Source organism: Vombatus ursinus, unplaced genomic scaffold (genome assembly GCF_900497805.2).
Source record: "Vombatus ursinus unplaced genomic scaffold, bare-nosed wombat genome assembly UNPS02014662.1, whole genome shotgun sequence".
NCBI classification, from domain to species: Eukaryota; Metazoa; Chordata; class Mammalia; order Diprotodontia; family Vombatidae; genus Vombatus; species Vombatus ursinus.
The window spans coordinates 478,693-550,781 of record NW_020954440.1 but is presented as its reverse complement, the minus strand read 5'-3'; the positions used below and the strand labels follow the sequence as shown (position 1 = coordinate 550,781).

The 72,089-nt window shown below is 38.5% G+C and overlaps 3 protein-coding genes and 1 pseudogene across 3 annotated transcripts; 3 read left to right on the top strand and 1 right to left on the bottom strand.

The window, feature by feature from the left end:
• The first annotated feature begins 4,642 nt into the window (after positions 1-4,642).
• On the top strand, positions 4,643-5,599 carry LOC114042647 (olfactory receptor 5B2-like). Its single transcript, XM_027861338.1, has one exon. It carries the CDS (start codon positions 4,643-4,645, stop codon positions 5,597-5,599), a length of 957 nt encoding a protein of 318 aa, XP_027717139.1.
• Positions 5,600-15,099: 9,500 nt separating this feature from the next.
• Positions 15,100-16,055, top strand: LOC114042646 (annotated as a pseudogene).
• Positions 16,056-34,515: 18,460 nt separating this feature from the next.
• On the top strand, positions 34,516-36,464 carry LOC114042631 (olfactory receptor 5B2-like). The gene has a single exon (XM_027861320.1). The coding sequence runs from the start codon at positions 35,173-35,175 to the stop codon at positions 36,139-36,141; it is 969 nt and encodes a 322-aa protein (XP_027717121.1). The 5' UTR covers positions 34,516-35,172; the 3' UTR covers positions 36,142-36,464.
• A 9,059-nt stretch (positions 36,465-45,523) lies between these two features.
• Positions 45,524-56,580, bottom strand: LOC114042645 (transcobalamin-1-like). Its single transcript, XM_027861336.1, has 3 exons — positions 56,392-56,580; positions 53,270-53,449; positions 45,524-45,609 (listed from the first exon to the last, which is right to left on the bottom strand). Exons 1-3 carry the CDS (start codon positions 56,468-56,470, stop codon positions 45,524-45,526), a joined length of 345 nt encoding a protein of 114 aa, XP_027717137.1. The 5' UTR covers positions 56,471-56,580.
• Positions 56,581-72,089: the final 15,509 nt, after the last annotated feature.

Sequence of the window (72,089 nt, the reverse complement as noted above, 5' to 3'; positions counted from 1 at the left end):
CCAGTTATCATCCACTACTTGCAACATTTTAAGTTCATCATCCTTCCGCAACTGAAGGAGTCATTTGAGGGACATTTGATTGTGTAGTCCAAACACTTAAATAATGTTGATTAAGAGTATACCGTGTAGAAGGCACTTCATTAAAATTTAAGGGGGAGTTTGATAAGAAAACTTAGGTAGGATAGAGTCCTTGCCCTGAATGGTAAAAGCTCACATTACACAACTTTTGTAAAGAACTTTATATTGATTTTGTCATTAGAATCTCCCAACAACTCTTTGAAATAAATACCATTATTGTTATGTCCTTCCCCCTTTTACAGACAGGTAACCTGAGGATAATTGACAATCACTGTGTGACCTCCATACCCAAAGAAATTTTCTTATTTACCAAATCAGCAGAGGGACAGCAGCATTGATTAACTTCTATGAAATCACAGAAGAAATTAGTGAATATACAAGCAACATTAGGGCCCAAGTCTTCAGACTTCTAATCAATTATCTTTCCAAGAGAATGCTATTCACCAACACCTGGGAGTTTCTGAGTAGGATTAAAAAATGTCACACATACCATGTATGAGATAAACATTACTGTAAATCTAGACCCCAAGTGGGTTGTGTGTATTCTGTTTTATATTTTTCCTGTCACATTAAAGGAAAATCTTTAATTGTAGTTAGGTGTAAAAATAGATTTTTTTTCTACTCCTCTAAAAGTCTATGGAATAAAGTTGTATTTATTTACTCTCCTTACCTGTCAGTCTCACATTAACCACATTAGAATAAAAGTTCTTTCGCAGTGGTGTTATGAAGACTAATGGATATCTTTAAAATTAATTCAGGTTAAATATATCATAGGATCATTGATTCAGAGATTGAAAGCATCTCAGAGATCATCTAATCTAACACCTTTTCTTTATCAATGAGAAAACTGAGGTCCATGATAACTTTAGAGTGAAAGATCTTTAGGGATTTGAGAAAGATAACACAAATAGTACCAATAGTATTAATTAAAAACCTGTGGATAACACTTTTATAGGGCTTTAAGATTTTCAGAGCATTTTACAGAATCATCTCCTTCTGTGCTCGGAATACCCTATGACGTAGGTTTCATCACTTTTATCCTTTTTTGACTTATGAGTGAAGTTAACCTCTGAGGTAAGATGACTTGTCCATGGTCACAATGACAGTAACAAGAGATACTAATAAATGTTTTAATAAGATGAGAAATAAACCTTTTCTGTCTCTTTCTCCACTCCTCTAACGTGTGTGTGTGTGTGTGTGTGTGTGTGTGTGTGTGAACTGTAGAATAGAGAGGAACCTCTGTATGTCTGGATATTGTTCAAGATAGATTATTTCTCTTGTTTTCCATGTAAGTCACAAAGTTGTTGTGGGGACCAAATCATTCAATGTATTTAAATACTCTACAAATTTTAAAGAAGCAACTCTGGTAGAGTGGATAAAACATTGGGACTGGTGTCAGGAAGTCCTGAGTTCAAATGAAGTCACAGACACTTAAGGAATGGCCTTGGGCAAATTACTCAGCCCCTGTTTACATCAGTTTCCTCAACTTTAAAATGGAGATAATAACAGAACCTTCTTCACAGGTTTGTTGTGAGAATCAAATAATACAATATTTATAAATTGTAACACAGTATCTGGCATATAATAGATGATATATAAATGTGTCTTCCCTTATTTCCATCACTATAGGTTTTAGTTCTCATTTTTTCTTGTTATCAACTCTTAGTTTTTCTGTTTTTCTCAATTCAAAGATCATTCTCTTTGTCAGAGAAAATAGAAACAAAATACAAACTGAGCAGCTCTGTCTGCTTGGCATTCATTGTACTTGTCTCAGCAGTCTTGAAAATCAGTCTAGTTCCTGATTTGATTATCATTTGTTTAATGAAAAGCCCAGGTTTACAATAAAAATACTCCTATTTTTGTAGTCTTTACCTACAAAAGTAATTAGTCTGGACTTCCCTCGGTTCAAACTAAGTCCTGGCACTTCTCTGACTCTATAATTATAAAATAGGATCTGCTTTTGCATTCATCCTTAGTTACCTCCACATTTTTTTTCATTTCTGCAAATTTATTTTTCATATGTAAGTCTGCCTAACTGTTAATTTGTCTTCTTGTATCTTGAAAATTTCACTCTTGAGATCTTTCTATCCCTTCTAGTTTGAACTCCCTGTAGAATTGATCAATAGGATCCTGCTTTATTCTTCCTCTGAAATGCCTGGTATTGATTCTTCCAAGCATAATGTATATTTCTGACAGTTGCTAGTTTTCTTTTCTTTGTCTATCTTAAACTTTAGGATGATTTAATTACTTTTCCCCTACTTTTGTAACATTCCCAGGTTTTTTTTGGTCCAACTTAAAAATTTTTCATGCTTTATAAGAATCAAATGCAGGATGGAATTTTCTCATATTTTTCCCTCATCTGATGATTTTGATGTATTAAAACATCATTTTCATCAAGAAATTAATGACTATTTTTTGAGGGAATGGAGAAAGACAGAGAGAGAGAGAGAAAGAGAGAGAGACAGAAACAGAGACAGAGAGAAAGAGAGAGACAAAGACAGAGAGACAGAGAGAGAGAGATGACAATAGAAAGAGACACATGGAGAAGCAGGCAGACAAAGGAAGAAAGGAAACAGAGACAGGGAGAGACAAAGACAAATATACAGAGATGCAGAGATACTAAGAGACAGACAGACAGACAGACAGAAAAAGCCATTGAGAGACAGAGAGGCAGAGTAAGAGAGAACATTCTGACAGATACCCAGATAATTGAACTCTCCCATCAGGAATATACTGATTACAGTATAAAAGCTTTCCACCGAGTTTTCCCACTGTGGGTCATGGATTTGGTTATATCAGTATATTTTCTCAGTTTAAAAATTTTATAATGGCATGCTGTAACTTATCCTGTATCATTAAAATAAGAGGAAAACCTTTCTGGAACCAAATTCCAGTTATGAGTCCTATCCCTTGTCTGAATTAGCAGCCAGATTTGTTTTCATGCATTAGAGATTCTAGTTCATCATGGATGTGAGGCATAATTCCTTGGGGCCCCCAATGTGTTACTAGAAGTATGTATCTCTTACCTTTCATGCTTCCTGTTTATCTAGCTCTTCCCCTCTTCCACTTTTTCATGCTTTATGGCAGGTGTTTGTAGAGGTGATACCTGGTCAAATGTGAGTTTGTGTACATACATACATATATAATAATGTAAATATATACATATATGCATATATACAAATATAATATATGTATGCATATATACAGATTGCTGTAGATGATATGTGGCAGCCTATTTATAACTTCTATGAATACTTGTAGTAACTCATGGTGGGAGAGATGAAACAAAGTACTCTAAGACTGAGTGATGCACAATTGTGGCAGGTCCTCCCAAACTGTAAAGGCTTAAAGTGGCTCCTGGGCATAGCCTACATAGTTCTTTGATGCCTAAAGACCAACTTAGCTTAGTTCAGACATTGAAGATTAACATTGGCCAATAGGTGAGTCAATAGATGTTTATTAAGGGTCTACTATGTGTCCAGCACCGTGTTAAGCACTGAAAATGAAAAAAAAGCTAATATACAGTCACTGACATCAAGGATTGCATAAACACCATGCAAATAATGTGCAAATATCAGTTTACAAATAGGATATATAGCCAGGACAGACAGGATGTGTTACAGAAAATGAAAAGAGGAAAAGCACCAATATTGAGATCAATGGATCAAGAAAGGCTTCCTGTGAATGAGATTTTAGCTTAATCTTGAAACATACTAACCAAAAATTAGTCATTTCAAAAAACCATACAGTGAATGAAAGGCCAAATATCCCTGTTTGTGATCACCTTCCATTTCCACAGTGGCAGTGGTGGAGAATTGAAAAAGAGACAGGCTGTGGGATAAAATCAAATTTAGAATTCATACATTTATTGTGAAGTGATGACCAGTGATCTTTTGCACAGATGATTCCCACATCTAAGCAACTGGTGTCCATTGGCAGCTGTTCCTGCTCAGAAACTGGTGACTTTAGTTTATTGCTTCACTCTTAAAGCCACAATGATTTCAGGACTAAGCAGGATCCCAGAGAACTGTTGGCCAACTTTCTTTGATCCTCTCCTCTCTTGTCACAGTTTTTCAACTTTTCTCTTGTTTGATTTCTCCCTCTACTCCTTTCTTTCTCTTTTCTCTCTTCTTTTTAAGAGTGAAGCACATTCATCAACAACCCTGACCAACAGTAATCCCCCTCTTATGCTGATTTTCGCGAGAGGATAAGGCACTTCCCTTTCCTGAAGTGGGAAATGCCACTTTGGGTATTGCTAAATTTATAGTAGGTTAAACAAAGTGAGATGTTATACATGAGTTGACTCTCTCTCTCTCTCTCTCTCTCCCTCTCTCTCCCTCTCTCTCTCTTTCTCTCTCTCTCAGAAAATGGATGAGTGAATTTTGATGACCTAGAATAACTTATGACAATTATCTCATTGTTTTTTTTTCCCTTAATTGCTTATTTCTAGCTCTCACATAAGATGTGTCTCTGATCATGTTTTACGTCTTGGAGTCATTCATTACGCAGAGTGGATTTTTCTGATGATTCCTCTTTCATTGCAGGTGTATGACATCACTCTCAAATGATATCCATGGAGAACAGATCTGAAGTGAATGAGTTCATCCTTACAGGATTAACAGATGCCCAAGAGCTTCAGGTTCCTCTCTTCATAATATTCACTCTCATCTACCTCATCACCCTGGTAGGGAATCTGGGGATAATAGTTCTGATCTCCTTGGATTCCTGCCTCCACACTCCCATGTACTTTTTCCTCAGTAACCTCTCTCTGGTGGATTTTGGCTACTCCTCAGCTATTACTCCCAAGGTGATGGCTGGACTCCTTATAGGGGACAAGGTTATCTCCTATAATGGATGTGCTACACAGTTGTTTTTTTTTGGGGCCTTTGCTGTTACTGAAAGTTTTCTCTTAGCCTCTATGGCCTATGATCGCCATGCAGCTATCTGCAAACCTCTACATTACACCACCACCATGACATCAACTGTTTGTACATATCTGGCCAGTGGTGCTTACATATGCGGCTTTCTGTCCTCCTCCATAGTCATAGGAAACACGTTTAGCCTTTCCTTTTGTAAGTCCAACATAGTTCATCACTTTTTCTGTGATATTCCCCCTCTCCTAGTTCTCTCTTGCTCTGATATTCACATCACTGAGTTAGAATTCTTTATCTTAGTGTCACTCGAAGCTTTTTTCCCATTTCTTGTCATCTTTACTTCTTATTCGTTCATCTTCATCACTATCTTGAAGATCCATTCTGCTGAAGGCCGCCAGAAAGCCTTTTCCACCTGTGCTTCCCATTTTACAGCAGTTTCCATATTTTATGGGACAATCATCTTCATGTACTTCCAACCCAGCTCAAGCCATTCCATGGATGCAGACAAAATAGTGTCAGTGTTTTACACCATGGTCATCCCCATGTTGAACCCTCTGGTCTATAGTCTTAGGAACAAAGATGTCAAGAATGCTTTTAGGAAAACTGTGGGAGGACAACAACTTAAATTGGATCATCTTTTTTCTTAGAGAGGAAATCCAATCTGTACCTTCCACACTTTGGGATCCACCTCCCAAATCAGGCTACTTTTCTTACTCACAGAGAAGTGGAATCCAAACTTTTTTTAAAGGCAAGATTTGTTAGTAGAAAGTGTCATACATTTAGATTTAGGGGGGAACAGAGTTTGTATTATCTCAGATACTTTCACGTTGTATAGTCTGATGCAAGCCCCAATGTCAGTTTCCTCATGTTTAAAGGGCCTTGAGAGTATTCCCTATCTTAGAAGATTGTTATGTGGAATGAATAATATGTGTGTACTGTCTTCTTCTTGTTGTTCAGTTGTGTCTGACTCTGTGACCTCACTTTGGGGTTTTCTTGGTAAAGATATGGGAATGTTTCCACATTTCTTTCTCCAGCTCATTTCAAGGATAAGGAAATTGAGGCAAAGAGGGTTAAGAGTCTTGTCCAGGGACACACAGCTAGTAAGTGACTGAGGTTCAATTTAAACTCATGAAGATGACTCCTCTTGACGCCAAGCCCAGTGCTCTATTCCCTGCACTACCTGGATGCTCCCTAGATGCACTACTACACTTATCTAAATGCAAGACAGCAATTGTAGTGAATTTTCAAGAGGAATATCAGCTACAAATTTTTAACAGTTTATTACCACAAGAAAAAAGTCAAGAAAGAATGAAAACAAGCAAGCAAGAAAGAAAGAAAGAAAGAAATTTAAAAAAAGAAAAAAGAGAAAAAGCACTGAATTGCTTGGAACATACAGTTTTAATGTTAATGGAATTCCTCATACAGCAACCCATAAAGCAGAGATGATTTGATAAACACTGAAGAACAATTTCTGAAAAAAAATTATATATGAAACAATTTGAAATGTAATCTGCCATTATTTTATCAAACATTTTCTGAAATCTAGTTCATCAGTGAATAATAAATTAATTCCTGATTTCTAGTCTGTACTGATTTTTACAATCCAGGTGTTCAGACTCAAAATGTAATTATCTCTCTGTGAGTCACTTAGAGCTGGTTCCAGAATACCACTGCAGTATGGGTACCTTTAGGAAGGAATATAAACCACTGGATGGTCCTGAGGTCCTGGAAAGAGTTTGATCCTGTGGGAGAGACATATTTCATTGTAATGTCAGTGAAACATTCTAATGCCAACGTCAATATCAATTTCATTCTAGCTAATTGATTCCTTTGGTGTTTTATGTTTCTGTGTCTGAATATGGGGTTCCTGTGAGGTTTTTTTTTTTTTTGCTTTTATATCTTTTGATTTGTCTGTGGAGTGAAATAAAGACTGGTTAAAATTTAGTATTTGCATTATTCAATTATTTGAATTTTATAAGTGTTGGAGACCCATCTTGCCCTCATTGGAAGAAACTTAGGAATGAGCTATACTCTGAGAGTGAAAGTTGATTTTTCAGGAATAACTCCATTCAGGGGAAATAAGCCAACAAAGACAGGGGTAGCAATCATTTTTTATGTTGTTATCCAGGATTACACATGGTCCATGTGAGCCTGGAAGCCTTGGCTGGGAGAGAAGGACTTTCAGGTGGGTGCAGTTGGACTTCAAGTGTAAAGCAAGCACAGATTTCACAGTGGAAGTAATTGAGGCCCACTGTGTAGTAGGTCTTTGGTGTTTCTTCCTATCCTTTGACACCACTCATTCTGCATTTGTGAATTGAATTGGGGCAAGGGGAGGAAGGGTTTCAAATCAATGGTCACTAGGTCACTGTAAAGAAGGCATGGTTCATCTGTAAAATTACAGTGGGTCTTAGTGGACTGCCAGTACAATACCATCCAGTGGTATACTTAGAAGCAAAAATGCTAATGCATATGTCCATATTGACGAGTCTTTTTTCCCCAAAAGAGGGAGGTGATGGTACTGCTATCCTCTGCTCTTTTCAGAGGTTTTTTTTTTTTTTTTTTGTTTAGTCATTCAGGTAATCCAACTCTGTGTGATCCCATGGACATTGTTCTTGAGATTACTTGGCCAAAATGCTGAAGAATTTTATCTTTTCCTTCTCCAGTATGTTCCCATTTCACAGATGAGAAGCTAAGGCAAATATAAGCTAAGTGAATTGCCCAGGGTAACAAGGCTAGTAAATGTCTGAGGTTACATTAAAACTCAGAACTTCCTGACTCTAGGACCAGTGCTTAATCCACTGCAGCACCTATGTTTTCTTCAATCCTGGTTGTCACATCATAGAAAGGATATTGATACCAGGAGCATGCACAGGTGAGATTTACTGCAAATGATTCCATATAATCAATCATTAAGTAATGAGTACGTTTATATTAGTAAATAAAAATTTCAATGTATTTGAAGATGTGCCTCCTGGAAGAGAGATTAGGCACATTCTGCTGGGCCCTAGCAGGCAGAACAGGGAGGAATGGCTGGAATATTCAGAGTCACATTCTGACTTGAAGCAAGGAAAAGTTTTCCTAATGAATGGAGCACCTCACAATTGGCAGCCTACCTTGAAAACTTCTTCACTGTAGTTTTTCGGGTGGGTTTATCCATTTATTGGGCATGTTATAGAGAAAATTCTTTTCAGGCATGGATTAGATTTGATGACCTCTCTGACTCTAAGATTCTATGATTCCCTCACTCTATCCCTCTCAAGACTTCCCCCTGGAGGACCAGTTAAGTGGCCCAGTGGATAGAGCATCATCCTTGGACTCAGGAGGACCTGACCTAAAATCCAGCCTCAGATATATACTAGTCGTGTGACTTTGGACAAATCACTTAACTTTGATTTCTTCCACCCTCTCTAGCCCCCTCCAAAAAATAATCCCCTCTGGATCTTTGGTGCCTGACCTGGTGATCATATATCACTGCTTCCAGATAACTGTAACTCTATTGGGACATATCAAACATGTACCCTCTGCTTTGTCTAAATCCTCATATGCCATTATGAATGTGGATTGAAAAGCATGAAAAAATACTGTACTCTAATCTTAGCTAATTAACTTTGACGAGTCATCTGAAAATGTGATAAGCCTGACACCTTTATCCATGTTATTGGTTGTTTTATTAAATTCGATTTTGTAAATATGCATTTGGTACCTACTAAAATATGGCAGAGCGAGGATTCCAAACCCATATCTTCTCTCTGAAGTCCAGTAATCTTTTCCATACACCAGACTACATCTTTCATGTCTAAAGATACACTGATCCTCACCACAGTGCTTCAAGGTAGACAGAGCTGGGATCTTTATCCTTACCTTACAGGTGAATAGACTAAAACTTGGACAAGGTCAGTGTCTTTCCTGAGGCCTCACAATGAGGAAATGCCATGACTAGAAACTAGGCCTTGACTGTTATGTTAAGTGCTCCTTCTATTCCTCCGAACTATAAGGTAGCATAACAAAGGAAAACAGTCAAGAAAATGGTCTCCTGGAGGACTCCAGTTTGGTCCCCATGCTCAGAGAAGAGTTTAATGGCATGTTTTGTATATGGTAACTGTAGAGCAGACAGTTGTCTCCAAGGGAACATAGTCTCTTAGGAGCTGCTGTGCTCCAAGGCTTGTATAAGGATCCAGCTCTACTTAGGACTTTAGCCATTGACTTCCAAGTATTTCACTCCTAGGGCTCATTGACATGGGACCAACCAGGAGACAGCAGTCCCTGGAGTCACTCCCTCATTCATCTGCTTTCCATTGTTCATCCTGAGACTGAGCAGGAAGGAAGGTCACTAACTCTGCCTCCATCCTTGAAGCAGCAATGACCATGGATGACCTCTCCTGATTTAAGGCCTTTTGGAATAGCCAGCAGCAGGGACTAGAGAAGAGTTTCTTGTAAAGCATTGAGTACATGCTAAGGTTGGGACTTCACACCCAAGATACTCATGAGAAGGTGGCTGGCCAACTCTCCCCTTTGCTGTATCATCCACCTGTGTATACATACCAGGGAGGTTCTGGGAAGTGTAATGTAGGGGTAAGGGGCTCATGTAGAGAGCAGCAGGAAGAATGGGGAAAAGGGATGGACCTGGGGTCAGAAAGATCTGGATAAAACCTTGCGTGAACAAGTTGTGGTATATGATGGAATACTAGTGTGCTACAAGAAATGATGAGCTCAATGATCTTAGAAAAACATGAAAAGACTTACACAAAATAATGAAGAGGGAAATGAGCAGAACCAGGAGAACATTGTATGCAGTAATAGCAGTATTGTTCTAACAATAACTTTGAGAAAATATGTTACTTTGACTATTATAAACATCCAAATTAACTATTAAAAGAATGCAAAGGTGCATACACACATGCACAAACACATACATTAGCACACATGTCCTGGCACTAGTTGTGTGGGTTAAACATGAGATTCAATTTCTGGGAGGGAATACATTGGACAGCATGTAACACAAGTGTAAAATTTTTCATGTTTCTTTTAAAAATTTCAACTTGTTAGATTGAGTTGGAAATTCTGACCTGCTGAGATATTTTTGAAACTAAAATAGGTGATCCAATGTGATAGTTTTCCCTCCTGGATGTTTTCCATCTTGGAATTTGATAAGGATGACAGTCTGTATTTTTTAAGGGAACTGATAAATCCATGCAATTCCTCAACAATTTACTAGGTTATTATTTTTATTAAGGCCTAGTGCAGCTTCTAGGTATGACAAGACAGAAAGAATGCAGTGACTCTCCATGAGGAACCAAATTTTATTGGGTGAAAATAAATATACACATGTAAGAAAACATAAAATAAATAAAAAACAAATAAAAGTTGATTTTTGCATTGTGGGGGAGATAGAGCAGACAGGGGCTTTAAAGTTTTCCAAGCATTTTACAGATTTCTCTCCTATAGTCAGACTAGCCCTATGATATAGGTGTCATTACTTTTATCCTCTTTTGACTTTTGTGTGAAGTGAGACTCTGAGGCGAGGGGACATGTCCATGGTCACAGTGAGAGTAAGAAGAGCTAGGAATCAAAATTTCCCTTAAAATAAGAAATAAACCTTTTCTGTCTCTGTCTCCAGCCCTCTATTATATGTATCCATATGTATGTATGTGTGATGTATTGAAGAACAGGTCAATTAGCCTTTCCCTCAAGACTTTGAATGAGGGGAAATCTGATACATGTTAAGACAGCTGCTTCTACTTCTGAATAGTAACATTTTTGGAATATTTGTCTTACATCAAATGTAAGTTTGTTTCTTCTTAACTTCTAACCCGTGGGAACAAATAAAACAAACCAAATTGTTCCTCCATATGTCAGTCCTGTAGGTATTTGGAAATAACTCTAATCTCAACCCCTGCCCTGACACCCACCTTTTATCTTCTCTACACCAAACACCTTCTGTTCCTTTCACAGATTCCAATATGACAAGATTTCAAAGTCTTTCTCTATCCTGGCTGAACTTTTCTGGAAAATTCCCAGTCTGTCAGGGGTCAGAGGCAAGATGACAGAGGGAAAGCAGTGACTTGCTTGAGTTCTTCCTCAAACCCCTCCAAATACCTATAAAAATGGCTCTAAACAAATTCTAAAGCAGTAGAACCCAGAAAAAACAGAGCAAAATGTATTTCCAGACCAAGACAACCTGGATGGCTGATCAGAAAGGCATATCATGCCGGACTGGGAGAGGAGCGCAGTGCGGCATGGGAGCAGGCCTCAGAAGACTGAATTGTGGGCAGTTGTGGAGGTTTCCAGACTTCGCAACCCAGGAACACCAAAGACAACTTAGATCAGTGGGAAAAGTCTGTGACTGTGGTGAGAGAAGAAGCTAGGTCTCAGCCACCTCCAGGGTAGCAGATGCCTCTTAAGCTTCCAGCCCACAGACTGAGGGGGAATCGAGTGGCTGATCAGAGGGGAATTGCAAGGATCTCTTTGCCAGTGCTGAGGCAGGAATCTCTTGCTTTGCCCGTACTTGGATCTGGGTCACAGTTCTGAGGGGCACTCCTGGGTGAGGAGGAGCACTGGCATGGTGGGGCTTGTTGTGGAGGTGGAGAACAAACACCTCATCCCTTATCATACCACCTTGGAAGAACTGAAAATTTACAGGTCCCTAGAAGTATCTCTGAAAACAACTGAACAAACTCCCAAAGCTTGGGACAGTACATTCTCCACATTGGAAATAGACTCTTAACTTAACAAAGAGTTTAAAACTTAAGTAATTGGTTGGGATCATGAGTAAGCAATGCAACAAGAGTCAGACTATATTATCTTACTTTGCTGACAAAGAAGATCAAAACATACAACCAGAAGAAGAAAACAAAGTCAAAGCTCCTACATCCAAAACTTCCAAGAAAAATATCAATCACTCCCAGGCCTTGGAAGAGCTCAAAAGGGATTTTGAGAAGCAAGTAAGAGAAGTAGAGGAAAAACTGGGAAGAGAAATGAGAGTGATACAAGAAAATCATGAAAAGCAAGTTAAAGCTTGTTAAAGGAGACCCAAAAAAATACTGAAGAAAATAACTCCTTAAAAAATAGCCTAACCCAAATGGCAAAGAGGTCCAAAAAGCAAATGAAAAGAAGAATGGCCTAAAGAGCAAAATTGGACAAATGGAAAAGGAAGGTCAAAGATTACTGAAGAAAATACTTCCTTAAAAATTAGAATAGAGCAATTGGAAGCTAGTGACTTTGTGAGAAATCAAGACATTGTAAAACAAATCCAAAAGAATGAAAAATTAGAAAATAATGTGAAATATCTCAGTGGAAAAACAACTGACCTTTAAAATAGACCCAAGAGAGAGAATTTAAAAATTATTGGACTATCAGAAAGACATGATCAAAAAAAAGAGCCTAGACATCATTTTTCAAAAAATGATCAAGGAAAACTGCCCTGATGTTTTAGAACTAGAGGGCAAAATAGAAATTGAAAGAATCCACTGATCTCCTCCTGAAAGAGATCCCCAAAGGAAAACTCTTAGGAATAGTGTAGCCAAATTCCAAAGTTCCCAGGTCAAGGAGAAAATATTACAAGCAGCTAGAAAGAAAGAATTCAAGTATTGTGGAAACACAATCATGATAACACAAGATTTAGCAGCTTCTACATTAAGGGACCACAGGACATGGAATATAATATTCCAGAGGGCAAAGTATATAGGATTACAACCAAGATTCACCTACCCAACAAAACTGAGTGTAATCCAGCAGGGGAAAAAATGGTTATTCAATGAAATAAAGGACTTTCAAGCATTCTTGATGAAAAGACCAGAGTTGAATAGAAAATTTGAATTGACGATACAAGACTCAAGTGGCACATGAAGAGGTAAACAGGAAAGAGAAATCATAAGAGACTTATTAAGGTTGAACTGTTTACATTCCTGCATGGAAAGATGATATTTGTAACTCATGAGACCTTTGTCATTATTAGGGAAGTTGGAGGGGAAAATATATGTATGTATGTATAGATAGATAGAGAGATGGATAGATAGAGGCAGAGAGAGAGAGAGAGAGAGAGAGAGAGAGAGAGAGAGGGCACAGGGTGAGTTGAAGATGAAGGGGTCATATCTGGAGAATAAAATTAAGGGGTGAGAGAGGAATATACTAGGGGAAGGAGAAAGGGAAAGGTAGAATGGGGTAAATTATTTCACAAAAAAATACAGAAAAGAAAAGGCTCTTACCATGGAGGGGAAATGGGGGAAGGTGAGAGGGAATGAGTGAATCTTATTCTCATAGGATTTGACTTAAGGAGGGAATAACATACACTTTCAATTGGGTATGGAAATCTGTCTTACCCTACAGGAAAATAGGAGAGGAAGGGGACAAGAGAGTAGGGGGATGATAAAGAGGAAGGCAGATTGGGAAAGGAGGTAATCAGAAGCAAATACTTCTGAGGAGAGACAGGGTCAAAAGAAAGAATAGAATAAATCAGTGGGGGGTGGGATAGGATTAAGGAAAATAGAGTTAGTTTTTCACAGCATGTCTACTATGGAAGTGTTTTGCATAGCTGCACATGTATATCCTATATTGAGTTGCTTGCCTTTTCAGTGAGGGTTGGTGGGGAGGGAGGAAGGGAGAAAATTTGGAACCCAAAGTTTTAAAAACACATGTTAAAAAAAATGTTTTCACATGCAACTGGGAAATAAGAAATACAGGAAATGGGGTACAGAAATCTATCCTGCCCTACAGGAAAATAGAAGGGGAAGTGGGGGAGAGATAGAAGGGAAAGCAGACTAGGGGAAGGGGTATTCAGAATGCATGACATCTTGGGGTGGGGGGAGGGCAAGATGGGGTGAAAATTTGGACCTCAAAACCTTGTGGAAGTAAATGTTGAAAACTAAAAATAACTAAATTTATAAAAGAAAAATAAAAGAAAAAATAAAAAAGAAATTAAAAAATTGAAAAAAAATTGAAAAAAAAATTAAAAAGGATTAAAGTGGTGTCTGGAAATGGCTTATATGGTTGTCTCATGCCTAAAGGCCAATATAGCTTAGGTCCGGCATTGAAAGTTACCAGTGGACAATCAATGAGTCAATAAACATTTATTAAGTACTTACTATGTATCCAGTAACATGCTAAGCATTTAGAATACAAAGAAAGCTAAAACACAGTCCTTGCAGTCAAGGAGTCCATAAAGTGTATGCAAATAATATGCCAATATCAGTTTACAAACAAGGTATAGCCAGGATAAATGACAAATAATCAAAAGATAAAAGGCACTGAAATTGAATCAATGAATCAAGAATGGCTTCCTGTGAGTGACATTTTAGCTCACACTTGAAACAGACTAACCCCAAAATTGATGATTTACATGGGACCAAAAAAAAAACCATAGTGAATGAAAGGACAAATATCCCTGTTTGTAGCCACCTTCTGTTTTCAGAGTGGCAGTGGTGGAGAATTAAAAAAGGGAAAGGTTGTGGGAAGGAAACAAATTTAGAAGTAATCCATTTGTAGTTAAATGTCCTACCACTGTTCTTTTACATAGATGATTCTCACAACTATGCAACTTATATCCAGTGACAACTGTTCCTACTTAGGAACTAGTGACTTCAGTCTATTGCATAAACCTTAAAGTTGCAATGATTATAGGAGTAAGCAGGATCCTAATGCACTCTTGGCCAAGTTTCTTTGATCCTCTCCTCCCTTCTTGCAGTTTTTTAGCTTTCATTTTATTTGGTCCCTCACTCTTCTACTTTATTCTTTTTTTCTCTCTTCTTTATCAGAGTGAAGCATATGCATAAGAAAAGATCTAGTTCTCTAACTCTGGTCAACAGTAATCCCTCCCCCTTGCTGATTTTTGCCAGAGAAAAAAGGTATTTCCCTTTCCTGAAGTGGGAAATGTAACTCTGGGGATGGTTAAATTTGTAATCGATTAAACAAAATAACAACTAATACATGAATAACTCTCTCTTTTTATGAGAATATGGATGAGTGAATTTGGGGGATCTAGAGTAACAGCTGTGATAACTACCTAGATGTTCTTTTCCCCTTAATTGCTTATTTCTAGCCCTCACAGAAGATAAGTCTCTGACCATGTTTTATGTCTTGGAGTCATTCATCATGCAGAGTAGATTTTTCTGATAGTTTCTCTTCTGTTGCAGGTGAATGGCATCACTCTCAAATGACGTCCATGGAGAACAGATCTGAAGTGAATGAGTTCATCCTTACAGGATTAACAGATGCCCCAGAGCTTCAGGTTCCTCTCTTCATAATATTCGCCTTCATCTATCTCATTACCTTGGTAGGGAAGCTGGGTATAGTAGCTCTGATCTCCAGTGAATCCTGCCTCCACACCCCCATGTACTTCTTCCTCAGTAACCTCTCTCAGGTGGATTTTGGCTACTCCTCAGCTATTACACCCAAGGTGATGCTGGGCTCCTCACAGGAGACAAGGTTATATCCTATAATGGATGTGCTATACAGTTTTTCTTCTTTGGAGCTTTTATTTCTACAGAAATTTTCCTTTTTACCCCCATGGCTTATGATCTCTATGGTGTTATTTGTAAACCCTTATATTATTCCACAATCATGACATCAACTGTATGTGCACATCAGGCCAGTAGTGCTTACATCTGTGGCTTTCTGGCCTCTTCCATAGTCATAGGAAACATGTTTAGCCTTTCATTTTGTAGGTCCATCACAGTCCATCACTTTTTCTGTGATGATCCCCCTCTCTTAGTTCCCTCTTGCTCTGACACTCATATCACTGAGTTAGTATTCTTTATCTTAGGGTCATTCACTGATGTTTTCCTATTTCTTGTCATCTTTACCTCTTATTTGTTAATCTTCATCACCATCCTGAAGATCCATTCTACTGAAGGCCGCCAGAAAGCCTTCTCCACCTGTGCTTCCCATTTTACAGCAGTTTCCATATTTTATGGGACAATCATCTTCATGTACTTCCAACCCAGCTCAAGCCATTCCATGGACTCAGACAAAGGGGTGTCAGTGTTCTACACCATGGTCATCCCCATGTTGAACCCTCTGGTCTATAGTCTGAGAAACAAAGAGGTCAAGAATGCCTTTAGGAAATCTGTGAGGGGACAAAGACTTCAACTGGATCATCTTTTTTCATAGAGGGAAAGATCTAATCTGTACCTCTTCACTGTGGGATCCAGACCCCAAATCAGGGCATTTTCCTTTTTTTTTAAAATTTATTTATTTTTAGTTTTCAACATTCACTTCCACAAGATTTTGAGTTCCAAATTTTCTCCCCATCTCATCACTCCCCCACCCCAAGATGGCATGCATTTTGTATACTCCTTCCCCTAGTATGCCCTCCCTTCTATCTCTCCCCCACCCTTTTCTTATCCCCTTCCCCTCCTATTTTCCTGTATGGTAGGATAGATTTCTAAATGCCATTTCCTGTATTTCTTATTTCCCATTTGAATGTGAAAACAATTTTTTAACATGTGTTTTTAAAACTTTGGGTTCCAAATTTTCTCCCCTTCTCCGTCCCTACCCAACCTCATTGAAAAGGCAAGCAACTTGATACTGGTTATACATATGCAGTCATCCAAAATACTCCCATAGTAGTCATGTTGTGAAATCTAAGTATATTTCCCTTCATCCTATCCTGCCACTCATTTATTCTATTCTCTCTTTTGACCTTGTCCCTCCTCAGAAGTGTTTGCTTCTGATTACCCCCACCCCCAATCTGCTTTCTCCTCTATCATCTCTCTACTCTCTTGTCCCCTTCTCCCCACATTTTCCTGTAGGGTAAGATAGATTTCCAAACCCAATTGAGTGTGTATGTTATTCCCTTCTTAAGCCAAATCCTATGAGAATGAGATGCATTCCTTTCCTCTCACCTTCCCCCATTTCCCCTCCACTAGAAAAGCCTTTTCTTGTCTGTTTCATGTATGATAATTTACCCCATTGTACCTCTCCCATTCCCCTTTTCACAGTATAATCCTCTCTCACCTCTTACTTTTACTCTTCAGATATCACCCCTTCATCTTCAACTCACCCTGTGCCCTCTATCTATCTATCTATCTATCTATCTATCTATCTATCTATCTATCTATCTATCTATCTATCTATCTATCTATCTAATCTATCTACACATTCATATATATATACATATCCTTTTTTTCCCTCCAACTACCCTAATATTGACAAAGATCTCATGGGTTACAAATATCATCTTTCCATGCAGGAATGTAAACAGTACAACCTTAAGTGTCTTATGATTTCTCTTTCCTGTTTATCTCTTTATGTTTCACTTGAGTCTTGTATTTGAAAGTCAAATTTTCTTTTCAGCTCGGGTCTTTTCATCCAGAATGCTTGAAAGTCCCCTATTTCATTGAGTGACCATTTTTCCCCCAAAGGATTATACTCAGTTTTGCTGGATAGGGGATTCTTGGTTGTAATCTTATTTCCTTTGCCCTCTGGAATATTATATTCCATGCCCTCTGATCCCTTAATGTAGAAGCTGCTAAATCTTGTGTTATCCTGATTGGGGTCTGCTTTCAGTGTGGAGAATGTGCTGTCCCAAGCTTCCGGGGTTTTGTGCAGCTGTTTTCAGAGATACTTCTACGGATTGTAAATTTGCAGTTCCTCAAAGGTGGTATTATAAGGGGCAAGATGTTTACTCCTTTCCTTGCCTGTGCTCTGGTCTATGAGTGGACACAAGCACTCTTTTCTGCCTTGTAACTGTGAGGAGTATTTCCTCTCTACCACCACTACAAGCTTGACCATGCCAGCCCTCTTCCTTGCCCCAGGACTGCCACCCTGAACTGTGACCCAGATCCAAGCACGGGCAAAGCAAGAGAATCCTGCACCAGCAGAGAGATCCCTGCAATCCCCCTCTGATCAGCCACTTGATTCCTGATTTCCCCTCAGTCTGTGGGTTGGAAGTTCCAGAAGTAGCTGCTGTCCCAAGGACATGCTTGGGAGATGAGATTGGGACCATGTTTCTCTCTCTCATTGCAAACACAGAATTTTCCTAATGGCCTTCTAAGTTGTCTGTGACATTTGTGGGTTGAGACATCTGGAAACCACCACAGGTGCCCCTGATTCAGTCCTCTGAGGCCTGCTCCAGGTTCACTGAAACCTGCCTTGCCTGTGCCCATGCCAAACTGTTCTTGCCCCCCGCGTGACATAATATAGCTGTCTGATCCATCTTCCAGGATGTCTTGGGCTGGAAATTTGTTTCACTCTGTCTTTCTGTGGGTTCTGCTGCTTTAGAATCTCTTTAGAGACATTTTTATAGGTATTTAGAGGGGTTTGGGGGAGAGCTCAAGCAAGTCACAGCTTTTACTCTGCCATTTTGGTTCCGCCCCTAACAGGCTATTTTTCTTATGCCTACAGAAGTATGATCCAAACTTTATCAAAAGTAACAGTATGTAGTAGAAAGTGCCATAGATTTGGAGTCAGGAGAGACTCGAATTTATATTGTCTTAGACACTTTCATGTTGTATACCCCTTGGCAAGTCCCTTTCTCAGTTTCCTTGTATTTAAAGGGCCTTAATAGTATCCCCTACCTTAGAAGATTATTATTTGGAATGAATAATGCATGTGTATTGTCTTGTTGTTGGTATTGTGTCTGATTCTTTGTGACCCCATGTTGGGGTTTTCTTGGCAAAGATACTGGAGTGGTTTCCCATTTCCTTCTCCAGCTCATTTCACAGGTGAAGAAGTTAAGCAAACAGGCTTAAGAGACTTGCCCAGGATCAGACATCTCGTAAGTGACTGAAGCTCTATCTGAATTCATGAAGATGACTCATCTTGATTCCAAATCCAGTGCTCTATCCATGGCACCATCTAGAGGTGTGTGCACATGCTCTCTGTCTCTCTGTCTCTCTCTCTCTGTCACACACACACACACCCCTCTAAATCCAAGACAGTAATTGTAGTAATTTTCCTAAAAAAGAGGAAAATTAGCTATCTAATTTTTGAACAGTTTATTACTTCAATAGCAAAGTCACTGAGTTGATTGGAAGATATAGCGTTGCTATTAATGGCATTTGCTTATAAAGCAGTCCCTAAAACAGAAATAAGCTAGTAAATGCTTAAGATCAGCTCTCCAGAAAAACAAATGTTTTTGTATACATTTTTTGTTGTTTTTTTTTCAAAGCGACGAAGTAGTTTACCATTTATTTTCCAGTGTGTTCTCATGTTATAGATGAGGAACTAAGGCAAATAGAGCGTAAGTGAATTTCCCAGTGCTACATAGTGCATAAATGTATGAGGCTGGATTTGAACTCAGATCTTCCTGACTCCAAGCTGAGTGTTTTATCCATTGAAGCACCTAGCTGGCCCCTTTCAGAGTGCACCTGAGTATTTTCTTCAGTCCTGGTTGTCATATTTTAGTAAGGACATTGATACCTGGAACATGTAAAGCTGAGATTTACTGAAGATGTTTCCATATATGGGAAAATTGGGGCAGCTAGGTGGCACAATGGATAGAGCACTGACCCTGGAGTCAGGAGGACTTGAGTTCAAATCTGACTTCAGACATATAATACTTCCTAGCTGTGTGACTCTAAGCAAGTCATGTAACCCCAATTGCCTCACTAAAAATAAATAAATAAATGAAAATGAATTTAGATGTGCTTGTTTGGGACAGTTAGGTTGTTTAGTGGTTACAGTACCAGCCCTGGATTCAGTAGGACCTGAGTTCAACTCCAGAATCAGACATATAACACTTCTTACGAGCTGTGTGAAGTTTGGCAAGTCACTTAAACCCATTGCCTAACCAAATTAACAAAAAAAATAAGGGATAATTTAAAAAATGAGTATGTTTATTTAGGTGAATGAAAATTTCAACATGGCTGGGTGAAGTATTTGAAGATGTATCTCCTGGAAGAGAGATTAGGCACATTTTGCTGAGCACTAGTAGGCAGAGCAGGGATGAATGGCTGGAATGTTCAGAGGCATATTTTGACATGAAGCAAGGAAAACATTTCCTAACAAATGGAGCACTTCACAACTGGCAGCCTACATTGAATAATCCTTCACTATAGGTGTTCAGGTGCATTATCCTTTTATTGGGTGTGGTATAGAGAATATTCCTTTTCAGGCATAGATTAGATTTGATGATATCTGAGATATCATCTGACTCTAAGATTCTGTGATTCTCTCCCTCTATCCCTCTCAATAATTCCTCTTGGAGGACCAGTTACGTTGCACAGCAGATAGAGCACCACCCCTGGACTCAGGAGGACCTGAGTTAAAATCCAGTCTTAGACACTTACTAAATGTGTAACCCTGGACAAGTCATTTCACCCTGATTTCCTGCACCCTCCAACCCAAAAAACAATCAGTTTTTCCCTCTGGACCTTTGGTGTCTGGCCTGTTGTTCACATAATATCACTGTTTCCAGATAACTGTAACTCTATCGGGACATAATCCAGCACTTACTTTTTGCTTTATCTGTAAATCCTCACATGCCATTATGCACATGGATTGCAAAGCATGAAAAAATACAGTACTCTAATGTACTGTACTTTTGTATCTATGTACTAAAGTACATACACTTCCAGATAGGATGTCCATTCTTGTCCTCTATGCTGCCGAAGGTGTACCCAGGTCCACGGCCTTGAACTGACCCAGTGGACTGGGAGCCTTGGAGTGTCAGGTTAAGTGTGAGAAAGCCTTGTAACTGTCTGTCCAAAAAGCACCTCCAAGCCTTGACACTTGGAGAGTGACCCCAACGGCAAATCAAGAAAAGGGTGGGGGGAGGCTTACATACCTTCCAGTCTTGGCTTGGGAAGAATTTGGGGTTAGGTAGTTTCCCTGTATGGACCACCAAAATGATGAGGTTTAGAGATTTAGGGGTTCTAGAACCCCAAAATGAGAACACTCAGGTCTTCCCTGAAAGAATTCGACCCCAGGCTTCTTTCAGCCAAAGACAAGGTTTATTAGAACATCTGTCATATTGGGTAGACTCTTAAGGAGTCTGAATATTAGTAAGCTATTGGCTAGATCATAACAATCTGAGCAGTGGCTAGAGTTAAAGAATCCGAGTCAAGGTTCTGATTTTAACTGTTGATGATGAGATGTTGATTCTTTGTGTGGAGTGATTTGGAAATGCATTTAACAAAACTGAAGTCACCAGATTGGTAATGGGTTTGTTTCAAGTTTCGTTTGGTGAATTTGTTGTATCAATTTTGTCAAACAACTTTTCATAAATTGGTTACCGCTAAAATAATTTGACTACTGTTGGTGATTGTTTTAATGTGTAAAATAGCCAAAAAGTTTGTTTGGGTTTTGGCTTGCTTAGAATTTTCAAGTATATAGAAATCTCTAATGATTGGCTTTTTTAGACCAAGACAAATTCAAATCTGAGATGTAAATCTGGGAACAGTTTATTTTTTTCCTGACCTGTAATTAGTGAATCTTGCTGTGTGAGGTAAAAGTTCTTAGGATTTTATTTTGAGTTGTCTGGTAGATCATAATAATCCATCAATAATCAGTAATCCACCATCTGAGGGAAATACCACAATACCACAAGCTACTCAGAGAATTTGATACTGGTGGGAAGTCAGCATTGGGAAAAGCTGAGAGGACAATTTTAGCTTCACTCTAAGTCGGGATCCTCCTGGCTCAGCTTCTCTGTTATATTCTTTGAAAAGGAATGCTATCCACCTGGCTATTCCTGAGTCTGGCTATGAGATGGCTTTGATACTGCATGCTTGGAAAACTGAATTATCTGAATCTAAATAGAGCTAAGGATGTTTTATCTTGTCATATCTAGGCCCTGCAGTCTTTTCTGTCAGATTTGTGTCTTCCAGACTACAGGCCATTCACCTACAATTGATAGCAAACAGAAGGTACCAGCCAATGTTCCCCCATGGCTCCCTGGATGCAACCTGAGCTCGGTTCCAGTCAACCTCTTCTTTGGGACCCCCTCAAGGCAGGGACAGATCTATGCCCCTTGCCAGCAGGAAGCAGTTTCAGAAGCCAAGACCTTCACCATTACCACAAAAGAATTTGTGTCCCATTTGTTTGAGGGGGGGAATGACAGAGTTGGGATCTGGACTCCAGAAGGGAAAGGCCCTGGGCTTTCACAAATGGCCAAATCTCTGACTTTAACCTGAAGCGATGATCTCATTTGCTGGCCTTTCCTTGTGGCTACTCTCAATCTCCCAATTCTCTGTTGCCCTTGTTCTATCCTAATCCTCCATTTTCTTACCTCCCTGTGGCATTTAGAACAGTGCTTTGGACATAGTAGGCTATTAAAACATGTTTATTGATTGATAATATTGAATGACCTAGTCTGCAACTTATAGTCTTATATTCTTAGAGAGTTTCCTAGAAAGTTTCAATGAGTTACCTTGAATCATATAGAATGTGTAAAGAGTAAGGAATTAGACCTAGGACTTCCTGGCTCCAAGGTCAGCTCTCTGTTCATTATGCTATGGCTGCATCTCTTTTTCCAATTAATGGGTGCCCACTTTATTTTAAGTTCTTTGATACCACAGAAGTGCTGCTAAAATGTGATTATACCTATGGATGTTCTTTCTTTTGAAGTTTACTTTTGATAATTTAGTGAATCTAGATATAATTCCATATTGTGTTTCATTTTGGTAGGATCAATTTACAATTCTACTAGTGTGGTTTGGGGTTGCTGGGAACCCCACACTGTTAGGGTAGAGGGCAGCATCTGCCTGGAAAGAATTCACACACCCAAACCTTCTAGTCAAAGTGGCAAGGTTTTTTCTCTTTCTTTTTCTTTTTTTTCCTTTTTGGGGGATCATGGCTACTACAGATATATGTTTTGCATAATTTCATGTAGGTATTGTGTTTCTTGTTTTCTCTGTGTGTGGGAAAGTAGAAAAGGAGAGAATTGGAACTGAAGATAAAATTAAATTGAATGTAATGGACAAAAAAAATTGGTGAAATAATTTTCTGGTCATTAGTGCATGGGAGTAGAAAGGAGTATACACAGACACACAAACACACATATGTTATGAACAATGTATGACACCTTTACAAAAATTAATATACTTTAGGGTATACAAACCTTACAAAAATGTAGGGAAAAAAAGAAATACTAAAGACATCATTTTACTTACTGAAATGTAATCAAGGATGTTTAATGAAAACATTATCATTTATTGAAGACTCAATAACCTAACACTAAATAATTAATGATTCAAAGAACTAAGGATATAACAATAAATAATTAATTTAACTTATAATTAAATTTCACTAAAGAAAATGGCAATGTTTTGCATATGGCACAGTGGATACATTGCCAGCCCTGGAGGTAGGAAGACTTGAACTCAAATCCAGTCTCAGACACTTTCAAAATGTGTAATTCTGGGCAAGTCATTTAACTCTTTGCCTCACTTTCCTGATTTGTAAAATGAGCTGGAGAAGGAAATGGCAAACCACTCCAGTATCTTTACAAAGAAAACCCTAAGAGGAGTCACAAAGAGTTGGACATGACTATTCAACAAAACAACAAATCCCTCCTTTTTATCTATTCTTCATCTTATTCCACCCCCTTCCCTTCACCCCATTATCCTCCTTTCTGAAAATCTCTCTCTCTCTTGCACTCTCTGTCTCTCTCTCTCTGTCTCTGTCTCTCTCTTTCTCTCTTTCTTCTCTTTCTTCTCTTTCTTCTTTCCTTCTTTGATGAGAATGAGGTTCAAATGTTAACTCTTCCTCCTAATCCTCCTCTATTATATAGACTTCAATTTGTACACTCCAATTATGGGAGAAAATGTCCACCTTTCTCCTCTTTTTTCTTTCAATGTATTCCTCTTCCCCTCCCTTTCCATTTTTCTTTTAAGATAATCTAAACATAGCAGAACAACTCCTGAGCCCACTGTTCAAGTAGACTTCTCCTATGACCCCTGATGCTGATAGAATGCTCAAGAGATATATGTATCATCTCTCCATATTAGGATATAAACATTTAGCCTTCTTTAGTCCCTTATCATTCCTCACTCATGTTTTCCTTTTTATACATCTCTTGTCTCCTATTTTTGTATTTCAAAGTTTCTTTGTAGTTTTTTTTCATCAGAAATAATTAAAGGTTTTATAATTCATTAAAATTCAGTTTTCTGCTGTAGCATTTTACGCATTTTTGCTCTGTAGATTATTACTTATTATGCCATAAATCTTTATTTTTTGCCTTTTGGAGAATCATATTCCAAACCCTTTTCTGTTTTGTAGTAGTAGTTGTAAAATCTTCTGTGGTCCTGATCTTGACAGTGTACTGTGTGAATACTCAGTGCTTGTTTTTTTTGTATTATTTTTTACTTTGATATGGAAACTCTGGGTTTTGAGTATAATATTTGTAGGGTTTTTCATTTTGGGATTTCTTTCAAGGGAGGATTTTTCATTTTGGTGTTTCTTTCAAGGGGTTTCTTTCTACTGACTAGTAGATTCTTGGTAGTTTTACTTTGCTGCTTGCATTTAAGAGATCTTGGTTTTTATTATTATGATTTCTTGAAATATTATGGCAGGCCAGTTTTTTCAGTCATAGCATTCTCAAGTTGTCCAGTTATTATTCAATTTTTTTCTATTCCATATTTTCCCAGTCATTAGGTTTTTTAATATAACAAATTTCCTTCTATTTTTTCTAGTATTTTGATTTTATTTCTAATATTTCTTGATGTCTCACATAGTTACTATAAATTGTCAGTGCTAATTTTCATGGTGTTATTTTTGAAGTAAGATTTTATACATCTTTTTCTAAGCTGTTTATTCTCTTTCTACATTTTTTAATTATTCTCAAGTCTTTTTCATTTTTTTTCCCTTTGGCATACCCATTTGATTTTTAAAAAAATATTTTAGCTTAAAAAACTTTGTTTTTATCTCTTCCAGGAATTGAATTTATGCTTAAAGTGTGTTTTTCTTTAAAGCTTTGCTGGTAAATATTTTGGGTCATTTTCCTTCTTGGGTTGCGTCTCAAAATTTTCTGTCACTACTAGAGTTCTTTCGGGGAGATTATTATTTTTTTTGTTTGCTCATTGCTTAAAACTGTTCTCTGACTTTGCAATTTATATTAAGGCTAGGATTTGTGCATTTCTAGGGGTTACATCTGAGTTTTTGTCCTCTGAGTCCCTTTGCTATTTTCTTGAGGCATTGAGTATTGTGTTATTTCAGAATGTTAGGAACATCTCATGCTGGGTATCGGATATTTTCAGTGTTCCTAAAGCGATGTGATCCAATCTGGTCTCTGTTGACATATTCTTATATCTGCATGTGTGTGATTCAGTTTTGGGTCTAAATGCTATGCTTGTGGGCTTGTTCCTGGTTGGAACTTCTAGTACACTGTGGTTGGACTTAGCATCTATCAGCCAGCTAAGAAGCTTTGCACATTTAGAGTGACAGAACTGCCGAACCCTCTTTGTTCTGGGATTATTGCTATTATTATTATTAATTTTTATTATTATTCCACTCAATATTTCATCATGGGCTAAAAGATAAAAATGAGTTCTGTTCTGCTCCTCGTTCAGAGCCACAAAGCTATTATTTGTTCTGAATGGGTTCCTTGCTCAGCAAACAGCCTCAACCCCATGACTCTACCCTCCACCACCCCTTTGTGGAAGTCCCTTCCTCAGTCCAGCCCTGATAGATGACCCAGAAGTGGATGCTAACTAAGCACCAGAGCTGCCAGATAGCACCCTTTCCTAAAACATGCACCAATTTGAGGAGCCACTGGAACCTCTTCCTTCTTGGTTTTTCATTTCCTGGTGCACAACCTCGGTCCTGTTTCAGTTCTTGGGAGTTATAATGAATTGCCTGGTGTAATCCTGGCCACATCTCATCAGCACTGTTTATACACCTCTGCTCTCTGACTGTTTTCCTGTCTTGCCCTGGGTTGGAAAATGATTCACTCTGTTTCTTTTTTTTTTTTTCTTGGATTTCTTGATCAGGAATCTTATGTTGTTTTTTTTGTCTGTTTGTTTATTAGATATTTGTGAAGGGGTTTGATTTGGGAAGCTGAGCTATACTTTATCTTATTTCTCCACTATCTTGATTTTCACCCTCAAGAATTATATGTAATATGGATATACTAAATGTCTTTCCAAAAAGATCTAGGTTGAAGGAAGGCTCGAGTATTACTTGGCATAGTGAATGAAATGCTAGCTATAGCCATGTGACAAGAAATGGGAAATGGAAGGAATAAGCACAGACAAAAGTGAAACAACACTTTTTGCAGATGATTTGGTATTCTATTTAAAGACCCATAAAAGTCAACTAAAATTAATTAAACAACAACATCAGTGAAGTAGTAGGGTATTTAAAAATATAAATTATCAAACTTATTGTAGAATACCATTGAAATCAAGTATGAAGGAATAGATGAAGTTAATTAAAATAACTATAGAATCTATAAAATATGTGGAAGTGTACCTACAAAGACATACTCACAATATAAGAATATAACTACACAATACCCTTTATATTAATAATTTCAAACATGAATACATGCAGAGGTATTAATTGACTAATTTTGAGCCACACCCAACCTTACACAACTTAATTTATTTACTCAGTGCCATGCCAAACCAAATTGCTAAAGTTTAGAGCTTGAAAAAAATGACAACACTCTTTTTGAGGAACAAATGGTCCATAATTTTAAGATAAATAAAGGAAAAATGTGAAAAGGAAGGTAGGCTGAGAGTACCAAATCTCAAATTATACTGTAAAGGTATCATCATAAAAATGTTTGTTATGATTAACAAAAGTGAAACAGTGTACTGGATTAGGCTAACAACATACAAAAGCAAAATGATTTAGCAACATAATATTCAATAAGCCCAAAAGACTAACAACTCCTGGGAAAAGAACACACCATCTGATAAAATCTGCCTGAAAAAATAAAAAGCATCATGGCAAAAACGAGCTTTAGGCCAAGGTATCGTACCACATACCAATATGAATTCCAAACGGATACATGATTTTAATATTACTGGCCACACAATAAATAAAGGATGCAGAAAGTAAAACTTCTTAAAGCTATGGATAGAGGAAAAGGTCATGACCAAATGAGGGAAAGGGAGGATCACAGAAGATAAACTGGACAAATTTTGATTAAATAAAATTGAAGTTTTTACACAGAACTAACACTTAAAATTACAAAGGAAACAGTTAAATGGGAATAAAATCTTTGTAACAATTTCTCTGATAAAGGTCTCATGTTTGAGACATGAGGAACTGATTGAAATATATAAGGATAAGATTCATTCCCCAATAAAAATTGACTAAAGTACATGAAAAAACTCTTGTAAAAGAAATTTAAGTTTACAATTGGCATACAAAAATGTTCTAAATCACTAATACTTAGAGACATGTACGTCAAATCAACTCTGACTTTTTACTTCTTACTCATCAGGTAGGCAAAAAAAGGAAAATTGAAATTGACAATGGTGCTGTGGAAAAACAAAGCATACTAATACAATGTTGGTAGAATTGTGAATTGATCAAGCTATCCTGGAAAGTCATTAACCTGGACATACATGCATAACCTTTGACTCAGTGATACTACTGCTAGGCATGCTACTCTAACATAATAGGGTCAGGGAAATGTTTGCAAAAGTACACAGATGAGAACAGAAGGAACATTGATAGGAAAGAGGCAAGTAAGACAGTTTTGAAAGGAAATTGTTTTGTACCTTGAGGGAGAAGCAAGTTATACACGGTTCAGTTTGGTGGCTACATACACAATCCTCTTCTTCTCTTGTTTTATGTTTATGGAAATGCTTGCATTGATTGACATTTTTTAGGGTCAGAATATTTTTTTTAATAAAAGTACTTGGAGATACAAAAAGAAAAAAAATACGTAATAACGTTCACAAATGTTAACAAATCCAAATCTAGTCCCTCTTGCACATGACAACCATCCACATACGTAATACCTGTCATGCCACCCATAAGTCTGTGTTCACCATCTTCCTTTCTTTCCATTAACCTTCATATGGTGTAGACGTTATTACGTTACCATTCTAGACAACTCTCTGTACATGTGTTTCATTTTCTCTATATCATCCTAAAATGTAGCTACTCTAAGTTAAATCAGTATTGCTGGTGTGGTCTACCTACACCATAAAGTGATGCAACATTCTCCTCCATTTTATACATTATGCCTTTTTATGTAGTCGAAGATAGCATGAGCTTTTCCCCTCTCAAATAGCACAATGTATATAAACAAATCGGTAAACTTAAAGTACTATACAAAGGTCATATTTATCTTCGTTGTAGTTTGCAATATCACTTATGTTGAAAGAGATGATATTTTGAATGCATGTAGAAATTTACACTAATGTTCATTTTTAACTTATTGAGTCTTCCCAACTTTCTATTCTGTTGAGATCTTTTGGGATCCTAAATCTATGATTCCCCCAAAATGGCAGCTAACCTTCCTCAATATGAGTCATCTGAAAATGTGCTAAAATGTGTTTTTGCCCTTGTTGCTATTGTATCCCCAACACTTAACACTGTGCTTGTCCCAGAGCAAGTGATTAATAAATGCACAATTTATAGTAGATTTTTTTCTGGAAATTTGATAAGGATGCCAATATGGGTTTATTCAAATATGTGAAAAATCAATTGAAATCCACAATAATTCATTAGGTCATTACTTTAAGTAAGGCCCAGTGTAGGCTCTGGGTATACCAAGAGAAAAATCTTGTAGTGTCTGTCCACGAGGAAACTAATTTTATTGGATGAAAATTAATATACACATATAAGTGAGCATAAAATATATAGACAGTAAATAAAATCTGGCTTTGCATTGTGGGGGACATACAGCAGGAAAGGGCTAAGAAGAGACCAACTTCCAAGATGACAATGAGCCACCACTGAATCTTTCTTGAATATAAGTCTTCAAAAAATTCTGAATCTGCCACTCTAGGCTCTTCATTGTCTTTCTCTGCATCTTATCCTCAAGAATAGCAGGATGGAGCTTGTCAAAGGTTCTACTTCAACCTTGACAAATGATTACTACAACATTTCCCTACTTACCATTGAACTAGAAACTTAAGGGTATGTGTCCTCAGAGATAAGAAGCAAAGAGGGACAGGATCAGATGCAATTTGAGGAAATAGGTAAATTGGGAGCTCTGAGCCAATTTTTACAAAGAATAACAAAATTTAGATAATAAGAAAATCATTTATAATTTGCTATCCTGACAATAGTCATGAGAATTAAAGCATAAAGATATGCTTTTTTGGATGTTACAAATGAGGAAATCAAGGTTCATCCAGGAAAAGTGACTTGCTTAAAGTTTCACAGAGACCTTCAATTCCATCCCAGATTTTCTAATACCTAGTTCAGTATTTTTTTTACCGCCTTATCATGTGAGTTTATTTTTTAATTTATTTATTTTGGCTAGGCAATGGGGTTAAGTGACTTGCCCAGGATCACAAAGGTAGTAAATGTTCTGTGTTTGAGACCAGATTTGAACTCAATTCCTCCTGAATCCAGGGCCGGTGTTCCTCCCACTATGCCTTTTTTTCTTCTATTTTTTTGAAAGTTTTTTTTTTTTACTCTTTATTTTGTGGAAAACTTTTTAAATAAACCACATCTCTTTCCTGTTCAGGGTGACATTTCATCTTCACCAAACCTTTTGATTGTTTTCACATCTGAAATTATTATACCTATTTCAAAGAAGAAATTGAGACTTGGAGATATTCAATGACTTATCAATGTCACCTAACTAAGAAACGGTAGAAGCAGGACTAGAATCCAACTTTTGGCAATGGCCTTGTGCAAGTCCCTTCTTACCTCACTTTACTAACAAGAAAGTAATAATGACCAAGTACCCATGAGAAAAAGTTTTTCCCCCAATGGTAAGAGCAGAATTTAATGGTTTGTTTTGATCATGAGTTGGCAGTAAGAGCTGCCAAGTATCTCCAAGGGAGCACCATCTCCCAAGGGGGGCAAGGCTTCCAGGTCTGCATAATGTCCCTGTCTTCCATCACTTCACCTACTGACATTGAGACATGCCACTGTAGTACTCAGTGCTAGGGAATGATCTGGTGGATCAAATTCCTTGATTCATTCACTCACTCATACTTTCTTTTGTGTTTCCTGAGGCTGAACTGAATGGAGGTTAGGAGTACGCATCAGTAACTCTATTTCCATTCATGCCACAGCAATGGCCAGTAGTGACCTCTCTGTCAGTAGGAGCCTTTGAACTCTTGGCCCCACTGACCAGTGAAGAGTTTCACCAATCCAATTCTATGTTTCCTAGACTTGGGACTTTAAGGTCAAACTTAGCCACATGGGTAAGTCACTTCACTTTGATTTCCTTATCAATGAACTGTGAGTAATTATACCTGTGGTACCTATTTCATAGGGCTGTCTTAGGTCTCAAATGAGATCATGTATGCAAGTTTTGTTCAAACATCCATGGCCTCTATAAACACCTACCATTATCCACTATTTGCAGTTTTTCAAGTTCGTCATTCTTCAGTAACTGAAGGAGCCATTTGTGGGATGGGTGATTTTGTAGTCCAAAGAAAGACCTAATTTAATAACATTGATCAATTATTTTATTCATTAATGTTAATTAATTAATATTCATAATGTTAAGGGTATACTGTGTGCAAGACACTGGAATAAAAATTTTTGGGAGTGAATTGATAAGAAAATTTAGGTGGGAAAGAGTCCTTGCCCTAAATGATAATAGTTCATATTTATGTAACATTTGGAAAGAACTTCAATTTTCTCATTTGAATCTCCCAACAGCTGTTTGAAATAAATACCACCATTATGTCCTTCACACTTTTATAGATAAGTAACTTGAAGCTGATTGACTTAAGTGATTTGTTCTGACCTATACAAGTAATAAGTGTCTGAGGTGGGAATTAAATCTATATCCTCTTGACTCAAAGATTAAAGCTCTTTCTACTACAGCACATTGCCACACTAGTACTTTGTAGTGTAGTTACACCTCTCTCCTCTTTTCTCTGTTGTGTTTCTTGGAGCATCTACTCATCCATTATCTTGTAAAAGCCCACTATCTTGTACTGATCATGGTAAGTCTCATGTCTATTGCATTTAATTCTTGACCCTTTCCTTACAATCATTGTTTGAACTCTATACCCTAAGTAATATTATTCCCATTTTCCAAATGAGGAGACAGAGGTGCAAAAGAATTGATTAACTTCCATGAAATCACAGAAGAAATTAGTGAATGCCCAACAATACTAGAACCAAAATCTTCAGACTCCTAATCAAGTATCTTTCCAAGACAGTGCTGTTCACCCATACCTGGGCATTTCAGAGTAGAAAAGAAATCACTTTGTGAGCCCTGGAGACCAAGAAGGGTTCTCTCTAGACTTGGGAACTCAAGAGGACCCAACAGTGAATACATCTGTGGAAAGGTTGTCATAGATTATGTCTATACATTTTTGATTCAATAATATCAATGACAAAAACGGCACAGGTGCCATGTATGAGACACACAATTCTGTAAATTTTGACTCTAAGTTGGTTGTTTGTTTTCCACTTAATATACCTTCTATTATGTGAAAGGAAAATCCTTCATTGTTGCTCATTGTAAAAGTTGATTTTGTTACAGTCCTCTAAAAGTCTATAAGATGAGGTTTTATTTATTTACTTTATACTTACGTACCAGTTTCATTAACTACAGCAGAAAAAGTCCTTTCACAGTGGTGCTATGATGACTAACGGGTATCTTTTAAATTAATATAGGTTAAAATTGTCAGAATCATCAATGTAGAGATGGAAAGGATCTCAGTGATCGTCTAGTCCAATATATTTCCTTTATCAACAAGGAAACTGAGGTCTGTGATATTCTAGAAGTAAAAGACGTTAAGGGATTTGTGAAAGATAAAACAGACAATAACAGTAGCGTTAATTAAAATAATGGTAGAGAACCCTTTTATCTAGTTTTAAGGTTTTAAAAAACACTTTATAGAATTATCTTCTATTCTCAGAAAAGCTCTGTGGAGTAGGTACCATTGTTTTATCTTTTTTTGACTTATGAGTGAATTTAGGTTCTGAGCTGACGTGGTTTCTCCATGATCATAGCAACCTAGAAGACACATTTTTATATACAATGAGAAACAAACTTTCTCTATCTCTGCACACCTCTGATACACACACACACACACACACACACACATATAGATATATGGAGAAATAGAGATATATGTCTCTGTGTGTCTATGTCTGTGTATCTGTGTCTCTGTGTGTCTGAGTTGAACAAGGGATCAACTATCCATTCCCTCAAGACTTTAAGTGAGAGGAAATCCAGTACATGTTAAGACAGCCCCTTCCACTTCTGGATAGCAAAATTTTTGGAATATTTTCCTTACATCAAACCTAAGTTTGTTTCTTCTTACCTTCTAACCATTTCTCCGGTTTATTCTCTTTGGGTACAAATAAAATGAACCAAATTCTTCCTCCATATCTTAATCTGGCAGATAACTGAAGATACCTAATCTCAACCCCTGATCTGACACCCATCTTTTATCTTTTCTACACTGAACACCATCAGTTACTTTCACCAATTTCAATATGGGAAGATTTCAAAGTCCTTCTCCATGCTGCCTGAACTCCTCTGGAGAATCTCTAGCCTATCAATGTCCTAGCTAAAGTGTGCAATCCATGACTTAACATGTTGTTCCAAATGTAGACTAGAGAGGACCACCTGGGTATGCCTGGATACTATGTCCCTTTATGCAGTGTAAGGTCAAATTGTTTTTCTTGTAAGCCACGTATGTCACAAGGTAATTATGGGGATGAAATGATCCAATCTATTTAAAGTACTTTGCAAACTATAGAGAGGCAACTCTGTTAAAATGGATAATGCACTGGGACTGGAGTCAGAAAGTCTTGATATCCAATCCAGTCATAGACACTTAGTGTATGACCCTGGGCAAATCATTCAACCCCTATTTACCTCTCTTTCCTCAACTTTAAAATGGGGGTAATAGCAGAATCTACTTCACAGGGCTGTTGTGAGAATCAAATAAGAATATTTATGAAGCATAGCACAGTGCTTGGCAAAAAATAGATCCTACATAAATACTTTTTTCCATTCTCTCCACTAACATGTGTGCTAGTTCTTATTAACTTTGGTATCAACTCTTAGTTTTTCTGTTCTTCTCAACACAAAGATCATTCTCTTGCTCATAGGAAATAGAAACAAAATACAAATTGAACAGCTCTGCCTTTGCTTGGCATTCATTGTACTTGTTTCATCAGTCTTGAGAATCAGTCCAATTCCTTATTTGATTATCCTTTGTTTCCCTAAATAGTCAATTTTGTATTAAAGAAATAAAATTAAATTAAATCAAATAAATTAAATAAAAATAAATAAAATTAAATTTTGCACTTATTCACACCTTTGACAGTCTTTAGCTTTTTGGGCTTCCCTCAGTTCAAACTACATGCTGACACTCCTTCAACTCTATTCCTATAAGATAGGATCTGCTTTTGAATTTATCGTTAGTTATCTCTCCTTTTTTTTCTTTTCTGCAAACTTATATTTCATATCTAAGTATACATGAGTGTTAATTTTTCTTCCTGTTTTTTCAAAATTTTATTCTTGAGATTTTTCTTTCCTTTCAAGTTTAAATTCCCTACAGAAAGATCATTTATCTTTTCTGTAAATTGCCTGGAATTGACTCTTCCTAAGTCTAATATGCATGTCTGACAATTGCTAGTTTTCCTTCCTTTATCTATCTCAAACTTTAGGATGGTATAATTACTTTTCCTCTACTTTTGTAACATTCCCATGTATTTTGATTTTTCCTAATAATTCCTCATAATTTATGAGAATTAAATGCAGGATAGAGATTTCTCATATTTTTTCCTTCATTTCATACCTTTTATGTATTAAAATATTGTTTTTATCAAGAAATCAATAGCTGTTCTTTGAGGAGAGAGACAGAGATACACAGATAGGTAGTTGGATATGCAGATATAAAGAGACACACGGGGGAAGCAGGCAGACAAATAAAAGAGAAAAAAGAGTCAGGAAGAGACAGAGAGAGACAACTATGCAGAGATGCAGAGATAGAGAGATAGAGACAGAGAGACGTATTGAAAGACAGAGATGTGGAATAAGAGAGAACATTCTGACAGATGTCCAGATAATTGAAGACTTCCATCAGTAACATACAAATAACCATATAAATGCTTTTCACCATGTTTATTTTCACTATGGTTCCTGGATTTCTTTAATGAGTATATTTTCTCAGTTTAAAAATATTATAATAACCTCTTGTAACTTATCCTATTTCATTCAAATAAGAGAAAAAAAATTTCCAGAACCATATTCAAGTTATCAGCCCCATCCCTCAAGTCTAAATTGTACCTTGGCATCAAGATTTGTTTTCATGTATTAGAGATTGTAACTCATCTTGCCTGCGAGGCATAATTCCTTCCTGTGGGAGAGATTTTAGCTCAAACTTGAAACCGACTAACTGAAAAACTGTTGATTTCTGTGGGACCCAAAAAATCATATAGTGAATGAAAAAACAAATAACCCTGTTTGTGGCCACCTTCTGTTTCTACAGTGGTAGTGGTGGAGAATTGGAAAAAGGACAGGCTGTGGGAAGAAAACAAATTTAGAAGACATACATTTATTGTTAAGTAAGCCACCAGTGGTCTTTTGGAGAGATGATTCTCACAACTGTACAACTGGTGTGCATTGGCAACTGTTCCTACTCAGGAACTGGTGACTTCAGTCTATCACATAAACCTTAAAGTTGCAATGATTACAGGAGTAAGCAAGATCCCAATGAACACTTAGTCAAGTTTTTTGAACCTATTCTCCCTTCTCACTGTTTTTTAACTTTCCTCTTATTTAATTCTACCTTCTTTGTTTTTCTTGTTTCTTCTCTTTGTTATCAGAGTGAAACATATTCATAAGCAAAGATATAGTTCCCCAAACTTGGCCAATAGTAATACCTCCTCTTATGCTGACTTTTGCCAGAGAATAAGGCATTTCCCTTTCCTGATGTGCAAAATGTCACTTTGGTGATGATTAAATTTGTAGTAGATTACACAAAGTGAGCAGTAATACATGAGTGACTCTCTCTTTCTATGAGAAAATGGATGAGTGGTTTTTGAGGACCTAGAATAACTTCTTTGACAACTACCTAGATGTTCTTTTCCCCTTAATTGCTATTTCTAACTCCCACAGAAGATGTTTCTCTAACCATGTTTTATGTCTTAGAGTCATTCATCATGCAGAGGGGATTTTTCTGATGGTTTTTCTATTGTTGCAGGTTAATGGCATCACTTTCAAATGACATCCATGGAGAACAGATCTGAAGTGAATGAGTTCATCCTTACAGGATTAACAGATGTTCCAGAGCTTCAGGTCCCTCTCTTCATAATGTTCACCCTCATCTACCTCATCACCCTGGTAGGGAACCTGGGGATAGTAGCTCTAATCTCCAGTGAATCCTGCCTCCACACACCCATGTACTTTTTCCTCAGTAACCTCTCTCTGGTGGATTTTGGCTACTCCTCAGCTATTACTCCTAAGGTGATGTCTGGACTTCTCACAGAGAACAAGGTTATATCCTATAGTGGATGTGCTACACAGTTTTTCTTCTTTGGGTTTTTTGTTACTACTGAAAGTTTCCTCTTAGCCTCCATGGCCTATGATCGCCATGCTGCTATTTGTAAACCTCTATATTATACTACCACAATGACATCTACAGTATGTGCACATCTGGCCAGTGGTGCTTACATCTGTGGCTTTCTGGCCTCCTCCATAGTCATAGGAAGCATGTTTAGCCTTTCCTTCTGTAGGTCCAACATAGTCCATCACTTTTTCTGTGATGTTCCCCCTCTCCTAGTTCTCTCTTGCTCTGACACTCACATCACTGAGTTAATACTCTTTATCTTAGGGTCAGTAAATACCCTTTTCCCATTTCTTGTCATCTTTACCTCTTACTTGTTAATCTTCGTCACCATCCTGAAGATCCATTCTACTGAAGGCCGCCAGAAGGCATTCTCTACCTGTGCTTCCCATCTCACAGCAGTGTCCATATTCTATGGGACAATCTTCTTCATGTACTTGCAACCCAGTTCAAGCCATTCCATGGACACAGACAAAATAGTGTCAGTGTTCTACACTATGGTCATTCCCATGTTGAACCCTGTGGTCTATAGTCTTAGGAACAAAGATGTCCAGAATGCTTTTAGGAAAGTTGTGAGGGGACGACGACTTCAATTTGATATATTTTTCCTTACAGAGAAAATCTAATCCTCCCCTTCCCAACTCTAGGAACTAGCCCCGAAATCAGGTTATTTTTCTTATGCACAGAGAAGTATATAATCCAAACTTTTTCAAAGTTAACAAATGTAGTAGAAAGTGTCATAGCTTTGGAGGTAGGAGAGACTTGAATTTATATTGTCTTATACACTTTTATGCTGTATAGACCTACCAAGTCCCAATATCAGTTTCCTCCTATTTAAAGGATCTTAATAGTATCTTGTCTCTTAAAAGATTATTGTGTGGAATTAATAATATGTGCATATCATCTTTTTTTTGTTGTTGTTCAGTCATGTCTGACTCTTTGTGATCCCATTTTGAAGTTTTCTTGGCCCAGATACTGGAGTGGTTTCCCATTTCCTTCTCCAACTCATTTCACAAATAAGACAGCTGAGGCAAACAGGGTTAAGCGACTTTCCCAGCATCAAATAGCCAGTAAGTGTCTGAGGCTCTATTTGTATTCTTGAAGGTGACTCCTCTTGATTCCAAGCCCAGTGGTCCATCCATGGTGCCACTTAGATGTGTGTAGTCACACACATACATTTAAGTTCAAGACAGCAATTGTAGTGATTTTCCTGGAAGGAAGATGATCAGTTACACAATTTTAAACAGTGTATTACTTCAGGATCAAAGCCACTGAATTGCTTGGAAGATTTGTCTTTAATGTTATTGGCATTGCTTATACAGCAGCCTCTAAAGCAGAGATGAGCTGGCAAATGCTTAAGAAGCAGTTCTCCTGAAAAAAAAAATAATATATATGTGACCTTTATTTTAAACCTTTTTTTTTCTTTTTAAGCAACTGGGTTTAAGTGACATGACCAGGGTCACATAGCTAGTAAGTGTCAAGTGTTTAGTCTGAGGCTGGATTTGAACTCAGGTCCTCCTGACTTCAGGGCTGGTGCTCTATCCACTGCGCCACTTAGCTGCCCCTTAAACCTATTTTTAAGCTATTATTTTCTCCATCATTTTCCAAAATCTAGATTATAAACAGAACAATAAATAAAGTCTTGATTTCTAGCTTTTCTTTCTCTCTACTGTCCAGGTGCTCATACTTAACATGCAATTATCTCTTTGTGATCCATTTGGAGCTGGCTCCAGAACACCACTACATTATGATTACCTTTAGGAAGGAACATAAACTATAGGATGGTCCTAAAGGCCTGGAAAGATCTTTGATCCTTTGTGAGACACATATTTCATTGTAATTTCAATGTAATATCCTGATGCCATCTTCAACATCAAGTCCATTCTAGCTAATAGGTTCTTTTGCTGCCTTATATGTTTCTGTGTTTGAATAGGGGCTCCTGTGAGGTTTTGTTTTGTTTTACTTTTCATATGTTTTGATTTTTCTGTGGGATGAAATAAAGACTGGCTAAAATATAAAAAACCTGAATCATTTTATAAGAGCTAGAGACCCATCTTGACCACACTGGGAAAAACTTAGGAACAAGCTATACTCCAAGAATCTACGTTGATTTTTGAGGAATAACTCTATTCAAGGGTAATAAGATAACAAAAAGGCAGAGAGCAATCATTTTTGTAGGTCGTTATCCAGGATTACAAATGCTCCATGTGAGCACAGAAGTCTCAGTGGGTAGTGAAGGACTTTGAAATGGCTTACAGTTGGACTTCAAGTGGAAAGCAAGCATAGATTTCACAAGGAAGTAACTGAGGTCCAGCTATGTAATATGTCTTTGGTATTTCTCTCCATACTTTGTCACTATCCATTTTCCATTTTGATTTGAATTTGGGGGGTAGGTCTGAAATCAATTGATACTAGGTCACTATAAGGAAGGTTCATCTGTAAAAATACAGTGGTTATTAGTGGGGTACCAGTATAATATCAGTCAGTGGTATACTTGGAAGCAAAAATGCTAATGCCATATATGACCACTTTGAGAAATAATCTGTCCCAAATGAGGGAGGTGATGGTACTGCTATCGTCTACTCTTTTCAGAGTTTTTGTTGTTGGCCAGATGTTCCCAACTCTATGCAAGCCTATGTTCAGTATTTGCAAGGTTTTTTTCTCTTTTTTTGGCAAAGTACCAAAGTAATTCACCATTTTCTTTTCCATTGTGTTCCCATTGTACAGATGAGGCACAAATGCATATAGAGGTTAAATGAATTGCCCACTGCTATGTGATTTGTTAAGGTGTGAGACTGAATTTGAACTCAGATCTTCCTGACTCCAGGACCAATGCTTAATCCACTGTAGCATCTAGCTGCCTCCCTTCAGAGTCCACCTGAGTATTTTCTTCAGTCATGGTGGTCACATTTTTGGAAGGATATTGATACCTGGAGCATATAAAGATGAGTTTACTGGAGATGATTCAAAATAAGGAACAATTAAAGAAATGAGTGTGCTTGTTTTGGTGAATGAATATTTCAGTGTGCCTGGGTGAAGTATTTTGAAGATGTGTCTCATGGGAGAGAGATTAGGAACATTCTGCTGAGCTCTGGAAGGCAAAACAGGAAGTAATGGCTGGAATGTTCAGAGGCACATTTTGAGTTGAAGCAAGGAAAAGCTTTCCTAACAAATGGAACACTTCACAATTGGCAACCTGCCTTGAATAATTCTTCAGTGTAGGTTTTCAGATGGGTTATTCTTTTTTTGGGTGTGATTTAAAGAATATTCTTTTCAGGCATGGATTAGATTTGATGACTTCTGAGAGCTCTCTGACTCTAAGATTCTGTGATTCCCTTGCTCTATCCCTCTCATGAATTTCCACTGGAGGGCCACGTAGGTGGCACAGTGGATAGAGTACCATCCCTGGACTAGGAGGACCTGAATTAAAATCCAGCTGCCTCAGGCACTTCCTAGCTGTGTGACCCTGTAAAAGTCACTTATGATGAGATTTCCCACCTCCAACCCCTCAAAAAACCCAAGTTTTCTCTCTGGACCTTTGGTGCCTAGTCTGGTGTTCACATAATTTCACTACTTCCAGATACCTGTAACCCTATCAGAACATATTAGACAAGTACCTTTTGCTTTGTCCATGTAAATCCTCACATGCCATCATGAACAAGGACTGCAAAGCATGAAAAAATACAGTATTCTAATGATAGCTAACCTTCTTAGATGTGAGTTATCAGAAAATGTGATAAGACTGACACCTTTGCATTTATCCTGGTAGCTACTAAAAAGGGGCATACATTCCAGATCTTAAATTGTATTATAAAGCAGCAATCTTCAAAATTACTTGATACTGGCTAAGAAATAGAGTGATGGATCAGTGAAATAAGTTAGCTATGCAAGCCACAGTAGTCAATCACTATAGTAATCTCTTATTTGACATTATTTGACCCCAGCTTCTGGGATAAGAACTCACTATTTGACAAAAACTGCTGGGAAAACTGGAAAAGAATATGGCAGAAACAAGGCATAGATCAAAATCTCACACCAAATACCAAAATAAAGTCAAAATGGATTCATGATTTAGATATAAAGGCTGATACTATAAGCAAACTGGGAGAACAAGGAATAGTTTGCCTATCAGATTTATGGAGAAGAGAAGAATTCATGACCAAACAGGACATAAAGAACATTATGAAATGCAAAATGGATAATTTTAATTACATTAAATTGAAAAGCTTTTGCACAAAAAAGCCAATGCAACTACAATTAGAAAGAAGGTAGAAAATTTGGAAAGAATTTTTACAACCAGACTCTCTGATAAGGGCCTCATTTCTCAAATACATAGAGAATTAAGTCAAATTTATAACAATACAAGCCATTCCCTAATTGATAAATGTTCGAAGGATATGAACAGACAGTTCTCAGATGAAGAAATTAAAGCCACATATAGTCATATGAACAAATGCTCTAAATCACTATTGATTAGAGAAATGCAAATCAAAACAACTCTGAGGTACCACATCACACCTGTTGGACTGGCCAACATGACAAAACAGGAAAATGATAAATGTTGGAGAAGATGTGGGAAAATTGGATCATTAATGCATTGTTGGTGGAGTTATGAAATGATCCAACCATTTTGGAACTATGCCCAAAGGGCTATAAAACTGTGCATACCCTATGATCCAGGAATACCATTTCTAGGACTGTATCCCAAAGAGATCATACAAATGGGAAGAGGATCCACATGTACAAAAATATTTGTAGCAGCTCTTTTTGTGGTGGCCAACATTTGGATATTGAGAGGATGCCCATCAATTGGGGAATGGCTGAGCAAGTTGTGGTATATGAATGTAATGGAATACTTTTGTGCTCTAAGAAATGATGAGCAGGAAGACTACAGAAAAACCTGCAAAGACTTGTATGGACTGATGCTGACTTGAGTGAGCAGAACCAGAAGAACTTTGAACACAGTAACAGCCATGTTGTATGATGACTAACGTTGATAGACATAGCTCTTCTCAGCAATGCAAAGATCCAAGACATCTCCAAAGGTCTCATGATGCTATCCACATCCAAAGAAAGAACTATGGAGTTTGAATGCATAGCAAACAAACTATTTGCTATTTTTCTTCTGTTTTGTATTGTTTTCTCTTTCTGGTGGTTCCTCCTATTGGTACTAATTCTTCCTTACAACATCACTAATATGAAAATATGTTTAATAGGAATATATATTTACAGCTTATATCAGATTGCATGCTGTGTTGTGGAGGGAAGTGGGAAAGGAGGGAGAGAAAAATTTAAAACTCAAAAGCTTATGGAAGTGATTGTTGATAAATAAAAATACATTAATACAAAATTTATTCATTAAAATTAAGAAAAAAATAAAAAGTGGCAGAGCAAGAACTGCAACCCTGTATCTTCTCTCTGAAGTCCAATAATCTTTTCCCTACACCATACTACATCTTTCATGTCTAAGGACACATCTATCCTTACAACATTGCTTCAAGATAGACAGAACAGGAATTATTATCTTTATATTACAGGTGAATAGACTAAAACTTGGAAAAGTTCAGTGTCTTTCTTGAGGCCTCACAATGAGGAAAAGCCATGACCAGAAACTAGGCATTGACTACTATGTCAAGTGCTCTTTCTATTCCTCCTAACAATGAGGTAGCTAATCAAAGGAATACAGCCAGGAAAATGGTCTCTTGGAGGACTCCAGTTTGGTCCCCATGCTCAGAGTAGAGTTTAATGGCATGTTTTGTATGTGGCGACTGTGGAGCAGCCAGTTGTCTCCAAGGGAAAAGAGACTCTTAAGAGCTGCTATGCTCCAAGGTTTGCATAAGAATCCTGCTTAATTTAGGACTTTGACTATTGACTTCCAAGTATTTCACTCCTAGGGCTCATTGACATGGGAACAACCTGGAGACAGCAGTCCTTGGAGTCACTCCCTCATTCATCTGCTTTCCATTGCTCATCCTGAGACTGAGCAGGAAGGTCACTAACTCTGCCTCCATCCTTGCAGCAGCAATGACCATGGATAATCTCTCCTGATTCAAGGCCTTTGGCATAGCTAGCAGGACGGACTAGGGAAGAGTTTCTTGAAAAGTACATAATAAGTACTAGTACACACTAAGGTTGGGACTGCACACCCAAGATTCTTATGTGAAGGTGCTTGGCCAACTCTCTCCTTTGCTGTAGATCCACTTCTGTCCACAAGCCAGGTAGGTTCTGGGAAGTGTAATGTAAGCCGAAGGAGTTCACATAGAGAGCAGTAGGGCAGAGTGGGAAAAGGAATGGACCTGGAGTCAGAAAGATCTGGATAAAAACTTTGCCTGGACAAGTTGTGGTATAGAATTGTGATGGAATGCTACCATGCTATAAGACATGATGAGCTCAATGATCTTAGAAAAGCATGAAAAGATTTACACAAAGTAATGAAGAATGAAATGAACAAGACCAGGACAATATTGTATATAGTAATAACAATATTGCATCCAGAGAAAACTGATGAATATAAATATAAAAATTTTACATATAAATACATATATGAGTGTGTCTAATCATGGCCATGTCTGAGGGTGGAGAGAGAAGAAAAAAAGGAAAACAAATTTAGACAATAACTTTGTTGTATATTTAAAAGGAATAGCACATTTTAAATAGTGGATTTGCAGTATCATGAGCAATCATCTTTTTAAAATTATACCTTGTTATGGAAATGCTTGTTTTATTTGATGAATTAAAAATTAAAAGAACAAAAAAGCCCTTGCCTTTGAGATTTCCTCCCATTGATACTCTATGTAGTTTGTATGCACATAGTGATTTGCTTATCTCTCAATTAGTATGTGAGCTTCTACAAGGCAGAGACCTTGGTTTTGCCTTTTTTATATCACCAACAGTTAGCACAATGCCTGTCATACAGTAAGTGATTAATAAATGCTTCTTGACTTTAACTCTGAAATCTACTAACTTTTTCCCCCAAGTAAGTTGCCTCATCTCTGAGTCCCTGCTTCCTCCTCCAGAAAATGTGCATAACAACACCTATGGACTTATCTCAAAGGCTTGTCCTCATGATTAAATGAGTTAATGGTCAATATGGTGTTTGCTTACCTACAACTCCAGGGAAAATGCCAGGAGCAGAACAGGGGTCTATACAAAACATCCATTAATCTCACCAAGACCTTTGATACTGTTGGTCATAATGACTTGTGGAAAAGTTTGTCAACTTTTGCCTGGTTGTATGTCAGTTTCATAGTGGGATGCTTCCATAGGTTCTAGATGATGAATGATGTTCTTTTTTTTCCAAATCTCCAATAGAGTAAAGTGGGGCTTCACTAGCTCTGTGTGCTTGCTCTGATGCTTTTTAGCTTTCAACAATGTTGTTAGACACATTCAATGAAGACTAAAAGGTCATCAGGGTCAGCTACCTCACTGATGATAAATTATTTAACATGAAAATCTACAAAGCCAAGAGTAAAGTGGAGGGAGGTTGCTGCATGATGTATTGTGTACTCAATGCAGCTTCTGATGCTGAGATGCAACAAAGTATGGATTGAATCTCTCCTGCTTATGCTAATTTTGGCCTAACAATTAACACCAAGAAAACATTGGTTTCCACTAGACAGCATCACATCATCCATATGTGGAACCATTGGTTACAGAAAATGGAGAAATACTGATTACTATGCATAAGTTTTCTTACTTTGGCAGTATACTTTCTTGGCATGTACATGTAGATGATGAGGTTGATGCACACTTTGCCAGAGCTATCTTAGTGTTTGGGAGTCTCCAAATGAAAGTTTGAGAGAGAAGAGATATTAGAATGTCTACCAGATTGAAGGCCTTCTAAACTGTTGTGCTGATGTTATGGTATGTACCTCTCAAACTTGGACATTATACTAGCACCATGCTACAGACTGAATTGCTCCCATTTGAATTTTCTTAGGAAGGTTCTGAAGATCACTTGGCAGGATAAGGTGCTGGACTTGGTACTTACTCAAACTAAATTGCTAAGTGTTCAAATTCTATTGCAGAGTGCAACTCCAATGAGCTGTCCAGGTTGTTTGAATGTCAAACATCTTTTTTTCCTAAAAGACTATTTTATGGAGAACTGACACAAGGCAAGTGCTGAATGGAGGTCAGAAGAAGGAATACAAGGACACTTTCAAGGTGGATCGCATAACATGGGAGACACTGGCATTTTAGGCTTGTATCTGCAGCAATTTGAAACTGTCAGGACCATGTGTATAGTAATCTGAGGGCATGTGCAAAAATATTATACAAAACTCTTGAATAGCTGCTGATGAGTGTGAGTTTTTTCTTTCAGTTTTTTCAACTTTTCAAACTGTTTCCAAATTACCACAAAGTTTCTCCATTTGAATGAAATTGATTCTCAATGGATGGTCACACAGAAGTGCATTCTTTTCTTTTCATTCTGTCCAATGTCCCAGAGTAGCTACCTTGTTTCCTTCTGTTATTGGGAAAATGTAGGTATGAAAATTTTGACATTATATTATGAAGATGTTTAGAACTTTTATGTTTTTGAAACCAAATCATCAGACTGCTTGGAAAGCAGTTTCACTAGGCATTCTCATTACAAGCCTTCGAAATCATCATGGACCATGACAAATGTTCTTTGAAAACAAGCCTTAAAGAGGTGGAGGCAAGATGGTGGAGAAAAGCCACAGACTCAGCTGAGTCTCCCATAAACCCTTCCAAACAAATTTAAATAATATAACAAAACAATTTCTGGAGTGGCGTTGGCTAGTATCTGATGTTTGCAATCAACTGTAGGTGAATGGCCTGTAGTTGGAAGACACAAATCTGACAAAAAAGACTGCGGGGCCACAATGACAGGATAACACATTCTTAGCTCTGTTTGGATTAGGATAATTCAGTTTTCCAACCATGCAGTATCAAATCCACCTCATAGCCAGACTCAGGGATAGCCAGGTGGGTAACTTTCCCTTATAAAGGAACATAATGGGGAAACTGAGCCAGGAGGATCCCATCTTAGAGTGAGGCTAAAATTGTCCTCTCAGCTTTTCCCAATGCTGACTTCCCACCAGTATCACATTCTCTGAGTAGCTTGTGGAGTTTCTCTCAGATGGTGGATTGATTATCGATGGATTATGATCCATCAGCAACTCAAAATAAAATCCTATGAGCTTTTACCTCAAACAGAAAGTTGCACTGATCACAGCTTAGGAAAAACTTTTCCAGGATTTACGTCTCAAACTTAAATTTGTCCTGATGTGAAAAAGCAAATCATTAGAGATTTCTATACACATGCAAATTCTCAGTAAACCATGCATAACCCATAAAAGCTTTTTCGCTGGTTTACACATTAAAACAATCACAAGCAAGTTGCTTGACATAACTGATACAAAAAATTCACCAATTTGAAACTCGAAACAAATCCTTTCTCAATCTGGTGACTTCAATTTTGTTAAATTATTTCCAAATTATCTTATACAGAGAATCAGCATCTCATTATTAACAGTTAAAACTACAACTTTAAAAAGTGCATGCTTACCCAAGTTCAGAGGCTAGCTTCTTTACCTTGAGCAGGATGTGCTGAACCTGGGTAATGCCTCCAGAAAAAGGTTGCCCTAGAGCCCAAGACAATTGCCAGAGTGGCCCAAGCTGTAGCTGCTGCATCTCCCACCTCCTTCCTTTCCCAGGTGGGGGAGGGTAAAATCAAAGGTGAGGGGTAAAGTGTGAAACTCTCTTCTCCTATGAGAGGGATTAATAGATACCCTCTTGACTCAAGGGAAGGGAGTGGGAGAAAAGAGTGACCAGGGTTGTAAAGAGGAGTTTTAAAACTCCTTAATGATCAATCACAAAACCTCCAGAAGATATTGTTAGCTATTCTAACTTTTCCCTGTAACCTCCATGAAAGAGATTCAGGTGCGTATAGGGAAGGTTGTAAGTAAACCTCAGGGAATGAAAAGCAACTGCAGTTTTCCTCAATTTCCTGTCACCGAGAGAATTGAGAGAATTGGGCATACACTTTCAGATAGGGTATCCGTTCATCTGCTCTATGCTGCGGAAGGTGTACCCAGGTCCATGGCCTCGAACCGACTCAGCAGACTGAGAGCCTGAGAGCATCAGGCTGAGTGGGAGACAGCTGTGTAACTGTCTGCCTGGAAAGTACCTCTAAGCCTTCATGCTTGGAGAGTGTCCTTAACTGCAGAGCAAGAAAAGGGTGTGGGGAAGCTTACATACCTTCCAGAAAGACCAGAGCTCAACAGAAAATTTGATTTTCAAATAGAAGACTCAAGAGAGACATGAAAAGGTAAATGGGACAGAAGGAAACAACATGCTATTAACAAGGGCAAACTGTTTCCATCCCTACGAGAGAAGATGACGCTTGCAAACCTTGAGAACTATATTGTTATTACATTATGTTAAATGGGTATACATAAAGGGGGTGGGTATAAGTTTACTTTGATGTAATGATAAAAAACAATCTCATCAAGTGGGTTAAATGGATCCAAGTAAGTGGATTGATCTGATCTAACTAAGAAAATGTACTAAGAGAAAAGGAAGGGAGGAGGCAGACAAGGGTAAATTACATTACAGGAAAAGGCACAGAAACCTGTTATAGCAGAGGGAAAGAAGGGAGGAAGATGAGCATTGTTTGAACCTTACTCTCATGAGATTTGACTCAAAAAGTTAATAACATAATCAGTTAGGTACTAATATTGATAGACTTAACTCTTCTCAGCAATACAAGGATCTAAGTCATTTTCAGAGGCCTCAAAATGGAGTTTGAATGCAGATAGAAGCATGCTATTTGCTATTTTTCTTCTGTTGTGTTTTGTTTCCTCTTTCTGGTGGTTCCTCCTATTGATTCAAATTCTTCCTTATGACATCACTATTGTGAAAATATGTTTAATTGGAATGTATATGTATAGCCTATATGAGATTACATGCTTTCTTAGAGAGGGAGGTGGGGAGGGAGGGGGAGAAAAATTTAAAACTCAAAAGCTTATGGAAGTGATTGTTGATAAATCAAAATAAATTTATTAAAAAATAAAATAAAATATAGAAGGAAATGGCAAAAAATGATTTGAACTCCCAAGAGCTTTAGTAGATATAGGTTGTATTTGTTGATTTTTTTTATGTTAAATGCTTATTGTAATAATAAAAATATTTAAATTTTGTGGACTCCTTGAAACTTTCTCAGGGACCCCATGAGTCCCCAGACCACATTTTGGGAACTGCTGTTCTAATCTGGACTATGGTTGAGATTCAGTATTGGAAAGAAACAAGGTATTTAGGAGAACAAGATATGTAAGCCAATTGTCAGGTCACTTAATTTGAAGTATTTATGATTGTTCCTTCTGTTAGGTGGCAACATTCAAAGTAGTAGGAGTTGGGAAGCAGGAGCAACATGGAGCAAGCATCTTCCCACTAAGTATGGCAGAGCTGACACCTTTGACTAGAGTAGCTCTTTGATGCCCCATTCTAGAGATTTATATAGGCTAATTGGGAGGCAAATATTAAAAAGAGCACTCTAAATGTCCCATGTTTTGCCTCAGCAAGACCTAGGTTCTCCCTCACTGGAACACTTCAGGCAGAACCTAAATTGTCAGGAAACTTGAAGAGAAAATTCTTGTTCAAGGATGGATCAAAAAATATGGCTGATGAAGTCATTAACAGCTCTGGAACCAAAGGTTCTGAAGTTGAATGTTTCCTCTTAGCTCTTGAGAAAGAGTTAGAGTTAGAAGAGCCAAATTTAGAGATTCATACTAGAATGAATTATGATACTTCATTTTCTTTAGAATACAGGCTGAATTGCCGGAGTGAGGAGATATTTGCTTTAGGAGCAATCCATCGTTATACTCACTTTGTTCAAGTATACTATAAAGAGGGGCAAAGAATGTCTCTAAAGGTTCATTGGCTGCATTATGAAAATGACTTTGAGATATATAGTGGGCTGGAAAAAGAAGCTGGTCTATTCTTTAATCTTCTAATTGACTCAGGCCCATCTTCTTTGGTTGGTGATTACAGGAAAGTATGCAGAGACATTTCTTTTCAAAAACTTCAATGATATCTAGTTGTATTTTTGAAAGCCCCAGTAACCCCACATGACTTGTCTGTTCCCCTCAATGTGTTTCTCTTGTCTGTCTGCTGAAGACAACAGGTTGCTGCCTAAGGAGGCTCATGTCTTTCACTTCTTGACTCTCCTGAGTGCAACTTTTGTGCTCTATTCTCCATAGAAAAGTTTTGACAACAACAACGGAATACCCTTCAGAAATCAAAACTGTATCCTTATACACTAGAGAACTAATTACATCTTCTGAATTCAACTGCTTGAATAAGTGTGGGTGTTCTCAGAGGAGTAATTGCCCCTGATAAGGACCTATATTCTCATGTCTTCAATGGTCCGTTCTCAATTCTCTTGATATGGAGACTTTATTATGTCTTCATTTGGATTAATTTCAATGAAACAAAAGTGTAGTCAAGAGGCTGACCATTATTCTTTTGTCTGCCTGAAAACATTTCTCTCAATGCCACTAGTTAGGACTAGTGACTTTGCTTGCACAAAATCCATTCAAAAGTGATGGTTGAGGATAATTCATTTTGATGAAGTGCTCTGATCTTTAAACTCCATGAACTGGAGAGGAGTTTCTCTAGTGGGACCCATTCTCTTTTCCCTGAACAAGACTTCAAACTGAAGATGGGTAAGTGAAGGTGCTCTTCCACTCCTATCCCTTTGGAATTTTTTAACCCATCCTGAAAAACCCAGGTAGATTTCCTATATTACCATTCTAATATTATACCTTACTCAGATTTACAAATCAGGTCACATATGAATTCAAAACAAAAGGAGAGATTTGTATGTAGTTGAAATCACAGGTTTTAATATTAAAAAAATTTCAAAAATTATCATCAATGGAATCCTGAAGTTTTGAGAAAACATCAAGGTTCCTTAAATTTCTAAAAATTGTTGATCACAGGATCAAATATTGAAAGACAGAAAAAGCAAACTGCCTCCTGGTTTCTGGATAAAAGGGGAAGCATTCTAACTGCTCTGGTTCACAGGAGACAAATGGTCTATGAGCCTTTAAGAGGTTATATTTTAAAGATCCAAATGCGGAAAACAAATATTGTTTCTTTTAATCTTCATTTCAAAGGAAAAGTGAAATGAAGACTTTATCATTTCTGCAGTGCCACTTTGTTTGATCAGAAATCACCCTAAGTTAATTGCTGTCAAAATTGTCTCACCTATTACAACACAGTATGAGGAGATAAGTTAGAGACTTTTTCCAACATGTGCAGAGGCTTTCCAAGATTTTAGACAGTGGGAAAATTTTCTCCTACAACACTTCTTATTTCTTTTCTGTATTAGGCTTCTAACTGAAGACATTTTTGTGAAGATGCTGTGTCAATTCTCCTACTTGGAGTCTTGTCACCAGGGAAGACTTGGATATCAGAACTCTAGTGACAGACCATACTCAGATCTACAATGTCCATGCCACATAAAAGTAAAAGAATATCCTTGTCTTCAAAATGGGGGTAGTTTAGAGACATCATTTTTCCCCCCATGGCTAGTCAAACAGATGATTATAAGGGATAGTAATTATTTAGCACTCCAAGGTTGGCAAAATAATTTACAGTTAAAAAAAATTCATTTGATCTTTACGACAACCTTTGTGAGATAGGGGCTATTATACATCAAAGTTTTGTAGATTTGTAGAGAGAGACTGAGTGCATTGCAGACTCATATAGATCATAAATATCTGGGAAATGGCTTGAACTCAGTTCTTCTTGACTTCATATCATTTACTTTATCCTTTCTAGCATTGTGCTGTTCTCTGCAAATGCACAAACAAACCACCTGAGAGACAGTAGACCATAGGACTGATTCAGAGAACTTAGCAAATATCCAATTTTCCTGCTGAAGTGAGTAGGACTGAGAAGGTGAGAGAGGTGCTTGCCCAAAGTAACAGAGTAAGTTAATGGTGGTAGCAGGGCTATAACCAAGTTTTCCTAACTCAGAACCCACTAGCCTTTCCACAAGACTAGACTTCCTTAAGGAGTAAAGAATTTGGAATTAGAATGCTGTGGTTCAAACCCTGATTCTGCCATTAGACCTTAGGCAACTCTCTTAGCCTGTCTGTGCCTCAGTTCCTTTATTTTAAAAAAGAAAGGATTACACTAGAATCAGGGGTGGGCAACCTGCAGCCCTGAGGCCACATGTGATTTCAAAGCAAATATCAAGGAAATAGAACATTTGAGGCATGGGGGAACAGCTTGCACAAAGACACACAGGTTAAAGATGGGAGATCTGGGTAGCAAAATCCATAAGATCAGTGTGCCTGGAATGTAGAATACATGAGTGGACAAATGGAGAATCCATCTGGAAAGATAAATTAGAGAGCAATGGCAAAGGGCTTGGAATGCCAAACACACACACACACACACACACACACACACACACACATACTTTGGAAGCAATGCTAATCCAGTGAAGGTGAAGATCCTGGAACATTATAATGACAAAGGAGATCTGTGCTTTAGGAATAATAGGCAATTGCATTGGAGGTGCATTTTCTTAAAGAAGATCAATTTTCAAAATATATGAATGTCAGGGCATTATTTTAGATGATAGAGAAGGAGGAAGTGGAAAAGGAGAGAATGAAAATAAAATATTGGGAATAATTGTTGGACAAATTTCTGGAGACAGGCAGATGTCCTAGTGGATTTAGAATTTCTCCAAGAACCAAAGTCAGGCTCACTGGCCTCTCATCTATAGGCTCTTATTTTCTAGATTTTGAAGAATAAGATACCATTTGCTTTCCTGTAGTCATGGAGAATGAGAGAGAATTTCGTAAGGGCAAATGTTGTCCTGGGAGAAGAATATTTTACAAGCTAACGCCTGCAAGCATGGCTTCCAATTCTTGGTGAAGTTCTAAAATGCGTTATATAAAAGATGTTTCGTGGATATCTAGAAACATCGGTGTTGAATGCAAAGAGACAGCACGGCTTCTGTGAGAACAGGTCATTGGGGTATCTAGGTGGCATAAGAGGTATAGCACTGGACTTTAAGTCAGGAAGATCTGGGTGCCAATCCTGCCTCAGATATTTGCTAGATGTGTGACTCTGGGCAAGTCACTCCTCCTCCTCTGGGCCTCAGAATTACACATCTGTAAAACAAGGGGATCGGACTCAGTGTTCTTTAAGGGTCCTTGTAGCTCTAAATCTATGATCCTACAGCAAATTCTAGGTCCTTTTTTGATAGCGTCATTAAACTGGCTGATGAGGAGACTTCTGTCGATTCTGGACCAGACATTACTAATACTGTTTTTGTTCTTACCACTCACTTCCTACATCACACCTACTAGCTGAGTGTCCATGGACAGGTCGCTCACCTCTGGGCTTCATTTTCTTCCTCTGTAGCATGGAATGTGATATATGCATGTACAAGAAGTGCTACAGGACTGTTTGGAGAAAGAGCTTTAGAAACTGTAATGCACTATGGAAATGTAAGCTGGCTGTGTGAATTTTGCTCTTCTCAGACTCAGAATTTCTGAGTTTGTCACTTGGCAAATTGTCTTTTTTGTTCCTCTGTCCCTGATGCTCTTTCCGTTTTCTTTTAATGAGCTCCTTTTTAATGTTCTGCCCTGGGCCTCATTTGTTACTGGTGCGGCATGTGTCGGCAATGTTAGAAATAGGCCTTGGTGTCAGGAAGATCCTGCTTTGACGCCTGCCTCACTAAGGTGGCAGGCTGAGACAGCTTCAGTGATTTAGCTAAGGTCACCCAACTAGTAAATATCTTAGGCCGAATTTGAACTCCAGGTTCAGCACTCTCTTCATTGTACAACCCACCTACGTAACTAATCTAGCTGGCTTCAACTAAGGTTATAGAATTTTGAAGCCAGACTAAGTCTTAGAAAGGACTTAGCTTAACTCCCTCCTTTTATAGAGGCAGCTAGGTGGTACAATGGACAGAACACTTGGCCTGGAGTCAGGAAACATGACTTCAAATCCAGCCTCAGACACTTACTAATTGTGTGACCCTGAGCAAGTCACTTAAACTCTGTCTGCCTTAGTTTCCCAACTGTAAAATGGGGATAGTCACAGCATCTACCTTCCAGGGTTGTTGTGAGGATCAAATGAGATAACATTTGTAAAGTGCCTGGTATATAGTAGGTGCCATATAAATGTTATTTAACCCTTCACCCTTTCCCTACATAGAGATGGAATTTTGGTATAATGGAAAGAGGGCTGGACTTGAGTATCAGGAAGACCTATGGTCAAGGCCTGCTTCTATCATTCACTAGCTGTGTGACCTTAGGCAAGTCACTTAACCTCTGTCTGCCTTGGTTTCTTCATTTGTAAAATGGAGATAATGTCTATTCTCTCTCTCTTTCTCTCCCTCCCTCTCTCTCCCTCCTTTCCTCCTTCCTTTCCTCCCTCTCCCTCCCCTTCTTTCTCTCTCCTTCCTCTCTGTCTCTCTCTCTCTCTCATCTATTTACCTACTTACCTCTCTATCTATCATACTTGATTTGTGATTTCATTGTTATAATGAATATTGAGGAGGAAATTCTCTTTCTCAATGAAAATCAACCTGTGCTCTGAGACTTCTAGCTTTCCAGAGTTCCTTGGGGGGTACTGAGAGGTTTAATGACTTGGCCAGAGCTGTGAGTCTCATTAAAATGCTATATAAAATTCAACTATTATTATTTTTGCTATTATCATTAGAGAAGAGGAAACCGAAGCCTAGAGAAAGGAAATGACTTGGTCAAGGTCAGTAGCAAAGGTGGGTTCACAACTTGGGTGTTGTGATGCTCTTTATACAGTCTTCTATTCTGTGAGCTACTAATTTCTAGAAGTATTTATATTTTATATTTGAATAGAGAAGTCTTGAAGAAAGCCTCCCATAGCCAAAGGAACTGTGGGCAGAGACCTTGGTTGCTTGAGGAGAGGGTGGTGTGCCATCTTGTACTCTTTTAAGTGATTCACAAGTATGCCATAGTTGGGGAACTCCTTGGTAAAGCCCTCACTGGGAGATCAGCCGCAGGGACTTTGGCCCAGGCACCAAATTTAGAGAGCTCTAACATTCCTTGCAGTCCTCTGGCAGCTAGAAAAAACAGCTTAGTAATTCATTAGCAAGAACAATTGCAATTAAACTAGGAACCCCTTAGATATGGAGCTTCCTCCATCCCCCACCCCAGTTGTATTCCTTCACATGTTCTGTTTGGTTGTAGCCCTGCTTCTCCCTGCTCCAGCCTAAGGTGACCCCACTTAGTAGCAAACTAGAGGTGTTCCATGTCTCTGTCCACTGTGTCATGGGGTGGTGGAGTGTCTCATTCCTTTGTCCCCCCCTTGCAGGGGCATGGGACTATAGAACATTGCATGCACTATCTGGCTCATTCGATGGATAGGTTAATTTCACTGAACTGTTTTTTTCCCTCTTCCCTCCCCTTCCTCCTTAAAAAAAGATTAGTTGCAAGGTAAGGGTCTCTGGATAGGGGAGTAGGAAGTGAAATATTTGGAAACGAAGGTGATAGAAAACCAAAATGTATCCTAAAATTCTCAATGTTTCAAAAATTATAAAATGGGCAACAAGTGTGAGGTATCATTACTACATTAAAAAAAAACCAATATCAAAAACAAAACCAAAAAACTTTCCAGTTAAAGCTTTGCTCTGTAAGCAGACCATTTCCCCCCAATGCTGATTAGACAGCTTGGCTGGGACCCTCCTTTTCATTTTTATTTTTTAAAGGAAGAGACAGTTGTTCTTACCACGTTGTCTGATGTTTTGTTTGACTCGGTTGAGGAAGGTTGTCTCGGCCTTCTGGTCATGTTGCCTTGCCAGCTGGAGGGCAATCAGGATGCTGGGATCTACCTCTGAGAAGGGCTGCCTGGACTGAATCATTGTGGCCATCAGAGGAGCCAGGCTGGTCTGCTGTTCGTTGTCTGCCGCTGCGGTGAGGGAAGGAAAGAGAGAATCAGAGGCATGTGCCCCAGGTCATGGCGGGAAGAGGCCAAGCTCGACACCGTCTAGTCTAGCCCTTCTTCAGATTTTTTTTAAAAATGGAGAAACTGAGGCTCTGAGGCTGATAGTAGTCTTCTAAGGGCACAGAGCAAGTCAGCAGCAGAGCTGGAACTAGAATTCCGGTCTATCATCATCACCAATATCAACGCTAACATCTACGTAGCACTTTCAAATTTGTTAAGCACATTACACGCATTATTTCAAATGATCTTCACAATAATCCTGGAAAGTGGGCACTACTGTTATCTCCATTCTACAGTTGAGGAAACTGAGGCTGAAACCTTTGCCCAGGGTTACACTAGTAAGCTGGAGAAGGAAATGGCAAACCATTCCAGTATCTCTGCCAAGAAAACCCCAAATGGGGCCATGAAGAGCCAGACACGACTGAAATGACTGAATAAAAAAAGTAAGTATCTGAGAAGTTTGTTAGTAAGCTAATTAAATGCCTGAGACAAGATTTGAACTTGGCTCTTCCTGACTCCAAGTTCAGCTCTCTATCAGTGCTTTCCTTTGCTCTTTTCTATATAGTAGATGCAGCATTTTTTTATCCCCATCCCCTGTGATCACAATCCATTGCAATAAAACAAGTGTTTATTAAACATCAGCTAAGTGCAGGGCACTAACTAGGAATTAAAAAAGACAAGAAGGAACAAATGATCTCTGTGTTGAAGCAGCTTCCATTTCCTGGGGAGGTGCAGTACCTTCACAGGTAAGTAAGTAAAAGATAAGATGAGGAAGGATGAAGCAATTAAGGGGATCAGAGTTCCGAGACCTCACTGTGGCTGTCGGCCTTCCAAAAGCATCCTGGGCTCTCCACAGAGGGACCGGAATGGCAATAAGCTTGAAAGAATCTGCAAGAAGAGGGTGGGCTTTGGCCAGCCATGCTTAGCATGGAAGCTTATGAACAAATAGAAGAAAGCTCCCAACGCGATGAAGACATCCCCTGAGCTGAGGAAACCTCAGCACCACGTTCCGGAAGCAGACAATAATCCTTTACCTATGTGGTGGCCTCATCTTCCTTCTCCCAAACGAATGGACTAGCCACAGAGACTCCAAGAGTGGATGGAAGAAATGAAGGAAGAAAGAATGAAATTAGAGTTCTTGAGGGAAAGATGTGGAAGAAGAGAAGGTGGAAGACTTCACCCTGGGAGCGTGCAGCTTTGGGGAGGGAAGCCCGCTGTTCTGGTCAAAAGCACCCAGCGATTCTAGTGCTGACCCCTCTGGAGAGTGACAACAGGGTCCAGACTCGGACTGACGATTCCCCTATTCTGTCCTAAGGGCTGGTGGGGGCAGAGGCAGCTGTGTACAAGAGTGATGGGAGTATAGGCCCAGGGGGGAGCAAATCTCCAGAATGAGCACTGTCTTGATCTGGCTATTGGTAACTTTGGTCTGTCAGTTTCAGTTGAGTGATGAGGTCAGAAGGCAGATAGCAAAAAGGAAGAGAAGGAAGCAGGTATAGACCTTGCCCAGGAGTTTGGCTGTCAAAGGAGGAGAGACATAAAACAGTAGCTTAAAGAGTTGTTAGGGTTGAGGGATCCCTTCTCTCTAGCTCCCATCTGTCCTGGCATTTGGAGGACTTAGTTTCCACTGACTCTTTCTCTTCACATTGATCAAGGGCCAAAGGTGAGGGTGTCTTGTGGGGCTGGGATGGGGACTGTGCCAGTGACCCCACCCCTTGCGCCCACAATGGGAGTACTGTGTGGTTACCCCTCAGCTGGAGATTTTTCACCAACATCCTGTTTGGCAATCTTCCTAGAGTGGAGAGCTTGCCCCGGCTTCCTGGTCACCACTGTCCAATCAGATTCCTTGGCTTCTGCCCTCCAGGTATTCTCTAGTAATTTTTGTCCCTTTCTTCATGACTCTCTAGCCCAGAGACCTTGTCTCTCTGAGGCTAGAAGGTTTGTGAAGCACCTCCCACACACAACCCTGTAAGGAGGGTAGTGAAGGGATATTCCCATTTTACAGAGGAGGATAGTTAGGCTCAGGGTAGTTTGTTACAAGACCTTTTTAAGATCACACAGCTTAATAAGGCTTAGACCCAGGATACGAACCTCAGCGTTTGCCTCCAAGGCCGGCACTCTTTCTACCACACCTGGCAAAGGTTCCCTAGGAAAATTTCCCCTTTAGAAACATAACTCTGAGAAATGAATAACAGCAAAGAGTGATCTGGCCAAGTCAGTTCCTCATCTGTAGAATGAGGGGATTGGACTTCATGACCTCCAAGCTCCTTTCCCAGGATAGAGCACAGGCCCTGGAGTCAAGAGGACCTGAGTTCAAATCCGGCCTCAGACTAGCTGTGTGACTCTGGGCAAGTCACTTTACCCTGTTTGCCTCAGTTCTTCATTTGTCAAATGAGCTGGAGAACGAAATGGCAAACCACTCCAGGATCTCTGCCAAGAAAGCCCCAGTGGGGTCATGGAGAGTCCGAAATTACTGAACAAAGTCCTCATCTATGAGACGGGGATGTTGGACTTCATGACCTCCAGTGTCTAATAGCTTTTAAATTGATGAGCCTATGACTTGCCCAAGGCCATGTAGCTTATAAGTATGGCTTCTTTCTCATAGTAGAGTTATTTCCACTATGTTATTTTGTTCCCTAGAAGGAATGACACCCCCCTCCCCCCAACACACACACACACACACACACACACACACACACACACACACACACGCACACCTGGGAGCAGACTCGATGAAACAGCCTCAAATTCCTGCTCTCAAAAAGCAAGGTCATCATTCTGTGTGTCTGGAATATGATGTTCCCATGAGTTAGCTGCAGGGTCTGATTCCGCCCTTTCCTATTTCCCATAATCACCCTGCCCCTAGGAGGGCTCTGGGAATGTACCACTGTGGGCCAGAATTCACTTACCACAGATCTCACAGAGGTGAGCAGGGAAGAGAAAAAAGAGGAGAAAGCCCACCAGGGACAGCCTCTGGGATGCTCTCATCTCTCCAGCTGTGGTCTTCTCTTCCTCTCCTCCACCTGTGTTAGATGACGGAGTCTGAGTCTGGGTACTTACTGGGCAAGGAGCAGAGCACAGCTGATGCTCCTCCTCTATCTTGCCTCACCCCTTTCTGTCAGACAAACGTTGAGCAACAGCCAGCAGGGTGGCTGGGCCAGTCAGCCCCTGGGGAGGCAGGAGCCCAGGAATGAGTCAGAAAAGGGGCTGTTGGAGGTGCCATGGATCCCAAACTTCCCGAGTCTGGGAGTTGCTGTAGTCTGCTCATGTCTGGCACGTGTTAACTGGCAATCAGTGTATCACTGAACAAGGGCTTAGTGATCACTTACAGATCTTTTCGACATTGTGCTCTAGGGACTGTTACTTTACCTCCACTACAGTTTGTGAGATCCCAGATCGAGAGCTGACAGAATTGGTAGAGGTCCCATACCTTAATGACTTTAAGGCAGCATGGGCTTGTGACTAGAATTCTACACACTTTACAATTTCCTCATCTATAAAACAGACATGGCAAAAACACTTGTCTCACAAGGTTGTTGCAAGAATGAAATGAGATAATATTTGTAAAATGCTATATAAAGCTAGATAAGATCATTCAGTCTAAGCTTCTCATTTTGCAAAAGAGCAAACTGAGGCCCATTTTGTCTTTGTATCCCTACTGCTTCTTACAGTACCTGGGACCTAGTGGGAAAGGAGGAATGCTTGTTGATTGATTAATTCCCTATTTGGCTGCCAATAACGAAAGGGATAAAGCAGGAGGATCCTTCTCATAAAGCTGTACCATCAGTCCCACCTGCCTTCAGCCTCTCTGGTGGTACCTGTCCCCTCCTCTGTAGCTTTTCACCTAGTTTCTCCTGCCTCACCACCATCATGGACCAATTCCAAGATGAAAACCTGAACATGTTATCTCTTCACCATGCTCAGCGTACAAATGAGGCTGGACTGTGACAGTTGGTCTAGGCCACAAGACATTCAGTATTATAGGCCAAATAATAGCATGATTGGACTATTTTGGTCAGTCACTATGAAGAGCAAGTATATTCATTCAGACATTTATTAAATAGCTCTAATTGTATATTGTGTAGTGGATAGAGGGTTGGCCTCCAAATCAGGAAGACCAAGGTTTAAGTCAGGCCTTTGACACTTACTGGCTGTGTGCTTCTGGGCATATCACTTCATTTGTCAGTGCCCCAGGCTGCTCTCCAAGACTAAAAGTTGAATAGGAGCCCATCTGCCTTGTCGGATGGAATTTCCTCGAAATGGAGTTCCCTACTCCAAAGAAATCTTATGTTGGGACCAGAAAATAATGTCCAGAGCACAGTATTGACTGGAGGAGATACAAATACAGAGAAAATAGTCCCTATTCTCATACAAATAGTTCACAGAATCATAGGTTTGGAGGTAGACGGAATCTTAGAGGCCTCATTTTAGAGATGAGAAAACTGAGACCCCAAGAGGTGAGGTGACCTATTTTATTATAATTATAATATGTGATAATGATAATATTATAATAGTAATTATTCTAACATATTGTAATAGTCACCCAGGGATTATGTCATGCAGGATTTGAGTTCAGAGCATCTGATTTCAAAGCCAGTGCTATTAAGCTTTGTATCTCACTATTGGATTTTCTAGTCTAGTAAGAGGTTATAAGGTGTGCATTATAGATAAATAAAATACAAATCTAGAATATGACAAGTGAATAAGAGTATAAAAAAACTATGAGAGAAGATGAAGGTGAAATAACTTCCAGCCTAGAGGTTCATAGAGCAGAGATGTCATTTGGGCTGAATCCAAAAGGATTGTGGGATAGAAATTGAGGAAAATGTTGGGGGTAGGGAAAAGAGCATTCCATACATAAGGATTTATGTAAGGAACAAAGGTGTAGAGATGGGAAAACCTGGGCTGCATTCAGGGAAAAGCAAGTAGTTCAAGTCTGGTGTGACTGATGTGTTGGCCTCAGTATCCAGGAAGTCCACTCAGCAGGATTAAGGAATGGGATTGAAGGGTAAATGTCACTGAGTTCTCAGGAGTCAGGAGGAGTCTGTGGTAGGAGCTGCTCCAACAGCTGCCGCAGCTCTACTGCCATTTCTGTCAGGACAGCTCATTTGCCTTCCTCTCCCTTGCCCAGTCTTTCTAGAGTTTAAAAAGCCTTTCTGGTCTCTGACTGGGCACCTTCATTATCTGCATCCTCTGGCAGAGGTCCTTCTATCCAGTGAGAGGGGGAGTCTAGAGGAGTCTCTATGTCCTTGGGTCTTGGGACCCAGGCCGTTTCCCAGCCTCTTAAGAGCAGGCCCAAGTTGTGAGATTCCTGACAACAACACAACCTTACCACTGTGGGATCCGAATTGTCCAACCTGCAAGAAAAACCACTGAGGCAGAGCTCTAAGCCAATAGCACTTTATTAAAAGGTCCACGGTCCCCTTTAATGAAGTGGACCTCAGATCTTCCTCATGATCCGAGATGCCCCCTGTCCTTAGGGCCTTAGTTTTATAGTGCTTGATACCCAGACATTCAGAAGAGGCAAAGTAAAATATAGGAGTTGATTGGTTGATAGACCTTGCTTTTGACCCTCCAGAAGGACCAGAAATGGTACAACAGCATGGGTGGTCACAGCATGGACAAGGCAAGGGTCATCTCTGCTGACAAAGTGGTCATAAGATGGGCCCCTCCTCATGCTGGGCAAGAGAGATACAAAAATAAGTTGGGAGACTTTCCATGTCATGTGAAGACGTCCCACCCACTCTGGGCATGGTCCTGTACTCATCACCCAACAGGGTGGGGGTTCTCTAGTTAACATTCTTGTGGTTAGGCAAGTGAACTTTATAACAACCAGTGAGCTTTGAACTTATAGCTTGTAGTTTAAAGTTTGGAGTCTACTATAAGAAAGAATCTAACCTTATCTAATTATTCCTTTATTTAATATATGTAAAACATGTATTAATATATGTAATTCCTATAGTCATGTTAGTTGACTAGACTGACTAAATATGTATGTATATATACATATATGTATAACACTAATAATTGCTAATAATCACTACCCCAATGGAATTATAATAAATTGATTAACACTGATTAGAATAAAATAGGGTCCAATAAATAATTTTTCTCACCACCGTCCCATTTACCCAGTGATACCAGCATTAGGCCAATACCCCAAAAAGATCAAAGAAAGAGGAAAAGGTCTTTTAAGTATAAAAACATTTACAACAACTCTTTTGTACTAGAAAGGAACTAGAAACTAAGGGGGGTGTCTATCAATTGGGAAATGGTTGAACAAATTATGATATATTAATGTATCAGAATACTGTTACATCATGAGAAATGATGACAGGGATGATTTCAGAGAAACCTGGGAAGACTCGTATGAACCGATGTAGAGGGAAGTGAGTAGAACAAGAACAATTTATTCTATGTCAATATTGTAAAAAATGAACAATTCTGAAGGATTTAAGAATTCTGATCAATGCAATGATCAACCATGATTCCAAACCTCCTGACAGAAAGTGATCAACTAATATGCAGAACAGGACACACATTTTTAGACATGGCCAGTATGGGAAGTTGACTATGCTGATTTATTTCAAGGGTTTTGTTTTTGTTTTCCAGTGAAAGGGGAGAGATGGGAGGGATAAAAAGAAAGAATTAAAAATTAAAGAATATTAAAAGACATCAGAGTATGAGCTACAACTTGGATATAAATTACATCAAATTGAAGAATACCAGTGGTATGTTAAAGTAGAACAAATGTCTTATTGTAGTGGTTTTTCTGTCACTCCATGCTTATTTTCCAAAGCAGTGACTTCTCTCTGAGGAGCAGATCCAGCAACAAAGCTTCAAATCTCTTCTATCATGCAAGAGGAACCATGAGGTTCATTTCTTTTCTCCTTCATTATAAACTTTTCAGAGATTAGACATCTCTAGTTCAGGATAAACAGTGTGGTACAGTGGAAAGAGCACTGACTTTGGAGCTAGAAGTCCCATGTTCATATCCTGTTATTGTTACTACCTCTGTGGTCTTGGGCAATCATTTAACCTCTCTGGTAGTGTTTCCTTACCTGCCCATGGGAGAAGTAGAGTACAATTCCTCTAAGGTCCCTTCCAGCTTTGTCTCTTATCTTCTGTCATTCCTTTGAGCTATTTTTCTTTATCACTCACATCCCAAGAAGACATCAGGAGCCCAAGTCCACATTTGGTTCTAGGTTTCCGTAGGCTTACCACAACAAGGCTGATTTGAGGTGAAAAGGACCAGGAATCTCGCCGTGACCACAGGTGCGAGCTTACCACATGGGGCCTTGGTTTCCTCATCTGTAAAAGGGAGGTGTTGGGCTAGATGACTGTTGAGGTCTTTTCTAGTGCTAACTCTATGATCTTATTCTCATCTCTCCAGCAAAGATTTGGGTTCTTTTCTGCCCAGCCTGTGTTAGAGTGCAGGGGTCTGGTCTTGGTGTTTGTTTTGTGACAGAAAGAGGATTACCTTTGCCTTCTCTTCCATTCTATTTTCATCCAGGGAAATATTGAGCTATGGATGTGGCCATTAATAGCTATTTGTGGGGAGATGAGTAACTTGGAAGGAATCAGAAAAAATGTGGTCAGAGTTTGGGACTACTAAAGAAGAAAGGGTAGTTTTGGAAGAGAAGAGAAAAAGACATAGAGTTTGAGGTCATAGGACCATAGTTCATAAATTTAAAGCTGGAAGGCAACCTGGAGGCTATTTAATCTACTCCCCTCATTTTACAGATGAGGAAACTGAGGCCCAGAGAGGTTAAGTCACTTGGCCAGGGTCACACAGTTATTGTCAGATGGAATTTGAATCCAGATCCTCTGACTTCCGAGTCAGTATTCTTTCCATTGTGCTATGCTGTTGAGACTGCTGAACAGAAGAAGCACTGAGCACACAGTTATAAACTTGAAGCCAGACTTGGAACAAGTGGATAGGGCTGAGATATAAACTGTAAGAACAACCTCCCAGAGATAATGACCAAAATGCTCTGTGAGAATGATGGGTATCGATTCCAAACTCTTTGTTTAGAAATAGTAAATCTTTATGACTGGCCAAGGCTTGACCGTTTTCAAAGCCTTCTGCTTCTCATTCTTTTTTTTCCTTTTTTTATTAATAAATTTGAAATTTGTTTATTTTGAGTTTTCAACATTTACTTCCACAAGATTTTGAGTTCCAAATTCTCATTCCTTCTCACCCCTCCCCCCACCCCAAGATGGCATGCATTCTGAATGCCCCTTCCCCTAGTCTGCTTTCCCTTCTATCTCTCCCCTGCTTCCCTTCTCCCCTTCCCCTTCTATTTTCCTATATGGCAGGATAGATTTCTGTACCCCATTTCCTTCATTTCTTATTTCCCAGTTGCATATGAAAACTTTTTTTTAAACATGTGTTTTTAAAACTTTGGGTTCCAAATTTTCTCCCTTCCTCCCTCCCCACCCACCCTCATTGAAAAGGCAAGCAGCTCAATATAGGTTATACATGTGCAGTTATGCAAAACACTTCCATAGTAGACATGCTGTCAAAAACTAACTCTATTTCCCTTAATCCTATACCACCCCCCCATTCATTCTATTCTTTCTTTTGACCCTGTCCCTCCTCAGAAGTATTTGCTTCTGTTTACCCCCTTTCCCAATCTGCCCTCCTCTCTATCATCCCCCTACTCTCTTGTCCCCTTCCCCCCCATTTTCCAGTAGGGTAAGACAGATTTCCATGCCCAATTGAGTGTGTGTGTTATTCCCTCCTTAAGTCAAACCCTATGAGAATAAGATTCACTCATTCCCTCTCACCTTCTCCCATTTCCCGTCCTTTTCTTTTCTGTGAGATAATTTACCCCACTCTACCTCTCCCTTTCTCCTTCTCCTAGTATAATCCTTTCTCACACATTAATTTTATTCTCTAGATATGACCCCTTCATCTTCAATTCACCTCTATCTATCTATCTATCTATCTATCTATCTATCTATCTATCTATCTATACATACATACATATAATTTTTTCTCTCCAACTACCCCTAAAACTGACAAAGGTCTTATGAGTTACAAATATCATCTTTCCATGAAGGAATGTAAACAGTTCAACCTTAATAAATCTCTTATGATTTCTCTTTCCTCTTTACCTGTATTCAGACTCCATCAGTTCTTTTTCTGGATGCAGATAGCATTTTCATCATGAGTTATTTGGAATTGTCTTGGATCATTGTATTGCTGAGAAGAGCTTAGTTATTCAGAGTTGATTGTCACACAATGCAAAACAAATTTTAGAATGAAAACCAGAACTGAGAAAATTATTTGCTTCTTGAATACCCCGAACAACAGAAATGCAGACAACAACAGAGTGACAATGATGGGGTGATGGGACCTGAACCTCTAAAAGGAAGAGACCATGTCTTTGAAAGCAGCCCAGTCCCTGAACTTTCCCACACAGCCCAGATCACTGGCTTACCCACCATCAAAATATTTTCACTGACCTTTCCCCCCTTTTTTGTATATAAGTATCAGTCCCAACCCCATCAAATTTGCAAATTCACTAGGAACTCAGCCCTCTCCTATTGGCATTACAATATGGCAGATTTACTAGGAATCTGCTTGCTGTACTTGTGTTACAATAAACCTCACTACTTTGACTGAAAAAAGGCTTGAGTGATTGAATTCTTTCCAGGCAGACCACCTCCCCCCCCATGCCCTTACATTTGAGGGTTCCCAGCACCGCAAACTGCATCAACATTAGAAAGACCAATAAGAGATTTCTTGCCAAATGTGTACAGGAAGAGAAGGGTGAATGCAGAAATAGATAACAATGAAGAGGTAGACAAATGGCATTATGGCTAGAACCTAGCAACACCCTGCCTACTGATGAATGCTTCTTTTATGGGACTACATCACAACATGGGAGGGTACATGAAAAAGTGGGGGTAGGGAAACAAGGGGATAAAGAAGAGTGAGTGATGCTTCAGGGTCAAATCGAGAGCTGGCAATGAGGAGCAGGTGATTCTGTGGTCTTAAGAAGCCTATAGGGAAGTAGGTGAGGAGGAGGGCAGAAAGATTGAAAAGGAGAGGAAAGGAAAGAGGGCTTACTTTGGAGGTGGGAGACGATTCCACTGATAAATGCTCCTTTGAGTGAAGAGATATGAGACCTGGGAGATTTGGTATGTGAAAAGTCTACTTGACTTGGGGCAGGGGATGGGGATTAGAATCGCTGGGGGTAACTGGTTGGCACCTGGATGAATGGGAGAGCATGGATATAGGGAGGAGATTTCAAGAAGGGTATATATCAGTGAGGGGAGGAGGTACCCTATCATGGGGTAGTGTCTTCTCTGACACCTGTAATAATTGGCATCGCTCTGAGAATGAGGCACAATGGAAAAGGAAATTCATAGGGTAAGCTCTACAAGACAGCGACAGAAAACATCCAGAAGGAACAATCTAGAATGTCTAGAATGGCTATGTTAGAGGCTTTGGTTATATGACTAGTGTATAGAAAGACAGAGACCAGAAGATTATAGGGGTAATGAATCAGAGAATAAGGGTCTAGAATATACAAAAAGGGAAGAAGGATAATGAAGAGAGTGAGAGAAATCCTTTTTGGAAAAAACAAAATGGAAAAACCCTAATTAACAGGACTAACTCAAGGGGAGGAGAGGAAGAAGGAATCTCTTTAACTGAGAGGAAAAAAGAGGGAGAAGAAATACATAACCAGATAAAAGCAGAAGAGAAGAACAAGTCAGCAAAACACTAAAGGGAAAAGGATAACAAATGGGAAAGGGGGATCAGGAGTGAGAGGAAGAGTCAGTGGGAACAGGGCCACCTCAAAAAAAGATTCCAATAACCAAAGAAACACAATGTTGTATTTACAGCAGAAAAGGAGAAAAATCATAATGTGAAAACTTTTTTAGAGACAGATGGAGGAAATTATAAACCTAACTCTTTTAATTTTAAATGTGAATGGATTAAATGATCCAATAAAACTAAAAAGAGTGACAGATTGGTTAAGGAAACAAAGTCCTACAATCTGTTACTTACAAGAAACACATTTGCAGAGACAAAAATATCCACAAAATAAAACTGAAGGGATGGAAGAAAATGACTACGCATCAAGTAAATCCAAAAAAGTAGAAGCTGCTGTCATGCTATCAGAGAAAGTGAAAAGATACATTCAAAAAATAAAAGGGATAAACAAGGAAACTTTATTATACTGAAAGGAATCATACACAATAAACTAATAATAATAAACTTACATGCTCCATATGTGTTAGTATACAAATTCATAATGGAAACATTATCTGAGCTTCAAGACGACATACAATAGTGTAACACAATGATGTGTCACAATAATACAATAGTGACAGAAGACTCAAATATTCCTTTATCAGTTTTTGATAATTCTAATGGAAAGATAAACAAAAGGGAACATAAGGAACTGAGCAAAGTTCTGGAGAAACTAGAGTTAAAAGACTTAACGTTGTTTTCTAAATGGGACAGCAAAAGATAAAACATGTTTCTTTGTACCACATGGAACTTTTACAAAAATTGACCATGTACTAGAGCATAGAGATAATACAAACAAATGTAAAAAGGCAGGAATAGTAAATCTATTCTTTATAGACCATATTGCAATAAGATTAGAAATTGATTCTGGAACCACAAGCAAAAGATACAGACCGAAATGGAAACAACAATGAAATCTTAAATAATCAATGGGTCAGTGACCAAATCATAGGAACAATTAATAACTGTGTAAAAGAAAATTATAATGATGAAAACAATGTACCAAAATTTTTGGTATGCAGCTAAAGCAGTCCTCAGGGGGAAAATCATATCTTATGGTGATACACTAACAAAAAAAGAAGAAAAAAAGAAGTTAGTGACCTGAATATGCACTTAAAATTAGAAAATCAACAAATAAACAAACCTAAAATAAGCACAAAAAAGGAGATGTTAAAAATTAGAGGAGAGTAGAGGGAATTAGAGAGGAAATTTGTTTTTTGGAAACAAAAAAACCTATAGAAATGAGAAACTGAATAATCCTAACATAATTTATATATTGTTTTAAGCCCTGTGAGGGGGATAAGAAATTGGGGCTCAGAAAGGCAAAATGACTTGCTCATGGTCCCACAATTAATAGTAAGTGTTGAAGGCAGGATTTGAATCCAAATATTCTTTGATGGCAAGTCTAGCACTTTCTGCTATACTGCTCTTCCTGCCCCCTTTCCCCAAATGATAGGAAAAAACCCTTAATAATCATAACACTAAATGGACTGAAGTCTCCAATAAAAAGAAAAGTGTTCTAGAATGGATTAAAAAATAGAAGCCAGAAATAGGCTGTCTACACGATTGCTGAATTCTTTTTTATATAGAAGTGAGTAGAGAGTTTGGCCCAAAATACCTCTTGCTATAGCTAATTCAATAGTGGAAGTGGCATTGATCTTACACAAAATTGAATTCATATCAGGAAGAATTAAGAGAGAGATAAAAGCAATCTTTTCATAAAGATACGCTCTAAAATGAGAGCTTTTCAGCTTAAAATGTTTACATACGTTAATCTCTTGGTGAAATTGTTAAAAGGAGAAGCTCACAATATTTCAAGCAGAATTAGATTAAGTTAATTATATATTGCAATGTCTCACTATCAGAAGGTAAATCCAACAAAAAGATAAAGCAGTTACAGGGCTGAATAAAATATTAAACAAATTGGATAGAACTTAATGGGAAAGCAAACACTATACATTTTTTTTCCTTACCAAATGCACGTTGAATCTACACAAAAATGTTCACGTGCTGGGTCACAGAGAAGCCATATGTAAATTTAGAAAAGCCAAAATTTTACATATTTATAAATTATAATGCAATGAAACAGTCCATTATGCTGTAAGAAAAATGTATAGGTTCATCCACATGGAAACTAATACAAAAGCAATTTTAAAACTAATGCCTGTGTAATTAAAGAAATATATAAACGGTGAATTTCATAAAAAATGACTTTTCACCTACTACATAGAAAAATTTATGGGATACAGTGGTAGCAGTACTCATTCAATGTGTAAATTTGCTTCTATTAATAAGAATGAAGTGTGATGCAGTGGAAAGAGGCAAAGAGTCAAGAGGACCTGAGGTCAAGCACTGTCTCTGACAAATAATAGTTTTGTGACCACAGAAAAGTTGTCTGACTTCTCAGTGCCCCATGGAACTCTTTAAGACTTTATGTTACAGATAGTTGACTATTGCCTATCTGCATTGGTGGAGGGGTTCCCACATTGATAGTTTCCCACAAGGATGAAATTACAGGGATCTACATCCTCCCCCCATGAAATTCCCACACCCATGTTTCTCCCATCCTAAAAGACCTCTTCCTGCTACCTACCATCCAATATTTTCTTCTTTTGTGTCTAAATGCCTTGAGAAGGTCATTTACAATAGGTGCCTCTATTTCCTTTCATCTCATTCTCTTCTTAGCTCTCTACAATCTCATTTCCAACCTCATCATTCAAGGGAAACTGCTCATTCCAAAGTTATTAATGATCTTTTAATTACTAGATCTAATGGCCTTTTCTCAATCCTCATTCTTCTTGACCTCTCTGTAGCCTTTGGCACTATCAACTACTCTATGGTAGAGTATCCATGGCAGGGAACATAGGCTCACCCATGATCAGTAGATTTACACTGCATTTTTCTATGTGTATGGCTCCACATGTAGCATTGTATAGGGCTCAGAGAAACTCTTGTCCCTGCCCTCAAGAAGTGATTGTTGAATTCATATTATGGAATCCTAGAATTTTAGAGTTGGGAGGGACTCCAGTGACCATTTGTGCCAACCCTCCCTGAATAGCAATCACTTCCAAAACCCACCCGATAGAAGATCACCCAGTCTTTGTCTGAAGACCTCTAGTGGAGGTGGAGCCCAGAACCTGCTGAAGCAGTTTATTTCACTTTTGGCTAGTTCTAGTTATTAGGAAGTCCTTTCTTACATAAAGTCTAAATCTACCTCTTTGTAGTTTCCATCTGTCATTCCTAGTTTTGCCCTCTGAGGTACAGGAGAACTAGTCTACTCTCTCCTTTGGACATAAGACTCTTGAACACTTGAAGTGAGCTACCATATCAAATCTCAGTCCTCTGTCCTCCAGGCTGAACATTGCCATTTTCCAAACTTTATATATTCTGAACTGAAGGCCAAATCCTTCATGATTCCATTATTTGGGACACAGATGGGGCAGTTGAGAGGGAAGGTCTCAGTGTTTCATTCAAGGCATTGAGGAATAAGTTAAGGTCTTTCTCTGACCTCTCTGAAGGGGTGGGTAATTGCAGACACCTGAGTGGGAATTGAGGAGGTGGAGCTAGAGTTCTAAAATCTCTTGGCCTGGAGCCCCTTTTAGAACACTGCTGTGTTTCCTCAGCAGGTCTCTAGCCCTGCCCTGGATCTATGATTATGCAGTCTTTTGTGGGGAGAGCAGTGCTCTTCCTTTTATTTGCCCAGGCTTGGCCTCAACGTTGTCCTGGTGAGTAAGTGGGTAAATGTCTTCTTTTATTTAGCCATATTTGAAGGGCTGGTTTTTTTCTTAGTGATTAAACCCCTTAGGTACCTCCCTTTAGGGTGCAGGTTTCTAGGGATGAGTAACTTCCTATGATACTAATTACACTGAGCTCCGAATATTGTTACCTCTCTTTCTCCTCCCTTATTCTTTTCCTTTGGCCAAAGAGTGACCTGTGGGTTCTCAAGTTAAGTGGATCAGTTTTAATTCTATGATCTTGTGACCTCCTCCATTGGTTGCCCTTTTTTTCCTGCTCTTTGACATTAGCTATTTCTCAGGGATTTGCTCTTTCTCCGTTTGGATGATTTCTCATCTCTGACTTTGTTTATATATGGCTAGATCCCAAGTTTATTATCTCCAGGCCTTTTTCTTCCTGAGCTTTTAGCTGTCTGTTGAGGGCTTCCAAGTGGATGTCCTATTGTCACTGAGCCATTACTTATAAAAAAAAATCAAATCCTCACCTTTTCAACCTGGATCCCTTTTCTGATTACCCTGCTTTCCTCAATGGTCTCACCATTTTCCACTTGCCTAGATGAACCATGGGAGTCTTTTTTCACTCTTCCTGTTCTTTCACCTCCCTTTTCTAATCAGTCACTGAAACCATTCCAGTTCTTACCTCCACTGAGGTTCCTTCCTGGTACTTCCTACTACCATTTTCCTAGTCAGTCCTTTCATTAATTCTCAGCCTTCTTGGTCTCCAATGATCCATAATACTCTTCCTTTATTCAAATCTTGGCTTCTCTGGATTTCCCAGGTTCACCTGATCTCTCTCCTCCATTAATTCCTTCATCTATCATCTGGATCCCTTCTGGCACAAACTCAGTGCTTAAAGCATTTAAAAGTTTTTTTTTATTATTTTCTTATTTAGAAGAACTCTATACTCTTGTGTTGTAGGGACTATGTCCCTGGTCCCTGATGGTCACATTTTCTGTGCTGTCTAAATACTTGTCCAAGTAAATGAAGGATGGGAAGGTGTGAAGAAAAAGACAAAAAAGCATTAGAGGTTCCCATTCATCTGCGACCTTGAGCAAGTCACTTGACCTCTTGATATGCTTTCTACAGAGCAGCAAAGCAGGTATGACAGGTGGAATTATTCCTCCCTTTCCAGATAAGGAAACTGAAGGTCAGGCTGTGTTACCCAAGGTCAAAGAGAAACTAGGGGTCATAATCAGGGCTGAAAATTGTTATCTTCTGACTCTAGATCTAGGTCACTCTTCCCTATGCCATGCTGTTGATGAAGGGATTGCATATGGTGGTGGTGGTGGTGGTGGGGTTAACAGATCCAGAGGACCCCTGGTGGTAGAAAGTAAAACTTGGTAGGAGACTTGAACCAAGAGACAACTGAAGTCACATGGATTTCTGTGGGGTATGAAAGTTTTGTTTTTTGTTTTTGTTTTTCATCTCTTTGGAATTAAAAAAAAATTCTGAACTTAAGGAACATCAAATAAAAGAACATTTCCAAGTACATAGTAGAGCAGAATAAAGGGGTTTCATATGAAATAATCTCTATTATGTAAAGCTTTTTTTCTTTTAAAGTATATAATCTAACATATAACTTTCCAAACTGTCCTACTGACCTGATTAATACCATATCCTCTAATGTATATATTAAAAATACTTCAATTATCCTCTTTTCTATCTTTTTTTGGGTGGACAGAGGGGCAACCCTATGCATCCCTTCCCACCTCCTTTCTATTTCTACCTCTTCAGAAATAAGAAAAACAAAACCCCGTAACAAATACCCATAGTAAAGCCCTACAATTTCCTACATCATCCATGTCTGAAGATGTATATCTTGAGTCTATATCTTGAGTCTATCTCAAGATATCTCTCTCAGGAGGTAACCCATGCTTCATCATGGGTCCCCTAGAATTCTGGTTGGTCATTGCATTATTTAAAGTTCTTAAGTCTTTCAAAGTTCAAGTTTCTTTGACAGAGGTCTGATATCCAAAATATATAAGGAACTGTTTCAAGTTTATAAGAACAAAAGCCATTCCACAATTGATAACTAGTGCAAGTTTATGAAGAGGCAGTTTTCAAAGGAAGAAATCTAAGCTATCAGCAATCATGTGAAAAAATGCTTTAAATCACTAATAATTGGATAAATGCGAATTAAAGCAACTCTGAGGTTCTACCTCTATCATTTCCACCAATCACATTGGAAAAAAATGAGGGAAAAACATAAATGTGAAAAGGGCTATGGGAAAATAGGTACACGAGTTTTTGGAACTGTGAAACTGGCCTAGCCATTCTGGAAAGCAATTTGGAAGTAAGCTCAGAAAGTCAGCAAACCACACACATCTTTAGACCCAGCTATTCCACTGCTGCTTACAGCTCAAATCAATCCAAGAAAGAAGAAAAGGGTTTAAATGTAGTGTGTGTGTGTGTGTGTGTGTATACACACTATTTTCATGGCAGACCAAAACTGGGGCTATCTTGCTTTTGAGGAATAGATAAACAAATAGTGGTATATGAATATATCAGAATATTATTGTGACATAAGAAATGGTGTAATGTACAATTTCATAGGAAATTAGGAAGACTTTGATGCAAAACTAAAAGAACAATTTATGTGATGCTAAAATTATGGAGAAAAACAACTCTGAAAGACTAGAAAGCTGAAGCAGTGATAAATCACAAGTTAAAAAGAGTGAAGATGAAATATGCAGAAATGAATTTAACTTCCCCAGCTTGAGTTGAGCAAATATGTGTCCCATCTTTCCAAAGGAAAATTCCTTTGTTCATTCCCTTGAGCTGCACATACATACAAAATTTAAAATGCAGAAAGAGACATATATTTTGGGCATGAGTAACATGGGGAATTAATTTTATTAGACTATGTAGCTATATATTAAGGTACATTGAAAAAATATGCTCATCAGGGGTGGGGTAGTGGGAGGACTAGATTAATTTAAAACATTATTGTTACTTGAAAAATAAACTATTTTAAAAGTCAAAAGTTGTTTGTCATTATGAAGTTGTCATTATGTAGATCGTTATCTAGGTTCTGCTCACTTCCCTCTGCATCATTTCACACAGGTCTTTCTAGGTTTCTCTGAAGCCATCCCTTTTCTGATTTCTTTCTTTCTTTTTCTTTTTGTTTTTTGTTTTGTTTTTTTTTGCTAGGCAATGAGTTTAAGTGATTTGCCCAGGGTCACACAGCTAGTAGGTGTCAAGTGTCTGAGGCCTGATTTGAACTTGGGTCCTTCTGACTCCAGGGCCAGTGCTTTATCCACTGCATCACCGAGCTGCCCCCCTTTTCTGATTTCTTACGTTGTCATATTTCATGTTATTCATATACCATAATTTGTTCAACCATTCTCCAAATAATGGTCAGCCCTTAGTTTGCAATTCTTTGCTATAATAAAAAGAAATACTGTAAATATTTTTGTACACTTGGCTTTGTTTTCTTTGCTCTCATTGGGGTCTCAATGGCAGGGCTGGATCAAAATGTATGCGGAGTTTTGAGACTTTTGGGGGCATAGTTCTGAATTGCTTTCCAGAATGACTAGACCTATTCACAACTTCACTAACAGAGCTTTAGTGTGCCTATTTTCCCTCTAGACCTCTGACGTGGTTAATTTCCCTTTCGGTCATTTTTGTCAGTTTGGTGGGTGTTATGTGGAACGTTGAAGTTGCTTTAATTCTCTAATTAGTAATAATTGAAAGCATTTTTTTAGGTGGTTGTTGACAGCTTTGATTTTTTTTTTCTTTGAAAACTTCAAATTCTTTAACCATTTATCTTTTGGTGGGTGGCTTTTGTTGTTACAAATTTGAACAAATTCCTTAAGAATCTTGGACAAATGACCTTTATCAGAGAAACTTGCTGCATTTTCCCCCTCCCAGTTAAATGTTTTCCTTTGTAATTTTAACTGGATTGATTTTGTATAATAACTTGTAATCTAATGTAATCAAAGTTGTCCCCTTTACTTCCATCATCCTTTCTGTGCCTTGCTTGGTCATGACCACTTCCATCATCCACAGATGGGAAAGGTATGGGTGGTGTATGAAGTTCAAGGGCTTTGAAGCCTCCCTAACATCCTACTATCCCTACCATCCTTTGGATGGTAAGTTCCTGAGG

What these genes read in the sequence shown, in the direction of transcription:
- LOC114042631 (XM_027861320.1), top strand. Translation starts at nt 35,173, where the DNA reads ATGACATCCATGGAGAACAGATCTGAAGTGAATGAGTTCATCCTTACA.
- LOC114042647 (XM_027861338.1), top strand. Translation starts at nt 4,643, where the DNA reads ATGATATCCATGGAGAACAGATCTGAAGTGAATGAGTTCATCCTTACA.
- LOC114042645 (XM_027861336.1), bottom strand. Translation starts at nt 56,470, where the DNA reads ATGAGAGCATCCCAGAGGCTGTCCCTGGTGGGCTTTCTCCTCTTTTTT. An exon ending in TCACCTCTGTGAGATCTGTG is followed by an intron (nt 53,450 to 56,391) that starts GTAAGTGAATTC and finishes CCCTCACCGCAG; the next exon opens with CGGCAGACAACGAACAGCAG. An exon ending in ACAAAACATCAGACAACGTG is followed by an intron (nt 45,610 to 53,269) that starts GTAAGAACAACT and finishes TGATGCTCTCAG; the next exon opens with GCTCTCAGTCTGCTGAGTCG.